At 50.5% G+C, this 56,283-nt stretch overlaps 2 protein-coding genes across 2 annotated transcripts; both read right to left on the reverse strand.

Moving 5' to 3' along the window:
* Positions 1–8,556: 8,556 nt before the first annotated feature.
* ITPRIPL2 (ITPRIP like 2) lies at positions 8,557–15,489 on the reverse strand. Its single transcript, XM_079121621.1, has one exon. The coding sequence runs from the start codon at positions 14,829–14,831 to the stop codon at positions 13,224–13,226; it is 1,608 nt and encodes a 535-aa protein (XP_078977747.1). The 5' UTR covers positions 14,832–15,489; the 3' UTR covers positions 8,557–13,223.
* A 32,211-nt stretch (positions 15,490–47,700) lies between these two features.
* On the reverse strand, positions 47,701–55,323 carry COQ7 (coenzyme Q7, hydroxylase). The gene is made up of 6 exons (XM_079121950.1): positions 55,190–55,323; positions 51,308–51,486; positions 50,734–50,848; positions 49,465–49,604; positions 48,636–48,704; positions 47,701–47,889 (listed from the first exon to the last, which is right to left on the reverse strand). The coding sequence occupies exons 1-6, from the start codon at positions 55,260–55,262 to the stop codon at positions 47,812–47,814; spliced, it is 654 nt and encodes a 217-aa protein (XP_078978076.1). The 5' UTR covers positions 55,263–55,323; the 3' UTR covers positions 47,701–47,811.
* Positions 55,324–56,283: the final 960 nt, after the last annotated feature.

Raw genomic sequence — 56,283 nt, forward strand, 5'->3', positions numbered from 1 at the left:
ACCAGGAGGCCGTCCTGCGGTCCCTTCATCTGCGACTCTACAGAGGAAAGAGCACCTGGGTCCTCCTCTGCCAAACACGCCGCGGACGACAAAGCACTCAGCACAGGGCGGAGGAGGAAGGGAGCCCCCCCGAACCCCGCTTTGCTATTCTTACTGAGCGCTTATTATGCTCTGTCTGAAACCTCGCGTTCCTTCTGTTAATTAATCCATACAGTGACCCATGAGGGAGGCCCATTACCACTTCCATTTCACAGATGGGGAAACTGAGGCCCAGAGAGGTACAGGAAATTCCCAAGGTTCTGAAGTCAAGGCTGTCCTTTCTCCCGATTTCCCAGCCTAAATTCAGTCTGATGTCCCAGTTTCACCTACCTGCTCCTTCCCAGAGCTGGCCCTCCCCTCCTTTCTTGAATTCTCTCTTCCCTTGCTGAGGGACCTTTGCCTTCAGATCCCCTGGGGAGCTTTGAAATTGCCGGATGCCCAGGTGCACCCCAATCAGAACCTCTGGGGGTGTCATGGAAACTTGGGGTTGTGGTAAAAGTATAATGTAATAGTAGTTACGAATGCTCCCTGGGTGGTTCCGGCATGCAGCTGTGACAGAGAACAGGCATTTCAGAGTTAGCTGTGGGCCATCTTAATTTTCTTACGAGAAGGACCAAAGTCAGGGTTGACCGCGTGTCCAGCTTGCCTGGGGCTGAGGGGCTTCCAAGGACGCGGGATTTCAATGCTAAAACCTGGAACATCCTGGGCAGACGGAGATGCTTAGGTCACCTTGGCCAAAGCCAGTTCCCCTGGGGAACTGAGTGCAGGCGGTGGGCGGAGGTACTAAATGCATGGAGTCGAGGTAGGAGGCAGTTGGGAGGGTGTTTAAGGGCAGAGTGCTTTCTCCTTAGGGACCTTGGAGTTGTGTTGAAATAAACATAAAAATACATGGTGCTTGTCAGACTTGACCTTCACAGTCACCTTCCTACTGGAGGGTCTCGGTGGGCCAGTGGTTCTCAACCCCAGATGTGCCTTAGAACCATCACAGAGCTTTAACAAATCCTGATGCTCAGGCCCAGCCCAGATTCATTAAATCCTAGTCTCTGTGGGGGTAGATCTCCACTATCAGCATTAGAAAAAAAAATTCAGTCTGTGTTCTGTTGCTATAACAAAATGCCAGAGACAGGATAATTTATGAAGAATATTGAGTTTTGTAGTTCAGTTCTGGAGTCCAAGTTCAGTCCAAGGGCATGGTACCTGGTGAGGGTCTTCTTGCTGCATCATAACTTGGTGGAGGCACTGCAGGGTGAGACAGAGCAAGTGGGCCAGCTTGGGTCTCTTCCTTTCCTTACAAAGCCACCAATGCCAGTATGGAACCCCACCTCATGGTCTCACCTAAGACCACCTCCCAAAGGCCCATCTCCACTTACATTAACATATGACTTTGGGGGTTCAGTTTCCAACAGATGAACTTTGGGAGAACACACTCAAACCCTAGCACCAGGTCACTGCAATGTCCCCAGGGGCTGAAAACAACTGAAATAGATGAACATCAGCTTTTTTTGCTGCTGTGACTAGAACAACTGTAAAGGAGGAAAGGTTTATTTGGGGGCTCACGGTTTTAGAGGTCTCAGTCCATAGACAGCTGGCTCCATTGCTCAGGGGTCCAGGTGAGGCCAGACATCATGGTGGAGAGTGTGGCGGAGGGAAGCAGCTCACAGGGTGGTCAGGAAGCAGAGAGAGACTCTACTCAGATACAAATCTATACCCCAAGCCACGTCCCCAGGCCCCGCCTCCTGTGGCCATACCCTGCCTGCCTTCAGTTACCACTCAATTAATCCCATCAGGTGGTCAAATGCACTGATTGGGTTAAGGCTCTCATAACCTGATCACTTCTCCTCTGAACCTACTTGCATTGTCTCACACATGAACTTTTGGGGGACACCTCACCATGACACATGGGAACGTGGGTGCTCTTTGCATCTGGTGTGCTCTGAGCCCTGGTGTTGACTTGCAAGTTTTCTATTCCACCTGCTTTTTCTGACTTCTAATAGAAATGACTCTGAAGAGGTTCCTCCAATCATTCATGGGGCTCCTAGAGCCTGGCCCCAAAGGCTGGGGGGTCCCGGGCCCCGCCAGCTCAGCAGCTGCTCTGCTTGTGTCTCATTTGTGACCCAGCGATTCTCTCCACATCTAACAGGAATAAGGAAGCAAACGCAGAGGTGCCTGGGTCTCCAGTCTAGCATGAGGAGCAGAACCACCTCGCCACGCCTGGTCGACGCCCCTAATAATGGTGCTGATTGTTAGTTATTAAACTAAAAGGTTTTAGGGTGACAAAGCAATAGGTAACTGATACCTCACAGAATTTTTAAACACGGAGAACAGAAGTCAGCAAGAAAGGGGCTTCGTTTTGCTCTAAAGAGCATTTTAGGTTCTGTCGTTCATAAGGTGGCTGTCACATGACGTTGCCCTTGTAGTGCAAAAGCTGCCACAGATGCTACGTTAAGGAATGAGTGGGGCTGTGTGCCAATAAAACTTTATTGACACAAACGAGGAGCTAGCTGGATCTGGCCCTCAGGCCATAGTCTGCCCTGACCTAGAATACAGCCTAGAACAGCGAGGTGAGCCTTAGCTCATGAACGCGTGTGAGTTCCCAAGTGTGCGTGTGTACATGTGCGTGTGTGCACGTGCATGTTGACCTGTGAAGCAAGTGTGTGAAGGCGTGTGTGCCTGTGTGCGGGTTCTGCTCAGTCCTTCTGCAAAGACAGAGCAACAAGCTGACTAGGTGGCCATCCGCACTTCCTCCTCTGTTCTGCAGAAACGGAAGTAGCAGAAGCAGCTGAGGGAAGAGCGGGAGCTGGGTGTCCTCATGGTTCCATCCGGGCTAAGTCTGGAGGGGAGCCGTGGTCAGCCCGGGCAGCTGTGGCCTTCCCCCTTCCTGTCTGTGGAAGCAGGACGCAGTCACCCTCTGTGGTGGTGGTGAGGAGGGGACACTGTCAAAATGAAAAAGAAACCCTGGAGCTTCTAAGGAAGGGTTGGGGGTGGAGAAATGTCCCTCTCCTGCAGTGGGTGGCTTTTCCAGGCCCCTGGTAAACATCTGCCTGCTTGTTTCGTTTTGATCTTCCCCCTGGGACTCCCGAGGGCTACTTCCTGTATGACTAACCGCCTTGGCTGGGCGTGTGAGGCCAGGAATGCAATGTGTCTTGAGTGTTCCCTTTGGAGCCAGGGGGTGGGTTCACATTTCTGTTTGCACTTCCTTACTAAGTGGCCTTGGGCCATATGACCTCATCCTGCTCAGGCTGTGGTTCCGCATCTGCAAAATGGGGCTGCTCTATGCTATCAGCTCCCGGGATCTGCAAACACATGGCAGAGAGCTTTGTGCTCAGTAAGCACTGGCCAAGGCTACACAGAACTCCCAGATTGCAGTCATCTGATCTCCCAGCTGGGCTAGGTCGCTGTCATTTGCAGTGTCCTAGAAGCTGGTTTCTGGGCCTCAGACCATTCCGCTCTGTTAGGTATTCAGCATTCATCCACGTGCTTATTTGATAAGTACCTGTCTCCTCTCGCCAACTGTCAGCCGCAGGCAAATGAGATGGTATTTGTTTTGCTAACCACTCTATACTCAGCACAAGGTCAGACACAAAATACTCCATGATCATTTCCTGCTTCTCAAGAGGGTCTTCCAATGTGAAGTTGTTATAGGAGCCCTTTTCAGCATCATGGGGCATTAGTTCGATTAGGCGAGGCTGTGCTGCAGTAACAACAACACATGTGAGTTCCAGTATGAATCAAGCAGCCCTTAAAGGCAACCATTCTTGTTCCAGTGATAGTTCCATCTTGTGTTGCTGCCTTTAGTCCCCTCCAGGATCATGTGCATGTCCCTTAGGCTATATGCCCATCAATCAGAGCCCAACACGTGACCCTGCCTGACTGCGGGGGCTGGGAGACAGAGGGTCACGGAGCTTCAGCATGCCGAAGCCTTTCCACCATGTGTGGGAGGGCTCAGACGCCGTGGTTGGTCTCCTGTCTGAGTCGAGCAGGAGGAAGCCCAATGTACTTTGAAGAGTTAGAAAGTGAAGATCCCTACTAATTACTACTGCTTTCGAAAACCAGGTATAATCATACCCCAGGATCCATGAGCGACTGGCTCCAGGACCCCCCACAGATACCCAAATGGTGGACACTCAAGTCCTTTATATAAAACGGCAGAGTATTTGCAGACAGCCAATGTGTATCCTTTAAATTATGCTTTAAGTCATCTCTAGATCACTTATAATAACGAATACAATGTGAATGCCAAGTGAATAGCTGTTATTGGGTAGAGTGCTTGCGTTGCAAGTACAAGTCCTTGGGTTCAATCCCCAGCACCGCAAAAAAAAAAAAAAGTCATTATCCATGTTGTTTAGTGAGAGATGACAAAGGGAAAGTCTGTCCATGTTCAGTACAGACATGATGTTTTCAGATATTTTCTGTCTGCGGTTGGTGGAATTCACAGAGGCAGAAGCCATGGATATGGACTGCGGACAGCGTTTATTGGAGGAAAATAATCATCACAAGGCCTTTGCTTAAAACATGGAGCAGTGTTTTCCTGCCTTGCAAGATTTTGACGGCTTCTCCTCTCCAAATGCCACGACCATTGGTCTCCATGGTTGAAATACGTTTTAATGGTTTCATCTTGATAAGGATCAGCAGTCACCCATCAGAGGCACAGCTCCTAATTCGGGGAGACCAGTGATTAAATAAACCATGAAGAAAAAAATCTTTGGGGAGATAAAGTCCTTAAAAGCTTTTAGCTCGAGCCCGGCAGGCAGTGGATCGCCTAGGTTTTTTTGTTTTTTGTTTCCTGGTTTCACTGGAAGGTGAGCTGATCGACTTGAATTTGTCTTTAGTGCCGGCTCAGTCACAGATGAGTGGGGAGGAGACTGAGGCAAACGTGGACAAAACCTTTGAATATTCATGGAAAGAGCTGGAATGTGGGAAAGACAGGCTGTGTCTGCTTCAGCTAGGGTCATGGATGTCCTGCAAGTGTCCATGTGCTGAAGGTTTGGTCCCCAGTGTGTGGTGCTCTGGGAGAGGCGGAGCCTTCAGGAAGTGGGGCTTACTGGAAGGAAGTTGGGTCACTGGAGTTATGCCCTTGGCGGGGATACTGGGATCCTGGCCCCTTCTTCTCTTTCTCTGCTTCCTGGTCACCATGTGGTGATCAGTCCTCCTCCATCATGTGCTCCTGCCATGAGGTCCTGGACCACCACAGGCCCAAAGAAACTGGGCCAAGTGACCACAGACTGAAACCAGGAGCCAAAATAATCCTTTCTCCTTGTAACTTGATTTTTCTCAGGTATTTTGTGACAGCAGTGGAAATCTGTCTAACACACCTTCACTGGTGTTTTTCTTTTACAGCTGAGCACACCGTCAGCCAGCTCACCACCAGTGAGCATGTGACTAGGCCGCATGGACACACTGAATCATCGTCTCCACGGTATCACCTTCAAGACCTGCGGCACCTTGTCACTGAATCAGCACTGTCACTTTCCCAGCTTCCAGTGTCCTTACAAGATAAGAGCAAATGTGGGGACACGTTGCACAGCTGTGTGGACACCGCACAATGGACACCAACAATGCCACAACTCGAACACGCAAGGTAGGCCAGGTACCCCACTGTGTGACAGCTGATGTGGGGGCCTGGATCCGCTATGGGGAAGGGGGTTGGGGTGTCAGTCAGGCATGTTTGAGAAAGTAGCCGTCTGAAAGTCTAATGACAGAGGTCGAGGCCTGCCGCAGTGCACTCCCGTGGTGGCCCTAAGGTCAAACTTCTAAGAATCCTGTCCTCGTCTCTTTTGTGCTGTAATAACAGAATAACTGAGACACAGTAACTTATTTTAGAAACTGGGGATTTATTTCTTATGGTTCTGGAGGCTGGAAAGTTCAAGGTTAAGGGATCCACATCTGCCAAGGGCCTTATTGCTGCATCACCCCATCGTAATAGGCGGAAGGGCTAAAGAACAGGAAAGAGAGAGAGAGAAAGGGGCTGTACCCGTCCTTTTGTCAGAAGCCCACTCCTGTAACAACTAGCCACTGCCTGGACAGCATCGTTAGTCCATCCGTGAAGGTACAGCTCTCCTGACCTGACTGTCACTCAACACTGTTGCCTTGGGGATGAAGTTTCCAGCACGTGAACTCTGGGGGACACACTCAGACCACAGCCCATTCAAGTCAGTATTTGCCGAGCAAGAACCTACCCCTACTTCCATGGCTTACGATAGAACGTATCCATCATTGGCTCCGTCTGCTGATCTGGGTCAGGCGTGGCTGATCTTGGCTGGGCTTGCTCCAGAATTTCCATCGGTCAGTCGTCAGATCCCTTCGGCCACATAGTACTGACTAAAGGAAGGTCACAGTGCATCCCAGTTTCCAGAGGTAGGAGAAATCCTGATGGGAGACACTGCAGAATCACTTGGCAAAGGGTGTGGGCATAGGAAGAAGTAGACGGTTTCTGTAACCCGTCTACCACGGTGAAACACGGACCAAAGCCCTGCAGAGGGGGGATGTCACAGGCATTGAGATGAACAAAAGCTGGGTAGCAGGGAGATGGCCCAGGAGGACAGCAGGAAAACAGACCCAGCAGTGGACACGAATGAGCAACAAAAGGGGCAGAGGAAGAGGTGGAGCCACAGACTATGCAAAATTCCACTCCAATAACTACTTTTTGTATTATTATTATTATCATTATTATTATTATTTTGCAGAGCTGGGGATTGAACCCAGGGCCTCATTGCAAGCCAGACAAACCCTCTACCACTACAGCTACGCTCCCAGCCCCCAATAACTACTTCTGTATTGACTCTTACTAGGTGTCCATAGATGTGGGTGCAAAAATCTCCCATAATCCTCAATTACTCCTATGAGCAAGGTTCCATAGTTAATCCCATTTTACACATGAATCAACTAAGGCTCAAAGAGAATTAGGGAACTGGCAGAAAAAGCGCCTTACAGACGGGAAGCATGGGATGCAGGATTTGAAGACAGGTCTTGGCGTTCAGTCATGCCACGTTCTGCCTGTAGTGTGACTTCTCTCTCCCACCTCTGGCCCCCTGCCCAGCGTGAGCCACTGCAGCATCTGATTACTTCCAGTCTTGCTCCAGGGACTGGCCACTTTTCTATAAAGAGCCAGAGAGTAAATGTTTTCAGCCTTTCGGGCCATTTGGTCTCTGTGGCAATCTCTGTAGTGTAAGAGCGGCCCAAGGAGCAGATTGATAAATGGGCGTGGCTACATGCCAATCAGACTTACAATCATAAATATTCATGCCCTCAGTGGCTGGCTCCTGCTTCATCCGTTCCCCACGCTGCAGCCAAAGTGAACCTAAATAAGTCACCTTGCCATTCCTCACCTAAGGGGACTCAGCGCCGCCCCCGCCCCCCCCAGGATCTAACTCCCAGTGTAGTCTGCAGCCCTGGAGGTGTGTGCAGTCCCTGGACAAGTCACCTGGCAGCTTGCTAGGAAGGCAGAGCGCAGGGCAGCCCAGACCTGCTAACTCAGACTTGAATTCTTGGATTCACACTGCAGCCAGAGCCGCTCACGCGTCCAGACCCTGATGTCCTGGTTCCTTCTCTCCCCTCCCCTCCCCTCCTTTGCCACTGAACCTCCCCCTCCTGCTCACCTGCCTTGCCAGAACCAGGAAGCACCTGGGCGTTTGAAGTCTTCTGCAGCCCAGCTCCCTCGGCTTGGCTAATTCCTACCTGTCCTTAGATCTTAACATCACTTCCTCCTCTGAGAATGTCCCCGAAACCCCCTCCAGAAAAGGTGCCCCTTCTGTCTGCATGACTGTCCTCTGCCTGGCACCCCCACGCTGTACAGAAACCACCTCTTTAATTGCCTGCTTCCCTGGTTGTGAAGTCCTGAGAGAGGCCTGTGTGTGTGTGTGTGTGTGTGTGTCCTCAACCCCCTGGGACAGTATGACTTGTGGAAAACTAAACAAAACACACCCACCAAGCTTCCCCTACCCGCTACCGTTGGATCAGCCTGTGGCTGCAGGTCCCGAGTTCCTCTGAGGCTCTGAACTGTCGACACAGCCTCCGTGATTCCATCTCAGATTAAACCTGGTGTTTTTTCCCTATCAGTCCATGTTTACCATTTCGAGAGCGCCCCAGGGCCCAAGAGATTTCTGGACAAAATTCTTGAGCTATGAATTAGCCACAGGCCAAGACTTGAATCGTGTTTGGGGTTGGTGGGTGGGGGATAGGGAAGAGGGAGGGGTAAGGGCAGAAAGTTCTAGGTAGGGAAAGACTTGAAGGGAGAGGGCTGGGGATGTGGCCCAGGGGTTAAGCACCTATGGGTTCCATCTCTGATACAAAATAAAAAATAAAACTTCAAGGCTTGAATCCCAGGTAGCACCCCTGCAGGGCCATGAACCGGGGTCTCTTCCCACCTGTATACGGAGCCGGTTCTGTGCAAACAGTTCTCCCCAACTTCCCTGCATGGAAAAGCCTTTCATAAAAGTAGCTGAGGCTTCTGCAAAGAACCATGAAACAAGCAGCCTTCCAGGAAGATGAAAGTCCACCCCAGAGCCGACACGCACTCCAGAGGTTTCTACAAGTTCCTTTATTAATACAGCAAGATGTAAAAGAACAAGGTCCCCAAATGACCTGGATGATCGAAAGTGCAAATTTACTCCAACCTGAACTTGAAAACCAATGGCAGGACAGGCCTCGGCCATCTGGGCCGTGGAAATTTGGCGTGATTAAAATGCTTTCTAACCACACATAATAGCAGCTGAACACGATTTGATAAATCTTTGGTCTCTGTCTATCGGAACACAAGGCAGGCAGCTGCACATGAGAGTTTGGCATCAGAAGACACGTAATTACCACAGAACAGAGGAATGTTTTAAGTCAAGGGACTGAATCGAGGCACTTTTTTAAAAATTAAAGCAAAAGGTGCTAAAATATTTCTGAATACCTGATACTTCAAAAACCAGATTATACATAATTTAGCTGCACATGTGAGCCTATGTTCTCTGTATAGGACAGCATACTGTCCGCCCTCTCCCAACAGACACTGCATCCCCCACCCCCTCATTTGCTATGCAGGTATAAAAATATAAACAGACATGTCTAGGTCACAGACAAGTGATAAAAAAAAAAAAAAACTAACAAACACCACGATGATAACACTGAACTTGCTTCCCTCCTGAGGGACACTGGGAATGTGGACGAGGTTCATTTGCTCAACCCGGAGAAGATTGTCCTCCGAGTGGGTAGAGATGGGGAAGAATTCTCATCAAGGTCAAAGCCACGAGGGACAGAAGAACCTCTTCCGGGAGGCGGCAGGAGATGCTTTGGAAGCATGTGAATCCCCTTCAAGTGCTCGGGTGCAGTCAGAGAGGGACAGAAGCATTCAGGAGTGAAGTCTGACCCGAAGGGCACCCTCGGCCGTGGGAGTGGCACAGGCCTGAGAGTCTGGCCCAGAGACTGTTCACGGTCACTCGCCGTCACAGTCAAGGCACAGCTAGGATACCATGAACAAAAATCACAATGAGAAGCATCTTAATACCAGAACCAGACACAGTGAGACAAGCTCTTCTGCAATCCTTCCCGATTACTCATCGGCCAACTCCAGGGGCAACGGAGGTAGTTGCCCACAATCACCGGGAAAGAAGCACCAAGAACCAGCTCCATCCCGGTGGCAGATCTGACTGGGGAAGAAGGGCTTGAGCTCAGGGTTCCTTCTGGGAACAGAAAGTTAAGTGTTATCTGTGGCCGTGTTAGTTTTTGTTTTTTTTTTTTTTTCCTACAATAAAGCTTAACTCTGAGAGATAGAGAAGAACTGAAATACTGTGCCCCCAACTATGTATAATATGTAGAAGAATATAAACTTATACGTACTTGGGGGACTGCCTGTGTAAGACAGGGGTCGCAAACTGGTGGCCCTCAGGGTCAACTAAGTGTTTTGGACATTTAAAAATATGGATTTAAATAATCAGTGAGTTTTGTTTTTTTTTTTTTTTTTTGAACTTTAAACAAAGAAAGCTGCCCACTTCTCCCTCCGGTTCCCAGCCTGGAACCGAGTCATGGCCGCCCCCATGAAGGCGGCATTTCCCACCCTTCCCGTGTACTTCCCTCCCTTGTTCCTGCAGGCTGCTGAGTTTGCGACCCCCAGCTGGAAAGAGCATACACCGAAAAGTGTGCTTCCCACCTCCCCCAAACCTCTCCGGCACCCTCTGGTCCCCCGCTCCCTTCTCCCCTCTCTCTCCCACTTCCATCTTGAGCTGAATTCTTCAGATTTCTCTCTCATCTCTCACATTCTCCTTTCTTTCAGTTCCAGATTCGTTTTGCAAAACCCATCTTCTCTCAGTCCACCAGCATTCCTGAAGGCTCCACGCCAGGTCAGTGGGAGTTCCTGAAGGGTGTTTGACAAAATGGCCTAGTGATCGTCCCCAAAACATTTTTTTTTTTTTTTTTTTTGATACTGGGGATTGAACTCAGGGGTGCTCAACCACTGAGCCACATCCCCAGCCCTTTTTATTTTTTATTTAGAGACAGAGTCTCACTGAGTTGCTGAGGGCCTCACTAAGTTGTTGAGGCTGGCTTGGAACTCGTGATCCTCCTGCCTCAGCCTCCCAAGCTCTGGGATTACTCCAAAACATTTTCTCTGGGTACTGGTTAAACAATTCCCCCCCACCCCTGTTTTTGTAGAGCCTTCTTGTATGAGAATATTTATATATGAATCTCCAGTACCAAGCATACACCAAAAATGTGTACATTTCAGAAGAGGGATATGACGGAGCCCTAATAAAATATAGAATTGAACTTAATGTCAATGCCTTGGGCAACCATCACACCTGGCTAAGATGCCATATTATTTCATTTGTACACAGTACATGTTTTGGATCACTAAGCATTGATCAAAATTGATCGAAATCTCTTAAGTTTTGGTTACCATGTACAGAGAATAATTGCTCAGCATGGCATTTAAATAAAAACATTAACATTTTAAAAAGTCACAAATACAATGCCCATTAATTTAAAAAAATAAAATTTAAGAACCTTGAGGATGGATGAGGTTTGGGGTAATTCACCTGAAATAATAATAATAATATAAAAAACTACAAGCACACTACATTACCAGATTTATACTTTAAAATACTATTAAGATAAAAAAGGAATCCACCAACTCAGCTAGAAATATCTGAAAAATTTAGTTTTTAAAGCTTTATAATCTACTCAATATTGTCTCATTGGTCCCTACTCCAGTAGACTTAATGACTACAGGGGAAGTTAGGGCTGAGTTTGGAAATTATGTTTATATAAATATATAGATATATATAAGATCTACTGTTGGCATTTATTTTAAAAAGTAAAATTTTTAAAAAATACTGTGCAGTTTATATCTTTGCAGGAAGCTGGTCATTTACCCCTTTGCTCCATGTAGTACCTTATGTCCTAACATTCGCCTCAAAAGCTTGGAAGAACCTGTGGGGTATCAAAGTCAGTGGTCCCCAAAACAACCTTAAAGAGACAGCACACCATCCGAGGCTATTTCTCTCTCAGTCCAAGGTTGCAAAGGATATAAGAAACCTATGCAGCTCTGATGAGAAGGATTCCCTGTAAATCATTTATCCACCAGGATTTCCCACGGTGGCCAAGTGGATCCCCTAAAGAAAGGCTTATGCAACTCCCCCAAAATAGCTCAGAAATTAAACAATGACCCTATTCACGTAACTATTTCTGTCTTCCAAGTTTAGCCTATAAGAGTCTAAGGAAGTACATGTCTTTGGTTCTTTTTGTTTTTAAACCCCAACTATAAGGCTGAGACGAGCTGCATTTCCAATCAGTGCTTCAAGGACCATTTGAAACTTGAACTGCATTTGGGAGAACAAGGAAAGTCTCAAAACAGGCTCCTCCTAGCTGCATCGTACCCCCAACCCGGTGATATTTATACCCAAAGAGAAAAAAGAGCAAACTGCTGTCTCTCCTGCTCTTCCTCCCCTCTGCCCACAGATCAGGAGTAACTGATCTCCCAGGACAGATCCCGAGGTACTGATCTGTATGTGAACTGTTTTGCAAAACCCAGGCTGAATCAAGAGTCTCTCAGAGCTGGCCCTTTGGGACCACTTGGGCCGCCTGGGCAAGCAGGAAGAAACTTCCAACCACTAGCTGTCACTCGGCACTGATGAAAAGTGCCAGCCACTGTGGCAGCCGACTTGCCTCTTCAGGTGCTCCTGAAACTCAGAGAGACACCTCTGCAAAGGAGTTTGCTTAAAAATCCTTAAAACCAAAAACAGGTTTCTGGGTCCAGCCAGAAGCAAAGGCTAGCCAGACATCTTTATAGGCAAAGACTGAACTGTCTCTTTCTCAAGAGCCAACATGTTTTATGCTTGCAGTGTCTGAATTATGGACTTTGTTGCTACTCTGCATTGTGCTGGCTCACAGTAGGCACTCAGTGAACTGGTGTGGACTCACTGGTACCTCGTCCAACCCGTGGCCTGGGGGGATGTGAAGTCAACATGCTGCCTGCTTTTCAAAGCTGCACATGTCTTCAAAATCAAAGTAACTGACCTTCCTTTCAGATGCAAGGCTTGGTGCTCTCACCACAAAACAAGAGATCAACATGAAGTGCTATTTGCTCTGGAAATCTCTCTAACCAACTCTTGACTGCCTTGACACATGTAAGACGCAGTTACTGACAATCCTATCAAACATCTGTGATTGCACCATAAAATACATTGGTATTAATTTGAATAGAGGAACGATGTTCCTCAGAATACTAACTGCTGCAACAGAACTTCAGTTGTCCATAAAGATTGATATTAAGAAAAAAAAAATTCAGTTGGGAACCTAGTCCCAAGCAAATGGGTATGTCATAAACATTTGTTAATTAAAAAATCTGGGTGCACTGAGCTCTGTTTCTAGAAATAGAGGGAACTTGCCCTGCAGCTAGCTTTTGCTTCCTTTACTGGACTTCCCTGGGAACTAGATATTTCTACAAGTTTCCACCCAGATCACCATTCCGACCAAATCCCCACAGCTGCAGTTGGGCACTACGCAGGTTTGTTCGGGACCCTCTAGCAGGTGTAAAGAAGATGCAGTAATTATATTTGGTTGTGGAGCCAAGGGTGACATTTAAGCCACCAAAGCCTGTGGCATCCTCCACATGTTCCAACAGCCATCTTGCCTTTGGCGTCATCCCTACAGTCACCAGGTGGGAAAGGTTTTAGGAGCATTTGGTCGGGTGCGGGTACTGTCAAGGTTTAGGGTTCATCTTCAGGGAACCCCTGTGTGCGCTGACTCCGGGGCGGGGGGCACCTGGCAAGGTAGCGGGGACCCCCGTAGGCCCGAAGAAGCTGCGGCAGCCTTCGCCAAGTGGACAGCAACCTAGCTGCCGTGAGCTCGCGGGCGTGAGGATCGAAGGCGGCCAGAAGGTCAACTGGGGCGGCTTCACGCAGGACCTTGGGCAGGGGGCCCACCTCGGTGGCCGCCCCACCCGGGCCCAGGACACAGTGGAAGAGCGTATGCCGTCTCAGCAGGCAGCCCCTAAGGAACTGCACCAACTCTTCCAAGCACTCGCTCAGGCGTGCCTCCTCCCAGGCGTGCGCAGGGGCCCCCTGGCGCAGCAGCACTGTCAGCAGCACTGTCTTGAGCACGTAAGACGACAGGATGCGTCCCCACTGGGTGGCAGCCATCGGGTCCAGCCCGCGGGCACCCAGGTCTCGCAGAGCCTTAAGCAATTGCAGGCACTTGAGGTAGCAGGCACCTGGAGGGGCCCGTTCCTGCAGCCAGCCCAGGAGCTTCTGTTCCTGACGAGCTGTGTTCACACCCCATAGTGCCTCAGTGCGCAGGCCTCCTGGGAGCTCCAACAGGGGCCCGATGGGTGAAGGTGGCGGCGGTGGTGCCACAAGGAAGACACCGTCGCCCAGATGGACGGCGGGGATGAGACGCACGGCCATGGAAAGGCGGCAGCAGCCATAGTCGGTGCGGCAGGGCAGGATGTGCAGGGTGGGAGGCTGCTCCAGGCCCCCGGGGGTCAGGCTGACCCGACAGCGTCCCTCCAAGCTGTAGCGCACAGTAGCCAGGGAGCGCTGCAGGTGCGACTGGAACCAACGCAGCACCAACGCGGCAGATAGGTGGCGCCGCCCGCGCACATCCACGCAGAAGCCATCCGCGAAGGGTTTGCAGTCCCGAAGCCACTGCCCCCCGGAGGCCCCCGATGGCGAGGGCGGCGCCTTGAGGGCGCACACGAAGCAGCTGCGGAAGGCTGGGGCCAGCGCGGGCTCAGTGCCCAGGCTCCGCGGCTCCAGCGCCACCAGCGGTGGGAGGCGCAGGGGCACCAGCACGTCGAAGCTGTCGGGCCGGCGGATTTTATGCTGCTCGTAGGAGCTGCCCACCTGGATGAAGTCGCCGCGGAAGGCCAAGGCCAGCGCTCCTCCGGGGATGGGACCTGGGGAACCCCGAGCACGGCCGGCCCTCACCAGCTCGCCCACGATCCGGCTCACGTGCGCCTTGCTGTGGCCCAACACGTGCGGCGACAGGCGCACCTCGTGCTCGTAGTAACTCTCCAGCAAGATGCCCAGGCCCGGCTCTCCGAGGCTTCTAGGGGAGAAGGCAGAGTGGCCCGCCAGGCGAGAAGAGCCGGGCAGGAAGCGCTGCCGGACGAAGTGGCGACAGCGCAGGAGGACGTAGCCGAGCAGGAGCAGGATGGCCACTTTGAGCAGCGGGAAGCCGCTGTCCGCGCCGTCCGGGGGCTCGGCCGGGGCGCCCGCGCTTCCCCGCAGGACATGGTAGAGGCACACGAGGGCGGTGCACAGGCCGGTCACCAGCGGCCAGAAGACTCGCAGATTGAGGGTGTAGTGCACCGACATGCCGGGCGCCCGGGGCCGCGGCGGCCGAGCAGCCCAGGGCGCGAGCCCAGGAGGCGCCCCGGGCCCGGCATGCGCGCAGCCGCCTGGCGGCCCCGCGGCTCCCGTCTCCTCGGCTTCCGCGGCGGCTCCCCCTTTCGCCGGCGGGGGGCCGCCGCCCTGCAGCTCGGCCTCCTCTCCCAGCTCAAGTTTTCCTTCCAGCTGCGGCCCGCCCTGCACGCCCGGGCTCCCGGCCGCGCCCTGCGCGCTGCGTCCGGCCCGGCGGCCCTGCCCGCCCGGCGCCCCGGCGCGCTGCCCTCGGCCAGTTTCTGGCCCAGCCCGGCTCGCTCCTACCCTGGGCGGCCCTCCTGGTTCTCCTGCCGCTGCCCTCGGCGCCGGGCCCGTTACTCGGGCCGCGGGAGCTTCCTCTTCCGAGGGGAGGCGAGGCCAGGCCGCGCCAGCGAGCAGGGAGGAAATGCCGGAGTCTGGAGCCAGCCGGGCGGCGGGCGGGGTCGGCCCCCTCCCGGGCCTCCGCCTTAAAGCGACGCCGGGCGGCGGGAGGGACTTCTGGACGCGCTGGGAACTGGCCTCCCGCGGGCCAACCCCGTCCTCCCTCCGCGAAGGCAGGGCTGGGAAGGCCCTGATTCGGGGCGGTGGCCTCGTCCGAGGAGCCCCGGAGCCCTGCTGTCAGGCGGTTATACTGGGAAGTTGGAAAGGAGCACAGCGCTCCCGGCCAGGCTGCCCGGCCCTCCCGCCCGCACCCCACCCCCAGCCCCAGTGGTGGCGTGGCAGGCCCTGGGACGGAAGTGGCCCCTGCCTTCTGCAGCCGTCCTTTTTTCCAGCTGGTATTCACTGAACACCTACTGTGTGCCAGGCAGGATAGGAGGTGGGGTGGGCGGGGGTTGGTAGAGGAGGCTTCTGCCTTTCCGGAAACTCGCACCCTGCTCAGAGGGGGATCAGAAAAGAAAGTGTCCCACGGCCAGAAAATGCTCTGGAAGAAACAAAAGTGTAAGAGAGAGAGGGTGGTGATCCTTTCTAGAAGCCTGAGGCGGGCTGAGCCTCCTGTTTGGTCTGAGACCGGAGTGAGGAACCTGGAATAAAAATCATATTTTATACAAAGGGCTTACTGTGCACTATAGTCACATTCACCCACCTCCCTTTAATGCTAAAAAATGGGTATTATTACTGTCCCCGTGTTTCAGATGAGGAAATTGGGCTCAGGCTGGTTGAGCTGCTTGCCCAAGGTCACACAGCCTTTGCAGAGATGTGTCTGGAACCCAAGCATTTGGCTCCAGCAGAGCCGGGGTACAGGGAATGGCCCTTCCTCATCTGCTGGGGCTTTATCTGAGTCCTTTGTGAGGACCGTACACTGCAGTGTCAATTCTGGGAAGCCTGTGTGATTTCAGGCAGGGGGCACTCCCAGAAGTAACTCAGATTTATTTGCATAATCATCTTTATTTATTCACATTCATTGTGCCTTCCTTACCCCGAACGGAGGGGAGCGAGGGTAAATGCACTAAAGGATATCGGAACCCAGCTGTGATCTGGATGGAAGGTTGACTCTGGAGTTACTCTCAAGAAATTCTGTGTTGAGCCACTTAATGCTAAGCAGACCTGCTTTCAGATCCCTTCACTTCTATTAGCTATGAGATCATCGTGTATTAGCCAGAATTATTGAGGTTTCAAGTGACAGAAACAGAACTGACTTAAGGAAAAAAAAAAAAAGTATTGTGTAAATGGATAAGTCCAGGGGGAATCTATTTCAGGTATAGGTGGATCTAGGTGCTGCAACACACTAGGTTCTTGTTTTGCCTCCAGCACCTAGCTCTGTTTCTTCTGCATGGACTGTCCTCTCTGGCAGGTACCCAAGCTACTCTACTCGCCCATTATTCTTAGTGCAGCAGACAACAGAGCTGTGCTTCCTGAAAATCCTAGCAAGTGCCATGCCTTGGGATAGCCTCAGATCATATGCGAAAAGTAACCAAGCAAGAAGAGGCTTACCCTTGCCTGCCTTGTGACCTTCCACTTCAGATTCTGTGCTGAAGCCCTGACCCTCCAGTAATAGGAGACACAGCTTTTAGGAGTTAATTTAGTTTAAATGAGTTAAACAGCTAGAGTCCTAATCTGCTAGGATTGGTGACCTTAAAAGAATAAGGAGAGACTGCTCTCTCGGCACATGCACTCACCAAGGAAAGGCCATGAGAAGATAGCAAGAGGCTGGCCATCTGCAAACCAGGAAGTGAGGCCAAACCCTGCCCGGCCCTGACCTTGGATTTCCCAGCCTCCAGAGCTCTGAGCAGAGAAGTTTCTGAGGTGTAAGCCACTCTGTCTGTGATATTTGTTAGGACGCTCAAGCTCACGAATACGGTTGGGTACCAAATCCTGGAACTGGGATGTGGGGTCAGTCCTGCCTGGACTCTGGGTGGGGACTGTGGGGCAGGTGTCCCCCAAGGAGAGTCAGGCTGCGGTGGTTGGGAGGAGGTTGGCTATTTCGGCACGTGGAGAGCACAGCTGGTCACCTCATCTGGTTAGGCCTTCACCTTCCTTTGCTCTAATGTCCCCACCTATAAAGTGGGTATAACACTAACAGCGATTAATTTTTTCCTTTGCAGATAAGGTGGCCTGCCACCTCTGACCCACAAATAAGGGCAGGGCTCTTGATCCGAGGCTGGCAGACACTTTTTATAAAGAGCCACGGAATAAACGTTTTAGGCTGGTGGACGGACACCCTCTACTACAAATCCCCCCGCCTGCCTGTGTGACCTCAAGGTAGCTCTGTTCATTTCCTGGGGCTGCCACGACCTAGGCCCACAAGGTGTGGCTGAAGACACTCGAAAGGGACTCTTTCACAGTTCGGGAGGCTGAAGGTCCCAAACCAAACTGTGGGCAGGGCCATGCGGTCTCTGAAAGCCCCAGGAAAGCATCCTTCCTTGCCTCTTCCCACCTCCTGGGGGCCACTAACGACACCCCCCCCCCCCCCCCGTTCTTTTAGCTCGGGGCTACATCACGCCGACCTCGCCGGCATCATTCCAAGGTCTTCCTTCCTGAGAGCATGTCGGGTTCTGTCAAATCTCCTTCTCCTTTTTTTCATGTAAAGTCACCAGTTGCATTAGTCAGCTTTTTTGCCACTGTGACCAAAACACCTGACAAGAACAGCATGGGGAAGGACAAGTTTCTTTTGGCTGACAGTTTCGGGAGGTCTCAGTCCGTGGTCACCCGACTCCATCGCTCTGGGTCCGATGTGAGGCAGGACATCATGGTGGAAGGGTGTGGCAGAGGAAAGCAGCTCAGGACTGGCCACCAGGAAGCAGAGAGAGCTGCACTCACCAGGAACAAAGTATACACCACAAAGGCATGCCCCCAGGGACCCAGCTCCTCCAGCCACCCCCTACCTGCCTAGTTAATCCATCAGTGGATTAATCCACAGATTAGGTCACAACTCTCTGATCATCTTACCTCTGAACGTTCTTGCCCTGTCTCACACATGAGCTTTTGGGGGCCACCTCAGATCTAAGCCATAACACCAGGGCCCACCCTAATCCCATATGACTTCATCTTAACATAGTTACCTCTGCACAGACCCTATTTCCAAGTAAGGTCACATGCATGAATACCAGCAGTTGGAACCTGACATATTTGGGAGAGGGAGACAATTTAACCCATTGTAGTGACTACAGATAATCCATAAATGAGTGGCTAGGGCTGTTCCAATAAAATCCATGGACACTGAAATTTGAATTCCATAAAATTTGCATGTGACATGGAAGATACTTCTCGTAGTTGTCTTTCAACCATGCAAACATATAAAAACCATCTTCACCTTGAGAGACAAACAGACAGATGCCAGATTTTGCCTCTAGGCTGTGGAGGCCAACTCCTGCCCTAGAACGTGGAGAAGCAACAACAGAGCGGGAGCTGGCAGCCCCAGTCTGTGGAACTGGCAGATCCAAGTGACCACCTGCCCAAGCCTAGGGTGAGAAACAAACTTCTCCTTTGTTCAAGTTAAAAGAATAAATAAATAAGTAAAACAATAATGCATCTAAAAATAAAATAACTCTAGTTAGAAGACTGTGCGGGAAGATCAGTGAGCTGGTCTTAGCATACAAGTGGCCCTCATTTTGGCGAATCTTGTTGGTTACACCTTGAAATGCACCAGTTCCTCTCTGCTTCCACTCTTGACCTTATAGTCTCTTCTTCATCCTCTTCCTCCTCTTCCTCTCCTTCTTCTTCTTCCTTTTTTTTTTTTTTTTGTACTAGGAATTAAACCCAGAGGTAATTTACCACTGAGCCACATTCCCCGGTCCTTTTTATTTTTTAAGTCAGGGTCTCACTAAGTTGATCAGGACCTCTCTAAATTGCTGAGGTTGGCCTCAAACTTGTGATCCTCCTGCCTCAGCCCCGCCAGCCACTGGCATTGCAGGCAGGCACCGCCGCACCTGACTAGTCTCTATTTTACGCTGCAGCTGAAGGGGTCTTTGGAAAACCTATGTGGGCTCATGCAGCTTCTCTGTTCAAAAATCTGCCACACTTTCCATTAGCTCTGACTAAAATCCATGGGCCTCCCTGTGGCTGATAAGGCCCTGCATAAAATGACCCTCTTCTGTGTCCTCCCTCTTCACTCTGTGCCGCAGCCTCCCCGTGGCCTCAGTACCCCAAGCTTTTACCTGCCAGGTCCCTTGCTGATCCCCTTTGCCCTTTGTCCACAGCCCAAGTCCCCAGAGAGTCAAAGCTCACTCTACTTTCTTCGCATCTCTCCAGAAAAGCACCTTATCATAAGCCCTTCCTTAACCCCACTCTGCCATGCGACAGCCGTCCCGTTACCCTGTTCCTATGCCTGCTTTACTTTCCTTGCAAGTATTTTTTACCTTCTGCCACAGTATACAGTTGTCCCTCCTTAGCCACGAGCTCAACAACCACGTGGTAAAATATAGTTGAAGGACAAATAGTCACCTCTGTACTGAACACGTGCAGACTCTTCTTGCTATTGTTCCCAGAATAATACAGAACAACCATCTGCATAGTGTTGACGTTGTATTACACATTGTGAGTGATTTAGAAATGGTTTAACTGGGTGTGGTGGTACACACTTGTAATTCCAGCAGCTCGGGAGGCTGAGGCAGGAGGGTCACGGGTTCAACGCCAGCCTCAGCAATGGTGAGGCACTAAGCAACTCAGTGAGACCGTCTCTAAGTAAAATACAAAAAAGGTTTGGGGATGTGGCTCAGTGGTCAAGTGCCCCTGAGTTCAATCCCCAGTACCTGCCCTACAAAAATGTAGAAATGTTTAGTGTGGGGGACATGTGTGGAGGGTCTCCACCGAAGGGGCTTGAGCAGCCTTCAGTTTGAGCATCCACAGGGGATCCTGGGACCAGTCCCCGCTTGAAAACCCAGGGACGACTGTGGATCTGCTATCTGTACATTCCCTTCTTTGTTACCCTTCTCTGGAATGTCGGTGCCCTGAAAACAGGTTGCCATCTATTTTCCTATTCTCCAGCAGACCCTCAGCTCCTAAAACAGCATGCAGGACGTACTGATTCCTGGTAAACACAGGCGTGCATCTGCTAAATGACAGGGTCATGTTCTAAGAGACCTCTTCAAGAATTTCATTGTTGAGCATTGAGAGCTCTGGATGGTGGTCCTTACCCACCGCGGATGGTGGAACTTACCCACCACAGATGGTGGTCCTTACCCACCGCGGATGGTGGTCCTTACCCACCGCGGATGGTGGAACTTACCCACCACGGTTGGTGGAACTTACCCACCGCCGATGGTGGTCCTCACCCACCGCGGATGGTGGTCCTTACCCACCGCGGATGGTGGTCCTTACCCACCGCGGATGGTGGTCCTTACCCACCGCGGATGGTGGTACTTACCACCTCGGATGGTGGAACTTACCCACCGCGGATGGTGGTACTTACCCACCTCAGATGGTGGAACTTACCCACCGCGGATGGTGGTACTTACCCACCTCGGATGGTGGAACTTACCCACCGCGGATGGTGGTACTTACCCACCGCGGATGGTGGTCCTTACCCACCGCGGATGGTGGTACTTACCCACCGCGGATGGTGGTACTTACCCACCTCGGATGGTGGAACTTACCCACCGCGGATGGTGGTACTTACCCACCTTGGATGGTGGAACTTACCCACCGCGGATGGTGGAACTTACCCACCGCGAATGGTGGTCCTTACCCACCGCGGATGGTGGTACTTACCCACCACCGATGGTGGAACTTAGCCACCGCGGATGGTGGTACTTACCCACCTCGGATGGTGGAACTTACCCACCGCGGATGGTGGAACTTACCCACCGCGAATGGTGGTCCTTACCCACCGCGGATGGTGGTACTTACCCAACAGCAGGCTACGGCATCGCCAGGCAGGATGATCTCACGGGACCACCACGGTGTACACTGTCCATTGATGACAATAATTCAGGTCGCCTGTGGCTGTACTTGCTGAGTCTATTAGTCGCCTGTGGCTGGAGTCATAAATTACCACAGCCCAGGTGGCTTGAACCGACAGGAGTGTGTTCATTCACGGTTCTCAAGGACAGAAATCTGAAGTCAAGGGGTCTATAGGCTGGAGCCCTCCTACCTCCGCTGTGGTCTTGGGCTCCAGGCGTCCCTGCCTTGGAGGCATCTCCCTCTAGTCTCTGCCTGGGTCCTCACAAGCTTGTCCTGAGGCTGGGTCTCCTTTACTGTCCCTCATTAGGATTGGATTTAGGGTCTACTTGGGTATTCCCAAGGGTCTCACCTAGAGATCCTTAATATAAAGATTCTTAACTCAAAGATCCTTAATTTAATTATGTCCACAAAGACCCTTTTCCAAACAAGGTCATGCTCACAGGTTCTGCTCACAGGACGTGGACACTTCTTTGCTAAGGGGTCACAATTCATGCCTCTGCACTCAGTGACTGATGTGTTGCTGCCTGTCACTGGTTTCCATAGCTCATTTCCTCCAAAGGGCTCAAGGCACAAGCTTAGAACTTTGTACTTGGAGCGTCTACTGTACGGGACAGAGCAAACACGAATTCATTTACCCCCACATCTGTGCGTTCCTAACGTGTGCCAGGCAACGGGGAAGGTGAAAGAGGAGAGTGCCCCCAGCTTACAGAGTAGCAGGCTCACGGCGTGTGGGTGGATTCAGAAGGCGGCCACTGTTTCTTAGACTTCTGATCGTTATTTCTTGAAAACTACCAGCCAGACATGTTGGTGCACACCTGTAATCCCAGCAGCTTGAGAGGCTGAGGGAGGAGAGTCTCGAGTTCAAAGCCAGCCTCAGCAACTTAGTGAGGCCCTAAGCAACTCAATGAGACCCTGTCTCTAAATAAAATATTTTTTTTAAAAGAGCTAGGGACATGGCCCAGTGGTTAAGCACCCCTGGGTTCAATCCCCAGTACAAAAACAACAACAAAAACAACAACAAAAACAAAAAACAACTTTACTGTCTAATATTTGCCAGGGCCTCTCCTATTATTTTAATAGCTCAGCAACTATATGCACACAAACCCACCCACCCTCCCAGCGTTCTGATATCCTGGGGGTGTGTCCTATGGAAGAGCAGGAACACCCAGGAGAGGAAAGGGGAAGAAGTGACTCATTTCCCACTGGGGAACAGACGAGGCTTATGGGAAGTGACTTAGAATCAGGGCTGAAATGACAGTGTTTTTGATACGTGTCAGGTCCCTCCTGAAGACGGTTCTTCCCACGCAGCGTCTCCTGGGATACTCCAAACAAGCCCCAAAAGGGGTGCTGTCATTAATGCCAGTGCGCCTTTGGGAAAAACGTGGCCCAGAGAGGTTAAGAGGCAAATCCAAAGTCACACAGCTGGCAAGCCCGACCAACTCCGGAGCCGGTCTCTGAATCCCTGGGCTTCCCCCACTTGCTTCCTGTTGGAAGAGTGCCAGGGGACAGCAAGGAAGCTTTCTGGAAAGGCAGGGGAGCTTCTGTTCCTGTCCCTCTCCCTCACCACATGGTGAGCTGCTCAAAGTCATCTTGGTGTCCCCAGCCGCCTGGACCATGCCTGGCACTTTCTAGAGCTTTGTTGAATGGATGAATAAACAGGAGTGTGCCCAGCAGAAGTCCAGGGAGGCCTTTCTGGGTCATGGAAACTAAATGTGCACCAGGCCGTGGTCGAGGATCGTGTGACCAGCAGGGGGAACAGGGACTGCAGAAGCCTGGAGTGTGTAAAGGACATGGCGGCTCCTTTCCTTGGCCGTGCAGGACAGCCTTCCTCCAGGAGCCTTTCTCTGCATCCGGGGCTGGAGAGCAAAACACACAGCCCCACATTCCAGGGTACAGGGACCGGAGCTGCCTGGGATACCCACTTTGCTAGTGTGGCTGGCGGCAGATGGAGGGGGTGGCTCTGAGGCCACAGCAGGTCTCCTGGTGGCCGAGCTCTGATGTGTGGCTTAGCAGTGCTTTCCAGAAGTTTCCCTGCTGTCCTTTCCTCCAGACTGCCCGGCGATTCTCAAGCTATCTGTGATACAGGATCTGGTGCTGGACTTTGGGGTTTTGCGAGATAGCTCGTGTCTCTTGGGACTCAGGTGGCCCCCACTGGTCTCTTCTCTATTCAGAGAGACAAACCAGCCATCACAGTTTTACGGATGTCACAGCAATGTCAAGCTGATGCAGAGGTTTCTAAACACTTACACTCAAGTGGCTGGGCCGGTGCTACCAGTCACAAAGTTGCCTGACACATTACCACCCGTGCCACCCAACAGTGAGTGACAACCAAGTGACCCAAGCCAGTCTCCTCTACTGGGGAGTCTGAATGGAACCCAGGAGCCCCGAGGAAGCAGAATTTGGAACAAAGCTGCAGTCATGAATAAGCAGAAACTTTGGAGTGGCAGAAGTTTTGAAACTGAGGCAGGTCAGCGGAGAGGAGGAAGAAGCGAGGAGCACAAGGAACTGAGTCCAAGAAAGGTGGCCCTCAAGGGAAGCCACTGTGGTGCCTGTCGCCGACCCCATCTCCTGGGTGCAGTGAGCAGCTGCTGCCGATTTCCCCATGATCCTCCCGCTGGGTCTGAGGTCCTAGGAGTCGCTCTTCCTCCCAACTCAAACTCAGGGGTGGGAGTGCATGAGGTGGGCGGGCATGTCTGGTTTCCTAGGAAGCAGACCCAGTGTCAACCTGCCCGTGACTGTCGCATTGAGGGACAAGCCAAGGGAGCTTTGCAGCACACGAGGCTGGTTCCACTCTGTCGCCAAGAGGCTGCAGTCTCTGCAAACCTAAACAAAGACGAGAAAGGACCAACAACTTAACGGATGGCTCCTTCCCGTCTCCGATCATTCACACATCCGACAGGTCCACAGGGCACTGTGGAGAAACCAGAGTCCCTGCCAGTTGTCCCCAGTCTGCACACGTGTGGGGAGACTCCTGATCAGTTGGCACCCTGGTCTGTGGCAGGGATGGTAACAGCTGGATATTTCAATGGCGCAAACGGCGTGAGCTGTCACCGGGGGTTAGCCTGGTGGAGAAGCAGGCAAGTAACCAAAGCCCAGGAGTGAGGTGGAGCCACATGGACTCTGGGTGACCTCTAAGCTGGTCCAGTACCAAAAGTTTCCTGGAGGAGATGTCCCCTAAGCTGATCTTGGAGGGTAAACTGATATTTGCCAGATAAAAGGGATGGAGAAGGGCTTCCTATACCGATGTCCCTTCATGTGTGGAGAACCCTGGAGAAATTAAAGTGTGGTGTGGGGAGAAGTGAGACTGGAGAGATGAGACTGGAGAGCTCGTCATACAGGCCCCAGGGGACCATATGCACCATGCTATTTGGTTAGATGTTCTTGACTGCAAGTCTCAGAAGACCTGGGCTCGCCTCATTTAAACAGCAAGGACGTGGTACAACGTTCCACGACAGGAAGCCTGAAGGTAGAGTTGCCCAGGCTTGCTCGATCTAATGGCTCCAGCATGGCGCCAGCTTCCCTCCATGTTTCTGCTTTACCTTCCACCTGGTTACACAATGGCTGCCACTGTTCCAACACATCCAGACGCTGCAAAATCCATCAGAAAAGTGACTTGGTACTGTGGAGATGTGGCTGTCTGTCTCTTGGGTCTTTATTTAAGAGCAAGGAAATCTTTTCATAAACCCCATCATGCAGCCCATGGACACAAGTAACAGCCAAAGAGATTGGGGAATTAAAATCACCCTATGGTCCAAGTATCCGGCTAAATATATGCTTCCTTATTGTGAAAAGGAGGGAATAAATATTGGGGGACAATCATCAATGCTGTACCATAGCAAGTGACCAAGAGCATCTGTCTGTGGGCTGTCTTTGGATCAGTCCTATACTAGTTGGAATTAGTTATTTGCGCGATTACTAATTAAATGTTCTACTTCCAAGTACACTAAGTTTTTTTTGAGAAGAGGAACCATGTCTGTCTTATAGACACTGAATTACTAATCATCAAGTGAGTGACTGAGTGAAAGAATAAATGAATCTTATTTCCTAATTCCCCCGAAGTACTCCCTGGATCGATAGCCTTTCCCTAGAAAATGTTTCACTTTTATGGGTCACTATCCTTTTAAGAGTCGTGAAAAATGAAACCAACATCAGTCAGAGGAAGGCTTTGGTCTGGCAAAGAGGAAGGGCCAGGAGAGAGCTAATGAGACCGTAATGAAATCTAGTGCCAATCAAATGGCGTGAGATGAAGTCCAAGGCCTTGAGGTCTCTAGTGCAGACCAAACCCTGGTGCAATTAGGGACCAAGGACCCCATCCCCCACCTGCTCTGATTCTTCTAGTTTGAGTCATTTTCTGGATGCTGACTTCCTGCTGACGTGGTCTGGTGAGGTCATGGGGAGAATTCTGACAGTCATTAAATTTCTGGCTAGAAGCCCAACAAGGTCAAAGAGGCTCAGAAGTGAGTGGGACATAAAATCACAGAGTCCAGAAACCCAAGCCTACAGAGTTAGTGTGTCAGACACCAGGACCCCTCCTCTGGGCCCTGGTGGCCTCATGGGGGGAGACGGGGACCAGCCACCTTGAGCACTCATGAGGGCACAGCTGATGTTCTAATTAGGCACTTCACATAACTGAAGTAGTTCAGCCCTCCTGGCGCACACCATCTTCTGCCTTTATCCCTATTTTACAGCTGGATAAACTGAGGCAGACAGGCTGTTTATGGCCTGAGATCAGACAATCTGAGAGTTGTGGAGGTGGGATTTGAACCCCTGCCTCCCAGCCTGATCACTCAACCCCGCCTTTTGCTGCTTCAGGTCAGTTTTCCAAATTCCTTGGTTCCTGTTTGATGATGTATTTTATGGTCTGGGGAAAAAAAAAAAAAAAAAAAAACACATGGAAAGAATTTTTCATAAAGCTCAATTTGCAGTCTCATCTTAGTGGACAAGGACATCTCAAAGCCAGTGCTTAGGAAAAGAAAATTGTATTTCGTTCCAATGACCCTCGCTGTATTGGTACAGGAGTTTGGATCACACGTTTGTCAAAACCCTTTGAATTCAGATTGTGCATTTTGCTGTGTCTAAATTGAACCTCAAAACCCCATAAACACATATTGAATTCTAGTGAGCGATACGCATGCTGAAGTGTTCAGGGGTGAACTGCCCTGACCTCAGCAATTGGTTTTGAATGATATTTTTTAAAAATAGATGGATGGTGAGTGAAGAGAGAAAGCTAGGATGGATATAAGATAAAGTCAGTTCAGTGAAACCCGAATGGAGAAACCTAGGTAGTGGGCATATGTGTGCTTACTTGACAAGATTTTCAATTTCTCTGCATGTTTGGGGGAAAATTTTTAAATATGATGTCAGAAGGAAAAAAATACACTTAACCTTCTCTGAGGAAGGTGCTGGAAACTGGTATTCTGTCTCATTGATTGTGGCAGTTGCTGGGCATGGTGGTGCACGCGCCTGTAATCCCAGCGGCTTGGGAGGCTGAGGCAGGAGGATCATGAGTTCAAAGCCAGTGCCTCTGGGTTCAGTCCCTGGTACCAAAAAGTAAGAAAGATGAAGAAGAAGGAGGAGGAGGAGGAAGAGAAGGAGGAGGAGGAGGAGGAGAAGAAGAAGAAAGAAGGAGGAGGGGGAGGGGGAGGGGCAGGAGGAGGGGGAGGAGGAGGAGGAAGAGGAAGAAGATGATGATTGTGGCAGTCACATTTTTCTCCAGCTTTAAAACCAAAGTTTCATTGTAAGAGCATCTGATGAAGCCAAGGAGCCACACTGTGTGAATGACACCTATCTGCTGGGGGTAAGTCCGGTTTGATTGTGGGCCCAAGGGTTTAGGTGCCAGAAGCTTGGCCCCTAGTGCAGCATTATTGAGATGGTGGGACCTTTAAAAGGTGGGGCCTAATGGAAGAGAATTAGATGGTGGGGCTCCAGCCTTGGGAATGGAGGAAGGCTCGTCTCTCAGGGATGGGTCAGGTGTGGTAGGAGAGGATTACTTCCCCTGACAGGAGACTGCTGTAAAAAGAACCAGCCCGCCCCTCCCGGCCTCCCACTTCCTGTCTTGCTGTGTTGTGACCTCTCCCCCATCTCCTGCACACTCTTCCAGCCTATGATGCCATCTGCCACAAGGCCCTCACTGGAGCCGAGCAGATGCCGTCACCATGCTTAGACTTCCACAATTGTGAACTAAATAAACCTTTGTTCTTTATATATTTTCCAGCATCTGGTATTTTAAGACAGCAACACAATACAGATGATGACGGTATCTTTAAGCACTCAGTGTATCGAGATGCTCACAGTGTGTGACAACGAAGGCTGGCTCATTGAGTAAAGGGACGAACGAGACCTCCCAGACCATTCATAGCACTCTCTCCCCACCCTAGAGCTGAATTCCAGTACAATCATGGGCCAGGTGATGAGGTCTTGGCAAATGATGAACTACATATTTGACAGTGGTCCTGTAAAGTCATATCACCTGATGGCATCATAGCTTTGTGTAAGTACACTCTGTGATGTTCACACAATGACGCTGTCACCTGACGTCACATTTCTCAAAACATATCCCTGTCATTAAGCCATGCATGATGATAATTTAAATCTATGGGGCTGGAGCTGGGACTCAGTGGTAGAGCACTTGCCTAACAGACATGAGCCCTGGGTTCAGCCCCCAGCATCACAAAAAAATAAAGAAGTAAATAAATGAACAAATAAATAAATAAATTAGCATCCCATGTGGTTTCACCACAGCCATTATGGAAATCATTCGATCTGGATGGCTGACCCTGGGAGCAGCCAGCTGCCATGTTGGGAGGATGCTCAAGGAGCCCGAGGAGAGACCCTGTGAGGAACTGAGGCCTCCTGCAGGTGGCCAGTGCTCACCTGCCTGGGGTGTGGTGAGCCACACCCAAAGCAGTTGCTCCACCCCAGCTGAGCCTGTGGAAGTCTGGGGTCCTCTTCCTTGGGGACACCTTCCTCAGATTCCCAGAGCCCCCCAAAGCCCAGCCCTGGAATAGTGGCAACAGCTGTTCTCCAGAACTGGATGCTGTCCTTGGAATGTCACTGAACCCGGGGCCTGCCTCTCGATGTCCTTCTACTGAAATAAAGGGGAGTCGGGAGTGAGACCTGGTTGGCGAGGAAGACGGCGCTCACTCTGGCTTCACAAAGGCACCGCTTTGACCTGGATGGCGGAGGGCTAAGCCTGCAGCAACTCAGAACTGAGGCCAGGAAGGTTGGGACCGCTGATTTAATGAGGAACAGGCTGGGGCTGGGGTGAGGCTCAGCGGTAGAGCGCTTGCCTCGCCTGTTCAAGGGCCTGGCTTGACCCCTGCCCTGCGAAACGAGGAGGACATGGAGACGAGGAAAAGCAGGTCCACTGGCTCCCTCTGGCCTGGGGAAGGCGGCCAGGGGGGGAACGTTTTCACTTTTTTTTTTTGGGGGGGGGTGTCTTAAGCTCTCCAGGTCTCTGCCATCTGCCTTTCCCTATTAGGATCCCTCAGGGAAGCCTTGGTAGCTGCGAAGTTGACGATTTGGCGGCCTGTACCTCGGAGGCCTTTCAGGAAATGAAAACAGCAGAGGGAAAGGGTGGAAATGGTTAAGGCCTGGAACGCAGATGGTCCTCAGCTTGGCGTGGGACAGCCTGAGCCGGAACCGCCTCGGGTACACCTAACCGCCACCCAGAGCTCGGCCGGCCCAGACAGGCTCAGCATTAGGTGGGCCTGGGGTTGGGCCAAATCACCTACCGCGCACCCTGTGTTACAATGAATCGCGGAGCCTCGGCGTGATGCGCTGAACCCGCCCTGCGCGCGGCAGCGTGTGGCCCTTCATCTCCCATTAAAAGCCCAGGAAGAGACCAGCGTTCGGAGCTCCAGGTATGGCTTCCACGGAAGGCATGTTGCTCGGGCAGCAGGTGGCGCGACTGCGGGTTAGACCGCCGTTCATTCAGGGAGGGTCCGTACAGGAAGGTCCCACCACGAGGACTCCTCATTTATGTGACTTCAGGTCAAGGGGAGAAAGACTGGGGAAGAGAGAGCAGGTGAGAGTCACCATGTCCCCATGGGAGGGATCTCATCTCCCTCTGAATCCACGGGGCACGTGGTGAGTGGGCGCGAGTCCCCGGGCCTATCTCAGTTCCCACCTGATCGGTGTGTGACGCCATCGTTTAGATCTGGAAAGTTCTCCAAAGGCCCAGAGGTTCCAGGTTCAGTCCCCAGTCTGGTGTATTGGAAGGCAGTGGGAGCTTTAAGAGGTGGGACCTCCGGGGAGGTCTCTGGAACGCTGGAGGTACACCCTTGATGGGGACTGTGGGGCCCCCATCTCATTCTCTTCCTCTCTTTTAATAATTAATGATTTAATTTTTGGCTTCCTGGCCATGGAGGGAGTGGTTTTACCCCCCACCTGCTCTGCTCATGATATGTCCGTCCAGACCCAAAACAACAGGGCTGATCAACTATGGAGTGAAATTGTGAGTTAAATAAACCTTTTGTCTTTATAAGCTGATTATCTCAGGCATGTGGTTACATAAAGGAAAGCTGACCAATGCAGTGACTGTTGAAAGATTTCTATTTTCCTTCAACATGATTCTAAGAGCTTAGTAGAAAAATGTAGTGATGCGTTCCAGCCCTGGGAGCAAGCAAGCTAGGTGCTCCTGAGAGGCAGCACAGCTGGGTACTTTCTAGGGAACTTGGGGCCATTTCAAGTGCACCTTTGACAGCACATGGCTTTTACCATCCTTGCCTACTTTGAGCCTCCCTCTGCCACATGCCCACGCTGAAAGGCATGGACAGAATGACCTGGTCTCTCTCTTGCTCTGAAGCCTTCAGTTTCCTTTGAGTCAAATAAGAGTTTCAAATGCTCTGGTTGGAGAGTGTAACACCCTTTAACCACGTGAGCCTATCACAGATCTAGATGTGATTTCCTGATCCTCCAAAGCTAATGTCTCCCATGATCATGGACTCCTCACTCCCAAAGCCCTTGGTCTTTAGAGAACACCTCCCTAATTGTGCGGCAGGGTCAGCTGGGACAAGGTGTCCCTCTGCTGACAGCCACACTGTCAGCGCCTCCCGCCCTCAGCCTAAGCACCTGATTTGTCCCTCAGTGCTTTGGACATCAGTTTGGCAAATGCCGAGTCACCTTTGTGTACCTTGCACTTGAACACAGAAGTCCTTCAGTTTTCCTCCTTTGTTGAGGGCACATTGTGAGGAAAGAAGGAGTGAATTTGGCTGTCCTTTTAAAGCTCTCTCTAAAGGTCAGGCTTTCTTTTGCAGCTGTAAGTGGTCCACGACATACTGGGTGCATGAAAGGGATAGATTAGCAGCCCTGCCCTTGCATCAGAGCTGCACTGAGAACATAATCTATCTCCTTTTCCTTGGGCAAAGCCAGCTGAGGTTTGATTTGATGTGTTTCATTTCTGACTGTGTGTGAAGGACTGCTCCAATACCAGCCTCCTTTTGGAGACAATGTCAGTCAGCTTTCTATTACTGTAATAAAATACCTGATATAATCAACTTATAAAGCCAAAAGGTTAAATCCGGCTCACAGTTTTGAGATTTAAGTTCATGGTGAGTGGCCCCATTCCTTATGACCCTGTGGTGAGGCAGCACAGCCCCACCTCTTAAATGTTCCAGCACTTTCTAGTGTGCCATCAGCTGGACACTCAATCTTTAACACAGGACCTCGGGGACACCTACCCAAGCCACAGCAGAAGCCTGGAATGATGCTCACCCTGGCATTCATGTGGCAGGCCCAGGCCATACCACACCCACTGTGAAACGGGTGTTGGTTTGGCTTGAGGAAAAGCACAAACTCTAAACTAGTGAGGTTGGCCTTCGCCACAGGGAGGAACAGGAAAGGTGGTGGCTGGTGGGACAGAGAACCTTAACGGAACCCTCCTTGTCATGTCCCTTCTCTTCATCTGACAAGCATCTGTGTGCACTGGGATAATTCACCTGACCTTCATGGATTCAACAGATCCTGGCGGGCCACCTACTATGTGCAATGCTCTATTCCAGACACTCGGAATACACTGGAGAGACAGAGGAAGCGCTCAGCTCACACTAGCCAACATGCACAGCCTTTAAATGATAAGTGGGGAATCACAAAATGTCTTGCCAAACGCAGACGCTCTGAGGGAAAGCTGCCTGGGAGGACAGGCACAGCCAGGACGGACCTGGGCAACCCACAGGGTGCGTGCACAGGCAGCGGTCCAAGTGCATGCCTTGCAGGTCGGTGGATGCATGCACAATGGAATGAGCCCCTGGTTTGGGGTTGAGCAGACCTGGGCTTGAATTCCAGCTCAGCTGTGTGCTGATTGGGGCCCTGAGCTACTCATCCCTTCCTTCCAGTCTTCAGCTTCCCTGGGTAGTAAGGATTAAATGAGGAGATAATATATGGAAAACTTCTATCCCCATACTTGACACATAGTAGGGGGTTAGTGAATATTAATGTGGTCCCCCAACCCCAACCCTATAAACCATTCAAATCATTAATCCACCAAATGGATTAATCCACTGATTAGGGTACAACTCTCACAATCAAATCTCACCTCCGAACAGTCCTACCTCACGCAAGAGCTTTCAGAGGACAGACACCTCATATTCAAATCCTAACGTAGGGAGAAGTGAAATAGATTTTCTATCCATGCGCTTTGACCAATACCAATAACTTTCTGTGTTTTGATCTTACACACAACAAATCTCCACCTGATGCAAATAGGTTCATGATCCTTCTGACACACGTGTGGAATCATGGCAAGATGGCTGGCACTGGAGGGAGAGTCGTTGGTTCTTGTGGGTTGAGGGAGATTCTTCAAAGTCCTCTCTACCTGCCAGGGAATGGATTTAAAAGCAACTTGAGGGGAAAATTATAAGTTTCAAGATGTATTCATGTGGAGGGTGAGGCTAAAGAAAGAGTCAAGGATAAATTTTGGTCTCTAATTTAGGCAACTGGGTGGATATTTTATTCCCCAGTGACTGGAACTCTTTTTTTTTTAAGAATCTCCCCATGTTGCCCAGAATGGTCTCAAACACCTGGGGCTCAAATGCTTCTCCTGTCTCAGCCTCCTGAGTCACTGAGACCGCAGGAGTGCACCACGGTGGCTGGAATCTATCTAGCAAAGAGTAGATGCTAAATAAATGTTTGTGTGTTAAAAAAAAAAAATTCTTCCCAAACCGGTCACTTCCTTTGACTTCCTTTTTTCTGTCCTTTGTTTTGATCCTTTTCCTGGTCGTCAGCCTGAAGCTCACCACTGACTCATCTTTCCTTTAGGGCCAAATTAAGGTCCTCCAGATAAAGAGAACCAAGAGGAGATAGCGTGCAAGTCAGCTTCTCATCACTGTGGCTGAAATACCCAATAAGAATGACTTAGAGGAGGAAAAGTTTGTTTGGCTCACCCCCCAGAGGTTCAGTCACGGTTGCCCAGGTCCGTTGCTCTGGGCCGGAGGTGAGGCAGAACATCATGGCAGAAGGGTGTGGTGGGAGAGTGCTTCTCCTCTCATGGGGAGAGGAACCCTTCCAGGCCACACCCCCAGTGAGCCACTTCCTTCTGCCCAGAGTTCCCATTCAGACTAGGATGGACTGATTAAGCCACAGCTCTCAAAATTCAATCATCTCACTTCCAAACACTCCTGCATTAACATATGAGTTTCGGGCAACATATTATATCCAAATCATAAGATTCTGCCCCTGACCTCTCCCCAAATCATATCCATCTCACAACACAAAAAGCACTTGGTTCATCTCCAAGAGTCCCATAGTCTAAACAGTCCCAGCATTGCCCCAAATCCAAGTTCATTCTCATTTGAGACTCAAGGCAGGTTCTTGGCTGTGAGCCCCTGTAAAGATCAAAAGTTACATACATCCAATATACAGTGACACAGAGGAAGTATTCCCTTCTAAAAGAGAGGGATGGGGCATGAGAAAGAGGGATGAGACACAAACAAGACCAAACTCGGCCAAGCAAAGAGGACCATGACTCTGCATGCAGCCTCTGCGACACCTGGCGGTGAGATGCTAGTCTTTGACCTTGCCAGTGGTAGTGCACGTGGGCTCTCTTTCAGCCTGGCTCCCTCTGAGGCCAACAGCTTTCCTCAGCAGACAGTCCCCATTCCTGACACCTCTTAATTCCTGGGGGTCTCCAGTCCAGCTTCAGCTTCACCTTCACAGTCTTACTTGTCACCCTCTAAGGGGCAGCCTGCGGGGATTCTGACCTGTCCACTTGGCCTGGCCTCCAAGGCCTTCCTCTGAAAATTCAGTGGAAGCCTCCCTGATCCCTTAACTCCAGCATCCTGCATTCTTGCAGAACCACACCACGTGAACACCACCAAGGTCTGCACCAGCTCATGTGGCTGGCTGGGGCCCCTGGAGTCATGGCTGCAGTTGTCTCTGAGTCTGGATGGCTAAACATGGTGAAACAACGTCCAAGGTCCTCCTGTGAAAGCAGGGCTCCCCCATGATCTCCTCTCAAAGTAATTTTCCCTTTTGTATCTGGAGTGTTCAATGGGTGTGGTCTCTGAAATACTGTGATACCCCCAAGCCATCTTTCCTACTGTCTTTGTGCAAAGTACATAGCATCTCTTTAGTGACTGCAATCTCCTCAACAACAACACCTTTTTATGAACTTTTCTGGTCAAACTGCAAGCTTTTCAAATCCTTCAGCTGTATTTTCTGCTCCAAATTTTTACAATAAGCCTGCCTAAAAGTTGCCAGAAAAATCCATGTCACTGATTAAATGCTGTGCTGTCCTGAAATTTCCTTCACCAGATTCAGCCTTGCACAAAGTCACAGGTCATGGGCAAAATGCAGGCAAGTTTTTTTTTTTTTTTTTTTTTTTTTTGCCAGGATATCACATGAGAGGCCTCCAGTCCAATTCCCAATGGAATCCTTGTTTCTCTCTGCAATCTAAAGAGCACAATCCACATTCCTATCAGCATTGCAGTCTGAGCTCCCACCTGAGAATCACCCACTGAGCTCCACTTAACAACATGCTAAGGCTTCTCCATCCCGCATCTCCAAAATTTTCCAAATTCCCTTCACAAACCAGTTCCAGAGGCTTCTGAATCACAGAGTCAGGTGAGTCATGGTGACCACCCCACTTCTTGATACCAATTTCTGTGCTAGTTAACTTTTCATTGTTGTGACCAAAATACCCAACAAGGACAACGTAGAGGAGGAAATTATTTTTTCCCTCATGGCTCCAGAGGTTTGGTACATGGTCTGCCACATTCATTGCTCTCTGGGCCCAAGGTGAGGCAGAACATCACGGCAGAGGGGCATGGTGGAGGGGCCCTGCCGCATTCATGGCAGCCAGGAAGCTGAGAGAAGGAAGGAGCCACAGAGAAGACGAACCCTTCCAGGGCACACCCCCAGTGATCCACCTTCATTGTCACACCCCTTCTGCCTACAGGTGCCACCAGTCCATCCGAACTCAGATGGGACGACTAGGGCTACAGCTCTCACAATCCCATCACCTCCCCTCTGAACCCTCGTGCGTCAGTACAGATTCTGAGGGACACCTCATATCCAAAACTTAACAGTAGGTAGGTAGATAGATCATAAGGATGGAGTCTGAGAAAGCCCCAGCTCTGTCGCCAACCAGCTGGAGACCCAGGACTCCTAAAGGGGGAGCTGAAGTTCCAGTCTGAGTCCCCAAACCAAAGAGTAGGCGAGCCAATGGTAGACAGCTAGCACCCAAATTAGGGTGGCTTCACTTTCAATTTGCCACTTCAAAACAACGCAAAAGGCCGATACGTTCAGTAGAAACTGCACTTGGAATCTGGGCTCTGGATCTTTCCCTGGGCCATTCGTGTGTGGTACAATATTCTCTTACGGAGCTGAGCAGAGGCGGCAAGCTGAGCTCCCAGTCAGCCACGAGTTCACTAGGGACACACCTGAGACTCTCCTGCATGCTGTGCAGCTAAGCTGGGATGATCGGCAGGTGAGGTATACGGACATGTTTTCCACTTCTGTCTTCAACTTGCATGGGTTTATGCAGCAGCAACTCCACCACAAGTCAAGGGGCAGCTGGAGCCCCTGTCTGAGAGCCTGGCTTAAGACTAAGAAGAGCCAATTGCTTTGAATCCAAAGGCCAGAAAAGACACGTCCCAGCTCACAGGCAGCTCTTCGTCAACCTTCTTGTTCTATTCAGGTCTTCAACTGATTGGATGAGGCCCACCTACCTCAGGAAGGGCCATCTGCTTTACTTAAGTCACAATTTAAGTTGGTTAAATTTAAGTTGGTTGTTGCTTCCCAGGCATTCCTATGATGTTTGACCAAATATCTGGGCACCTTGTGGCCCAATCAAGTTGATACATAATCATCCCAAGTTCTTCTACTGGAGAGTTGCTTTCTGTATAATCAGGATTCTGGCAGAAAAAAGAGACACACCCATAAGGGGACACTTGAAGGAAATTTAGCCATGGACTCTTTGGAAAGGTGAGGGAAGGACAGGGGTCACCTCAGGTTAAAGGGTAGTGAAGTCCCCAGGAACCTGCAGCAGAAGGAAGTGCTACAGCCTTCAGGCTGGCGGGGGCAAGCAGAGGGCAGGTACCAGGTAGCGTGGAAGCACTTGACGTATTCGCTTCCTTGAAAGTTTTCCTGAGGTATAACTAACTCACATATTACCCAAGTTACTGACTGAAGGTGTACAATTTGATGGCTTTTAGTGTACTTACGGATTGGGCAGCCATCCCTTAGAACATTTTCATGACGGCCAGAAGCAGCTCCACACCCCTGCCCAGGCACTACCAATCTACCTGCCGTCCCTAAAGATTTGCATATTCTGAAAATTTCATGTATTTGGAATCTTATAACATGTGGTCCTTTCTGACTGGCTTCTTTCACGTAGCATATTATTTTCAAGTTTCATCCATGACAACCCAGGCGCTATCATCTTATAAGTAGAGACACGGAAGGCACAGAGAAGCGGGGCAACCCTGACCCACCCCAGGGGGTGTAGACCACTGTGCTGTGCTGCCTCTCAGTCACCTCAGAGCTCAAGCCAGCTCTTCATCCACCTTGAGAGGTGTCCCCACTGGGCTTTGTCTTCCCATTACCAGCTCATCCTGACTCACTGCCCACCAACATCCACTCGGGTTCTCATGCCATCACCTCAGGACTCAGGGCCATCTGGCCTTTTCACCAGTTCCCAAGCATCTCTTCTTTCTTCTCCTGGAATCTGGCTTACTTTGCAGGCAGCACCTCTACCCTACTCTCTTCCCCAGTGGCTTGGGTGGGGTAGTTTCCAGAAACTGCTGCAGGAGTGACCATGTGACCAGGTCTGACCAATGAGTGCACCAGAATCCCCAGGCAATCAGTGATTGGTCCAGGGTCAGAAGTGGAACCTGATTGGAGAAAAGGAGACCCGAAGTGGGGAGGAGTGTTTGTTGGAGGATCCTGGGAAAGTCAAGTTTTCCCTCTTCTGCAACAGCCAGAGGAAGAGACTCTCTCCCTCTCTGTGGGTGGGAGGAGGGATAGGCGGTCCCCTACGGAAGTGCTGTGGCCATTTTGGGGCCATATGAGGGCTACGGAGAGGTATTTTGAGCCCAATATCAGCTCTGGTAGAATGGGGTGGAGAGAGACAGGGAGAGAGAGAGAGAGAGAGAGAGAGAGAGAGAGAGAGAGAGAGAAAGAGAGAGAGAGAAAGAGAGAGAGAGAAGTCAAGTGTTTGAGATCCTGGATCAAGCCATACCTAAAGAGGGAAATTTCAATCTAGTGGTCTCTTCCTTTAGCAGAACCAATAACTTCCAATTGGAAACCAAAGTGAGATGTTTTGTGTCTCTTCTAGATGAGATAAGGAAGGAATATGAACTCATGTTTGCAAATGATCTTCTTCCATGTATGCCCTTAAAGCAGCCAAATGAATAACTTAGATAACTATTCTTTTAGTGGCCTTATTTAAACACACGCATGCACACATACAGCATGACCAAGTAAGCACGACAGGTGGCATCTTCACACAATTTTTTTTTTTTTAATTGTTCCAATAAAGCTGCTTGGACGTTAGGCATGGAAAATACCACACAAAAGCCGTCCCCACAGAGAACAGGGAGCCTGGCTGGGGGCCATTGTTTCCACCTGGCAAAGACTTGGTCAGGAACATGTTTCCAGCTGCTGCATCCCTGAAGGGGCTGGAGAAAATTAGAAAAGTATGTCCCATCTTAGCAGAATACAGTGCAGGAAAAGTGGAACAGAAAGGAAATCCTGAATCCGACCAGGAAAGTCAGGTGTAAAGCGGAGGAAGTGCGACCCGGGAGGGGGTGGAGGCTTTGGTGGAATTCAACCACGACTTAACCAGCTCTTAACCAGAGCTGCACATCAGAGCTCCTGTTCTTATAATATATTCATCCCTGAAGCCCAGGCTGTAGCTGCTGCTTCGGTAGGTGGATCAGAAGTGTCTGTAGAGTTTTCTTTTTATTAATCTCAAGAGTTTATTCTGCTGTGCACGCTCAGTGAAAACCCCAGGATTAGCATCTGAAAATTCTAACTCTGCAAAGATAATTAGAGCACTGATTTTTTTTCCCGAAGGGAGTATCATGAAGAATTGAGAATTTCTCAAAACCAGCCAAACAAATAACAAAATAAAACAAAATAAAAACCCAGTAGCAATGAATAAAAAGCATTTCAGGGGAGAAAGGTTGAGATATGGGGATATGGGGATATGGGGATGGGTCGAAAGTCTGCCAGGCTTGGTCATGCTGATTTGGAGTTGGGTGCGGATGGTCAAGAGGACTGAAGGACACACACACACACGAGGCGGACTCTCCTTTCCCATTTCATACTTTGATCTAGAAGTTTCCAGGTGCTTTCCATGGAGAGCAGGAGGATTGCTCCTGACTGGTGATTACTCCTGTCGGTCGGTCGTTCCCTTCTATGAGCCCCGTGCTCTTTTAATTTCAAGTATCCGATCAAACATGCGCCGAGAGCCGGCTAAGCTCCAGGTACCGGGGAGCCCTTAACTTTGAAAAGCCCATTGCCAGCTTGGGGAGATGGCAGGAGGGCAGGTAGTGCCCACTCAAGGCCAGAATGCAACTCCAAGGTAAAGGCGATAGGAGAAAGATGCGGCTGCGGAGGGCTTCCTCCCTGCGTGGGGGTTCCAAGCGCCAACAGGGGTCACCTGGAAGGGCGGAGTGGCGGACGGGGAGGCGCCTGGGGAGAGGCGCGAACTAAGGGATCTGATGCTGAAGCTCGGACCCCGGCGGCACCCCTAGACCGGGACTCTCAGGCCGACCTGTGTTTTCATTTCTCTCCCTTTTCTGAAAAAGCAAATGCGTCCATTCTGGAAAGGACACCCAAGTCAGATGGTCAGCAAGGACTGGGACGGCTGAGCCTCTGCACCTGGCAAAGCCCACGCGTGACATTCGGTAAAGCTCGGGTTCAGCTGCGGAGGTCAAGGGGCCAGGCTAGCAGAGCACCCAGCGATTCCTCGCCATCTCGCCGGGCGTTGTCCCGCGGGCCTTGCCGGCTGGCCGGACCCCACGCTCGACTCGGCTCGCGGGGCGCGAGCGCCCTCTGGGGGACACCGGCGTTACCGTCACTCCCAGACCTTGCCCTTGACGAGGGGGATCAAAGGACCTGTGGTGTTCGGGCTCAGCCCGGCCGGGCCAGGGGCACGGGAGGAGGAGGAAGCCGGTCCCCGGGGCCCAGGCGCTTTCAATCTCCGAACACGAATCCAGTGGAAAGTGCTCTTAGCTCGGAGACGGTGCTCGGGGACATTGGGGATAAAAATGAGTGGATTGGCGGCCCAAGCTCTGCTTGGAGGGAGGTTTTTGGGTTTCCCTGAGCTGGGGAAGGTCGTCGTTCTCCCATCACCCGAATCGAGGGGGCTTAGGGTGGCCCTGGGGTGAGGGTCCAGGCACACACTCCGCCCACACCCGCCAAGTGAATCAGAAGTAAAAGTTGTCCACCAAAGGGACAAGGGAGATGAGATGCCGGGGCGGAGAGGCCTGGGGGTGAAGTCGCCCCTCTGGAACCAGGGACCCAGGCTCCTCCTCCGACGGCCTCTCATGGCGCACTGGGGCTGTGGGCGCAGGGGGCGAGAACCGAGAGCCAAGCCGCTAGCACAGCTCCTGGCTCTGTGGGGCAGCGGGCCGGTCAGTGTCTGCGGACGTGGCCGTGGCCATGGCCCAGCTGCGAAGAGGCTTAGGCATGTGGTGGAGCCCTATGGGGTTGACCTGAAGACAGGAGTTAAAAATCAGCAAACCGGAAGCGCAAATTGCAGATCAAGATGTGGTATTATTCTGCTGGGAGAATACAAACCCAAATAGGGACACGTATGGATCAGAGGATTTTTAATGAGTCTGGAAAGAAACATGGAATCATTAATGGTGGTTACTTAAGAGAAAAGTTTGGGAGGGGAGGAGATAGATAGAGATAGAGATAGAGATAGAGATAGAGATAGAGATATATACACACACACATATGTAGTTTATATTTAAACTTGAGGCAGGTAAGTACGACTGTTAGAAGAGAAAGAAGCAACCTGAGTGACAGATTGCTATAAGGTAACCACTAAGTCAAGTCACAGAGTTGGCTGTTAATCAATAATCAGTCTGCTGGGAGATTTGTCACTGTAAATATCCTTTAATAATACTGCAGTATCTTGCCACATGCATACATGCATTATTTTATTACAAAAAGAGTTTCTCTTTTTTAAGAACAGGGTATTTTAACTTTGTATCCAGTCCAACAAAAATTTAGCGCATCAGGCCCCATGCTAAGCTCTGAAGACATGGGATGACTGGGAAGCTCTCTGCCTTCTAGGAGGCCAAGATCTCGCTCAGTGCTTCTCAAACTGTAAGGTGTTCCAGGTGGGGTGGCGCATACCTCTAATCCCCAATGGCTCGGGAGGCTGAGGCAGGAGAATGGCAAGTCTGAGGCCAGCCTGGTCAACTTGGTGAGACCCTGTCTCAAGATCAGAAAAAAATTTAAAAAAGGGCTGGAGATGTACAGCTAAGTGGTAGCGCATCCCTGGCCTCCACACAAAAACAAAAATTAAAAAAATTTAATATGCTTCCAAATCACTTGGAGGTGCTGCATATTGGCTATTTATGGCTACATAAGAAGTCACACCAGAACTTGGCAGCTGAAAAGAATGTCCATTTATTATCTGACTGTTACCGGGGATCAGGAATTAAGCAGTGACTTGGCAGGTGATTCTGGCTCAGGTCTCTGATGAGGCTGCAGTCATCCAACGGCTCAGCTGGGACTGAAGGACTCACTTCCAAGATGGTGGGCTTGCGTGGCTGTTGGCAGGAGGCTTCAGTGCCTGGCCACGGACGCCTCTCCACATATTAACTGTTGAGTGTCCTCATGATGTGGCAGCTGGCTTGCCCCAGAGTGAGTGATCCTAGAAAGGTGTGCCTTTTATGACCAAGGACTGTGCTATGGTTTGGATTTGGTCTGTCCTCAAAGGTTCATGAGCAGGAAGGTTGGTCCCACTCTTGAGATGTTAAGAGGTGGTGAAACCTTAAGAGCCCGTGGGGCCTACTGGGAGGTGGCTGGGTGATTAGTCACAACTGCCCGAATGAACAGACTGATGCAAGGGAGTAGATTAGTTCCTATGAGAGCAGGTGAGCTCTCTCGCACCTGTTCTTGCTCTTATGCTTTCTCTATGTCATGTCATTGGCCATGTTGTGACACAGTCAGGAGGCCCTTGACGGATGCTTGGCACCATGCTGTTTGGACCCTCTAGTTACCAGAATTATGAACCAAATAAACCTCTTTTCTTTATGAAGTACTTGACCTCAGGTATTCTGTTATAGTGCCACAGAACTGACTAAGATACCTTAGAAGTCACACCCCATCACATCTAACATGTTCTGTTTGTTAGAAGTAAGTCACTGAGTACAGCCTACACACAAGGTAAAGGAAATTAAGCTCTACCAGTTGCTCATAACTTATAAAGCCACTAAATCTTGAAATGCAGAAATGCAGATTCTTCTTCTCCTTTTTTTTTTTGGGGGGGGGGGTCATACTGGGAATTGAACCCAGGGCCTCATGGCAGGCTAGGTAAGCACTCCTCCACTGAGCTACATCCCCAGCCCTTCTCAAAACATTTGAGGCAGGGTCTCACTAGATTGCTCAGGCTGGCCTTGAACTTCTGATCCTCTTGCCTCAGCCTCCCAAGTAGCTGGGATTATTGATTGAGTACATTTGCAGGGGTGTCAGGGGAGAGCCTGAAAGTATGATTCCCCATTTTGTATTTTTTTAATTTTTTTATTGAGTGGTGAGGAGTGAACCTAGGCAAGCACCCTACACTAGGCCACACCCTCAGCCAAAACTCTGCATTCCTAACACTTCCAGGTGACGGCCCTGCTCTTCGCCCACGGGCCACACTTTGAGTAGTGAGAGAATCCACGACACACAAAACACGGAGCTCGGTGGCCCCTGAGGAGCTGTGCTACCAGCAAGAGCGACCACCTCTGTCCTCCTGGTGTGGTCTCTGGCTCGCCTCCAATTTGAAAATCACATTTCCCTGAAAGGTCAGAGCAGTAAAGCAAGGGAAGACACGGCTTCCTCGTTAGTTCACCAGGACAAGACGTAATCCAAGGAGGATCCAGAAAATCTCCCTAGCGTCGCTCTGAAGCTCTCAGAAGTATGAAATATCAGCCATCGATTTTGCTGTTGAACGAACAGCAGCCAATCTGGGCTTTTAATAAGGATTGTCCAAAAGGCCTGCGTACGACTAAGACTCCTTGCTGCAACCCTGACGAAACTGTGGCCCAAACGCGGTGAGTTAAATACGGCGCTTCTCCATCCAACAGCCTGGATTGAACAGCACTTTCAAATATAGCATGAAACTAAAAATTCTGTATTTTTTTTTTTTATTGCTATGGTTCACATATCAGAAAATTCACATTTTTTCAGTGGATTAAAATTTCCTGAATTTACAGTGGGCATCAGTGGGCTTAACTATATTCAGAAAGTTGTATGTCCATCATCACTAAATCTAGAACATTCTCACCCCACAACCCACATCCACTAGCAGTGACTCCTTATTTCCTCCCAGCCCAACATAAGCACTGATCTACCCTTGGTCTCTACGGATTGGCCTATTCTGGACATGTCATATAAATGGACTTGGAAGTGACCCTTTGGGTCTGTTTTCTCTCATTCGGCATTGTGGGTTTATGGTACAGAGTGTCAATTTGCTTTTATAACCATTTTTGAAGTGTGTGGCTTACTTAGTGGCATTAAGTAGATTCACACTGTTGGGCAACTATCATACGCCATCCATCTCCATCTTTCTGTCCTGAAACTCTGTACCCAAGTGTCTCATCCACAGGCAGGTTGTGCCAGTACAGTGGGGCAGGTTGCTGACAGATCAAAGAAGGTGCCTGAAGACAGCGTGGGAGATGTGGCTTATTGGGGAACGCTAACAGGAGATCAGAGACTGCTCCAGGAGGGTGCTGGGACAGGCTGACAGCACCTGCGCCTCTCGGTCCCTTTGCCAAGCAGTCCTCCTCTCTCTCTCAGTTTTGTCCAGTGGTGGCCGGCTGGACACATCCTTTCCATGGTGCCCTCAGCTCTGCCCATCCCCACTCAGGGGTTTACGTCAGGCTGCGGGAGCAGCTCGGCTTGCTCAGTTGGCTTGTCTGACCAGCCGCCCAAGGAGCCACTGTCCTGCTGTGAGCAGGAAAGCAGCTTCCTGCAGGTGAGGCCGACCCCCAGGTCCAGTGTGCAGGAGAGACAGTGGTGTCCTTCCAGACCACGTGCATCTGGACTTGGCAGCCCAGCCTCGCTCTCCTGTCCCTCAACTTGGCCAGGGTTTCGGGTCCTCAGGGACACAGTGTTCCCCGTCCCCTCTTCCTGAGGGATGACGCACCACGCCTGTTTCCAAGGCTCCCTGGTCACCATGTACCCTGGTACCCCGCTCTTCACGGCTGGGTAGCTTCCCAGGCACAGGCCACCTCTGGCTCTTGGTTCCGCCTGGGCACCCAGGGTGTCCCCCTGGGGCTATCATGACTAATACTGCCACGAACGCTGGAAAAGTATTTGTTTGAACGTGCTGCTGAGTTCACACCTAGGAGTTGCTACATCGCGTGGTAAGGATGTTTAAGGAACTGCCTGCACCGTTTAATATTCCCACTAGAGGACTCGTTTCTCCACGTCCTCACTGACACTTCTATTTCCCATCTTTTGGGTGACAGTCATTCTACTGAGTGTGATGTGATTTCTCATTGTGGTTTTCCTTTTTTTTTTTTTTTTGGTACCAGGGATTGAACCCAGGGGTGCTTAACCACTGAGCCACATCCCCAGTCCTTTTTATATTTTAGAGAGGGTTCTGCTAAGTTGCTCAGGCTGACCTTGAACTTGCCGTCCTCCTGCCCCAGCCTCCTGAGTCACTGGGATTATACAGGCATTGCCACTGAGCCCAGATTGGCCTACTTTTTAACTGGGCCATTATTTCTCTTTTTGCTGTTGTGTTCTTTATATATTCTAGATACGCGTCCCTCATTGGAAACAAGATTTGCAAGTATCTTCTCCCAGTCTATGGCTTCACGAGGCTTCATTTCCGGACAGTGTCTTTTGAAGCACCGACGTTTATGTTTTGATGAAGTATCGTTTTCTTTTGTTGCCCGTGCTTCTGATGTCATTCCTAAGACGCCGTAGCCTGATTCAAGGTCACACAGATGTGCCCTTACGTCATCAAATCAGAGCTTTAGAGCTTGTGTGCTACCATTTGAATTTTTAGTCTACCTTGTGTTAATTTTTGTAAATGCTATGAGGTTGGGGTTCAAGTTCATTCTTTTGCATTTGGATATCCAGTCTGTTTTTTAATCATGAGCAAGAAACTTTGGAATGGCCTTCTTTTAGTTTTCTGGTGGCATTTTTTTTCTATAAATATCCACTGAATTTTGCTGAGATGCACATAGAACTTGTCTGGAATCACTAGTTATTTGAAAATGACTTCCAACATGGGACAGCTGTTTCGTGTGTGTGTGTGTGTGTGTGTGTGTGGTGCTGGGGACTGAACCCAGGGCCTCGTGCATGCGAGGCAAGCACTCTGACTGAGCCGCGCCCCTGACCCTTAAGAGGGCCGTCTCTCCATTCAGTCCCACCGGTCGCTACTTATCAAGGCCCTGCCGTGCACCGGTGACTAAAACCAAGGTTCCGCTCCAGTCTAGCAGGGAGAAACAGGCAAGAAGCTCGTCAAATAAATACATGCGGTGACATGCCAGAAGGGGGCAAGCGCCAGGGGTAAATCACAGCACAGTATGTGGGGCGGGGAGGGGCTGCAGACTTGAGAGGGTGGTCAGGCTGGGCCTGTTACAGGGTGGCATTTGGGCAAACACGGGGCAGTTGCGAGGGCTTCTGGGGAAGAACATTCCAGGCGGAGGAGCAGCCACTGCGAGTCCATCAGGCGGGAGCGTGCCTGGCACCGCTGAGGAGTGGCAAGGAGCCTGGTGTGGCTGGGGCAGCGTGAGGTACCGGGAAGGCAGTGGCCCGAGGGCCAGGTCACGTAGGGGCTCGCACACCCTTGCAGGCAGTTTGGTTTTCATCGTGAGGGAGCTGGGAAGGCCTGGGCACCTGAGCTGTGCTGGGACCTGATCTGGCTTATGGCTCTGGAAGTCCCTCTCCTGCTGGGTTAAGAACGGACTGTGGGAGGACACAGGTGGAGCGGGAAGCCCGTTAGGAGGCTTCTGGGACAGTCCCGGCGAGAGGAGGGTGGCTGGGCCTGAGTGGCAGCAGTGGGAGGGATTTGGAGTCCTGACTGGCCCGAGGGCAGCGACGGGCAGGAGTCAGGGGTGCCTGCAGGGACCTGGGCCTGGCGCTGGAAGGCTGTGTTACAGTCAGCCATGATGGGGAGGCGGGTTGGGGTGGAGGTGGAAGTTCTCTTCGACTTCCAAGAGGAGGGGTCAGGTAGGCAGCCGGGAATGTGAAACTGGGAGGTGGGGACTGAGCTGTAAGGAATCAGCCACAGGAGATCCCTGAGCAGACGGGCAGTGAGCGGCGCCAGGGCAGCACCCTAGGACCCTCCAGCACCAACAGGAAGAAGGGCCGGGACAGTTCTGCAGCTGCCTGAGAACATCCTCTGCTCCCCACACCTGCCCTCCTTTCCGCCTCCTTCCTGTAGATGGGCTCCCACCAAGTGCCAAGAGCTGGGAACAGGACTGGCCCCGGGCGACGTACACTTTTACCCAGGAGAGAAAGAAAATGCGTACCTGAGCAATCAGGTCGCCACAGGCAGGAACTGCAGCCCAGGGTCTGGGGCTGGCCAGCTACACTCCAGTGAGCTGCAGACCTCTGCCCACAACCCAGCACAGAGGGTGTGGAATCAAGAACCCGCTTTACATAAAGAAGAATGAAATCCTGGCATTTGCTGGTAAATGGACAGAGTTGGAGTATATCGTGCTAAGTGAGATAACCAATCCCCCAAAACCAGAGGCCAAATGTTTTCTCTGGTAAATGGATGATGACACATAGTGGGGGGAGGCTGGTGGCAGGGGGTGCAAGAGAACAATGGAGGAACTTTGGAGGGTGTAGAGGGAAATGGGGTGGGATGGGTGGGGGAAGGAAAGATGGTGGATGAGGCAGACGTCATGACCCTGTGTACGTGTATGACCACAGGAACGGTGTGACTCCACATCGTGCACAACCACAGAAATGAAGAGTTGTACCCCACGTGTGCGCAGTGAATCAAAGCACAGTCTGTAAAAATAAAAAATATGAAAAAAAAGAACTGGCTTGCCTGCTGCTCCACGCTCACTGTGATCACTATGAGACGACACTGACGAGATCACAAGCTGATTTCACTCCCGACTGTGAAAAGGAGTGAGGACGTAAAGGATGAGTCCAAACCCCAGTGTGTCCGCTGTCCTAGCAAGGCCAGCCACTGGGGAGGGGGATCCTGAAGGACGCCCTTCTCTATCACAGAAGCCAGCATCTCGTCCAGGGCTCCCAGCCCCAAATCGCTGGGATCACCTGGGATTTTTTGAAATCCTGGAGTAAATCAGAACTTTTGGCCTATGGACTGAGTTTTACTTTCCCCCTTGTAGAGATGGGGTCTGGCTCTGTTGCCCAGATCCCAAATGCCTGGCTCAGGAGACCTCCTGCCTCAGTGCCCCTAGCAGTTAGGACGACAGGTGTGTGCCACTGCGTCCAGACAAGATGAAAAAACTTAAAAGCTCCAGAGAACTTTCTAATGTGTAACTGGGAGAACCATGGATCTAGGATTGTATTAAATAATTTTAAAATTTGAAAATCATAAAGTAGTTCATCAAGGGATGAAGATTTTAGTCGGTTTCGGTTCATTCCTTTGCTAACAGACCTTAAGGAAATGGCTATAATTCAACTTGGCAAATAATCCACAAGTTGGCATGTTCTTCGCTAGGATTAACACTCCCCTGTCTTTGTTCTGGCTGCTGAAAGAAAACACCACAGACCGAGTGGCTTATAAACAACAAAAGTGTCCTGGAGACACTTATAAACAACAACAGCTCTGGAGACGTGAAGTCCCAGATCAAAGTGCCAGCAGAACCGTGTCTGGTGAAGGTCCCCTTCACAAAGACGGCACCCTCGGTGGCAGACGGTGGAAGGGCTGAGAGGTCTCAGGCGCTAACACCGTCCACGGTGCCTCTACTCCCACGGCCTGATCACCTCCTAAAGGCCCCGCCTCCTAGCACCATGGCCTGTGGGTTGAGGACACAGGGTTGAGACCACAGCACCCCACCCACAACACACAATTCAAAACAGAAACGATGACAGTCTTGATTGACTCGATGAACTGCATGACCTTGCCCAGTAAAAAATCCTCAGGTTTTAAACTGCCTTTTGTCACCAGCAAATGCAACTTTTTTTTCCTCTTAAAGATTCCTAGGGGGCTGGGGCTGTAGCTCAGGGCCAGAGCACTTGCCTAGCATGTGTGAGGTACCGGGTTCGATCCTCAGCACCACATAAAAATATGCAAATAAAAAAAAAATAAAGACATTCTGTCCATCTACAACTACAAAAAAAAAAAAAAAAAAAAGATTCCTAGGGTGGGCTGGGCACCATGGAACACGCCTGTAATCCCAGTGGCTCAGGAGGCTGAGGCAGGAGGACTGCAGTTCAAAGCCAGCCTCAGCAACTTAGCAAGAACCTTCGTAACTCAGTGAGACCCTGTCTCTAAATAAAATACAAAAAAGGGCTGGGGGTGTGGCTCAGTGGTTGAGTGCCCCTGGGTTCAATCCCCAGTAGCACCCCCTCCCCCCAAAAAAGATCCCTAGGGTTGGGGAGGGAGTCCAGTGGTAGAGCACTTGCCTACCAAGCTTGAGGCCCTGGGTTCCATCCCTGGCATCAAAAAAGAAAAAATAATAATTTCTATTAATTTATTGATTCATTCTTGAAGCTGTAGAACAAAATTAACCATGAGACCAAACAAGGACCAGCTTCATTTGCTATAATTTGAACAGACCTGGTGAACTATCAGCCTTAAGCATAAGCTTACAGGATAAATACCAAAAAACAAACAAAAAGCAAAAAAAAAAAAAAAAAAAAAAAAAGACCTTTATTATTGGGAAAAAAACTTCTAGTTTATTAACAAAATTCACATAATAATAATTGCACAGTTCTTTCTCTGCAAATGTCATTCATTAAACTACGACAGATGTGGATGAGCAGACATCCTTTAAAACCTTTCTGACAGATAGATCGCTGCACTGCATCCGGCTTGGATGGCACTCTTCAGGAGGGTGTAGGCTGGGGCCTGTTAACAACAAGAGAGGACTGAGGCAGGAAGTGGGGGTGAAACCGGCCAAATCATGCTTACATTCATATTATCACAGTGAATCCCACTTCACCCACTTAAAAGTCAATGAACAGACAGAAGGAAACCAGCAGAGTAGCCAAGGGAGGAGGGGAGGTAAGGGGAGGTGCTGGGGGCCGCAGCGGAGCAGATACCCCGTGCACGTGGGGCTGTGTGAGAATGAACCCCGATGCTGGGTGTGGCCATAATGCACCCATAAAAACACTGTAAAAACAACAGCTGGGCGTGCAGAGCACGTGCCCAACGCTCAGGAGGCCCTGGGTCCAACCCCTGCACTGCAAAACGAACGAAAGCAACCCAGAAACACGTCGCGTGCTCATTTTAGTGTGTAAGAGCCACGGCCGGCAGGGCAGAGTGGACTTCTCTGAATGAGGAATAAGATCTGAGAAGCAATTTGTTTTAACTTGGGACAAAAGCTGTTTAAGAGACTGGAATGCGTCTGCCTCTGCCAAAACCCTGGATCAGCCCGTTTCTCACAGGAAAGGGAAATTCTGACGCTCCCAGGGGCAGGACAGGGATGAGGGGACACGATCCCGGCTGGGGCGACCGCCTGCTGGCTTGCTTCCTGCCAGTGACGGTTAACTTCCCTTCGCCCCTTCGCCGGCACTTTAAAATGCATTTCTCTGGGAACAAGAACCCCAGCCCCGCCCTCGGATCCCAGGCAGCGCCAGGGGCAGCGGCCCTACCGATTCTGCGTCATGCTCGAGGCCCAGGTCGTGGTGCTGGAGCTCTTCATCTCGGAACTGCTTTATCACCTAGTTAAGTAAAGGAAGGGGGCGGTCGGCACGCCCACTCGCCTCACGGTCCTCCTATTTCAAAGGCCAAAGCTTCACGTCACAGTCTAAGGCTGGTAGGCCACCAACCCAGGAGCGGCCAGAGTGCCCGTGAGGCCCTGCGGGCTGTACCGTCTCCGCCTACCTGCAGTACCCCGCTCCCCATGCAGCTGTGTCCCAATAAAACTTTATTTACAGCACAGGGGTTGGCCACAGGCCGGGGTCTGCAACATCTGACTTAGGCTTTAAACACTGAATGGTGCCCTTAGAGCTGGGTGTGCAGGTGCGCCCGCAGATGTAAGCCGTGGGAGGCTGAGCGGGGAGGGTCACTTGAGACCAGGGACACACCCAGCCTGGGCAACACAGCAAGACCCCACCTCTAGGAACAGAAGACTGAAACTACAAAATTTAAACCGTCCCCCAGTTTGCTATGGAAAATTATCTGAGGACATCTATTACTTCAACCATTTCATCTCAGAATCTACCAATGACAGGGATTTGGAGAAAACACAGGCAGGCCTGGGTGCAGGAGATGTGGGGTCTAGCCCCACTCTGCCCAGGCTGTGTGACCAGAGCAAATGGCTCCACCTCTCTGTGCTTCACTCTGTTCGACTTTAAAATGAGGTGCTAATAACTTAGATGTCAAGTCCCTACCATCCCTTAACATCCTGTTCTGCCTTCTTACCAACTGCCGACCTGTCCTTTCTCCCCTCGAGCAGCCCCTTCCAGCCCCCTGGATCACCTGAAGAAGCTCCTGGTGTCTTTCAGGGTCCTCCTCCATCAGCGTCCTGATCTGGTTGTTATAGTGATGCGCGATGGACTCTTCCACCGCCACTGTGCAGGCCATGGCGCCCTCCTTCCCCAGCAAGGCGGTCCCTGCCCCTGCAATCACCACGTGCAGAATGATAACATGCGGGACAGACGCCACTGGGAAGGCGGGTCAGCTTCCGCCAGGTTTCCCCGCCCGGGCACCACGACGTCTGAGGCAGGTGGTTCTTGGGGCAACGTGTGTGCTGACCACTGTCAGACGCTCAACAGCCCTGACCTCTGCCAGCCAGATGCCATGGCACCTGCTCACAGGTGTCCTGAACTGGGTCTTCAGATGCTACCGTGTGTCTCAGGGGCAAAGCTGGGGGTGGGACCGGACCCCACTTAAACTCTGAATCACAGGGTGAGACAGCTCTTCTCCCTAGTGCGCTCCTCCCTCCCCTTCAGTACCGGGGCCTCCCGCGTGCTTGGAAACGTGCTCTACCGCCGAGCTGCATCCCCAGTCCTTTGGAAACTTTACTTTGAGACAGGGTCTCGCTAAGTTGCCCAGGCTGGCCTTGAACTTGTGATTCTCCTGCCCTGGGCTCCTGAGTAGCTGGGTTCACAGGTGTGCGCTCCACATCCAGCTCTTAAGGGGCTTTAAACCTGATTGCCTGCTTCTGGGGTGAGTGTGCCTCTGACCTTCTAAACCAGTCACTCTTCTCCCCTCTCCCTTTTTAGAAGTCCTCACAGAGCTGGGTGCAGTGGTGCACCCCTGTAATCTCAGCAGCTGGGGAGGCTGAGACAGGAGGACCGCGAGTTCAAAGTCAGCCTCAGCAACTTAGCATGGCCCTGAGCAACTCAGTGAGACCCTGTCTCTAAATAAAATACAAAACAGGGCTGGGGATATGGCTCAGTGGTCGAGTGCCCGTGAGTTCAATCCCCAGTACCAAAAAAAAAAAAAAGTGCTGGTAGATCTCAGGTTTAGAATCCAGGCCAGGGACAGTGTCTGGCTGCAACTGAAGTAGATGAGCTTGATCCCTCTCATTTGTTTTTGTTGTACTTTCTATTTCTAAAAGTACTGATTCTATCTTAAAGAAATTTAAGCAAAGAAAAAAGGGAAATTCAATCAACTTAACTTTGAAAAAACACTAAGTAAACTTCAAAAGGCCATACAGGAACGCGAAGTTCATGCATGTGGTGCCCAGGTGACCAACCGCCTCAGATCCCGAAGCTCACACAAGCACTTCTGCAGGACACGCACCCAGCGCAAAGCCCACCACATTCCAAAAGGGCATGAGGACCGTGGGCCGGACCCGGAAGGCCACCATCAGCTCGTTGAACTTCTTCAAATGGTCCTTTTCTTGATCCCACATTTTCTGCAAGACACAGAAGAATGAAGTCAGGCCGGCGCTCCAGGGGCCTCGCCTCCATCTGGAAGACGTGAAGGAAGCGGAAATGGAGGACACGAGCACACTGCCAGCTCCCAACCCCTAAAACCTCCACGAGAAACTGAAACACCAGGGTCACAGCAGCCTTTGTCATGGAGAAGAGACACCAGCAGAGCAAAAGAGGAGCTGTCAGCTCAGCTGCAGCTGAGGATGCCACGGCCATGCCTCTGGAGGAGTCCCCAGAGCCACAGCAGCCGCCCACTGACCCGGGTCCACCCTCGCGAGCATGGTGCTGCACCCACTTCAAACCCAGGAGGACAGAGTATCAACTAGTGTTAACCCCGTCCACCCCCAGACATGCGTCTCTATATCAAAAGTAAAAAGTCGAATGAAACAGCCAACACGTGGGTGGCCCTTCCGAGTGCCAACTACCGTCAAATGGCTCACCTGAATGATCGGCCCAACGCTCGTCCGGCCCAGGACGGCCATCTGGCCTGCGTAGATGCGGTTCGCTCCATATTCACCTGCATGATCCACCCGGATTATCCGATCCACAGCGGCACGACTGACGTCGTCTAAGGTCGTTCCAGAACTGCAGGGCCTGACGCTGATTCTTCTCCCACAAGCTGCAATGCAGGTGTGAATTCTTCATCACTCTCGGGTAAATCCAGGTGCTTCCTTCTCCCTCCCTTGCCTCCTCCTGTCCTGGGGATACAACCCAGGGATCCCACGTGCTGGGCGAGCATGCCACCACCAAGCCACATTGCCCCAGCCCTTCTGATTTTATTTGGGGACAGGGTCTCGCTATGTTGCCCAGGCTGGTCTTGAACCTGTGCTCCTGTCTCAGCCTCCTGAACAGCATACGCCAGCGTGCCTGGCTGAGATGTTCAACAGACAGAGGAGCACCTGAGGACAAAAGTCATGAGTGACCTCCTCAGGGGCAGATACGTGCCCCGGAGCATTCTGCAGTGCTCCGCGTGGAAGTGTTCACAGTGCTGAAACGTGGAAGGTTCCACCCAGGGACCTGGCTTCTGCTTCACGTAAAGGTACAGAGATCTGGAAATGCCCAGCCTGCCCTCTCACCAGGCAACAGTGACCCTGGCAGCTTCTTCTGGAAGGGCACGCTTCTCCACTGACCCACCCCTCCCCTGTCCTCTCCAAGCCAGGCCGCAGAGCAGGCTGCGCAGGCAGGGAGCTTTCCAACCACAGTGCTCCTGCCCACTGGGTCTCCAGGTGCTCCCGTGCACCCCACCCACACTGAAAATCTGAAAAGGCTGAGTGTACCGGTCCCCGCATGCAAAGGTGAGACCCAGGTTAGGTCCTCTTACAACACCCAGCCCTGGGTCTTCAGAGTCCAGTCTTACAGCTCAGTTTCTTTCTTTTTTTTTTTTTTTCTCATTTGGTCCAATATCACTACAACTGAACTCCTCTTATTTTCAAAATGTAAACTCTTTAGGGCACATTGGATTTAATCTTTTAAAACATCAATAAATGGTTTCTCTCTGAGCCCCCAGATCAGGGGATCCCAAGAGGTCCCCCCACAAAAAAGGGGTCCTGTAGTGTGCTCAGGTGTCTAAGGCGGGTTTGCTCCATTTTGCAGACATAAAATTGAGACACAGGCCTGGGGCTGTAGCTCAGTGGTGGAGCACTCGCCCGGCACACGTGAGGCCTGGGTTCCATCCTCAGCACCACATAAATACAATAAAGGTCTAAAAATATTTTTTTAAAAAACTGAGACATGGAGGTCATAGTTTGTGGTCCAGTGTGACCGACACTGGCATCGTTCTGAACTGTTTCTCAGCTCTTGGGCTGGGACCACTATCTTCTCATGTAGGCCCATTAAAACAACCAAAATATGTGTGAAGAAATTTATTTTGGGTACACCTGGTTCTTTCATTTAAAAATGCTGGAGGGTTTTGGACACAAGGTCAATGGATAGGCTTGGTAGGGGTGGTTCTTAACTTGAACTTTTCCACCACTGGGATTTTAAATGCACACTTCAAACAAAGAAGTGTGGACATGAGATTCTGAAGCATCAAGACTCTGATTTGGTCTGCTCCCCTGCATGACCTGCTCCCTCTCACCAAGCAAATCTGACTAAAGAAATTGGATAGAGTCCAAGAACCAGAGATCAAACACTAGATGAAGTCTAAGACCTGCCCATCATACCACACCACTCAGGGCTGTGCCACCAGACAGTGGGTCACTGCTGACCATGGTCAAGTTTTATGTGGAGAACAGTTTGAGACCTTGCACAAAGTCAAGGTAGTCTGTCGTAAGTTTCTGCCTCCACGTCCAAGGCTGGTGCTTCCAGCAGATTGATTTCCTGGTAGAAAGTGGAAGTTGAAGAGTTTGCTCAATATTTCAAAAATGATCGTTTGCTTGTTCTTTCACTTGTACCACCACCCAAAAACATTAACGGGGAAACAAAGTTAGGGACAACCCAGTACTAAAAAAATAAAAAATAAAAATAAAAACCAAGAATAGCAAGGGGCTGAGTATGCAGGTTCAGTTAAAACACACAGGTGGCTATTAATGGGTAGTGGGCAGGATTATGTTTGTATTTAAAACACAACAGACTGTCCCCTGACATGACACTGCTCTTCCGGATTCAGGCACTCTGCATGAGTGGTGCACACCTGTGATCCCAGCAACTCCGGGGGCTGAGACAGGAGGATCACAGGTTCAAAGCCAGCCTCAGCAATTTAGAGAGGCTGCAAGCAATCTAGAGAGACCCTGTCTCAAACTAAAAAATAAAATGGTCGGCGGGGTGTGGCTCAGTGGCTAAGGGCCCCTGGGTTCAATCCCTGGTATCCAAAAAACCAAACCAAACAAAAAAGAACCCACCAGATTCTGGCACTAGGTAAGTGGTTTTTGGTTTTTGGTTGTTTTTTTTTTTTTTTTTTCTGATGGGGGTGGTGGTGAGAGGCTTGGGTATCAAAATATTTGCTATTTCCACCTTTTCACAATCTCATCTTTGTAAAGTGTGAGATGGGCACCAGAATGAAATATGCCTAAAATCAAAAACTGCAGGTCCCTGGGTCTGCAGACAGCAATCATTTTTTTGCTGCAAAGCACAAAAGGACCATGTATAATTAAAAAAAAAAAAAAAGAAAATGTTTTTCCAATCACTAATATAAATAAAACAAATCAGAATACTTCTTACATTAAAAATTCCCAATACCTTCCCCACCCTACCAGTAATGGGGACTAAACCCAGGGGAGTTCTACCACTGACCTACATCCCCAGCCTATTTTAGTTTTGGGACTGGTCTCACTAAATTGTCCAGGCTGATCCTCCTCCCTCAGCCTCCCATGTAGCTGGGATTATAGACGTATGCAACTACGCTAGCCAAGGTATTTCCTTTTAAGGGAAAACATACAATCATAAAACTTTTCCTACTGAGTTTATCATGAGGATAAAATGTGATATAGAAAGCAAAAAAAACAAAATAAAATGAATGATTTTTATTGTTATACTCATTGGCTCAGCAGGAGTGCATTAAAAGTCACATTCAACAACTCTTGAGTTCTGACTGCACTATCACATACTTTACAATATAAGGTGAGTGCCCTCAATTTTATCACTTTATATCCCTGTTTTCTCAAATGTGTCATTTTATAGCCATATTTCCCAATGTGTGAAACAAAACAATGTGGTTCCTGAAGATTTTCAGTGGTATATGGGAAGATTTTAAAGGAGCTTATGAATGTGTATTAAATAACACTCATGTAATAAAGTTACTTTTAAAATTGCTAATCCATTTATTAAGGAAAATATCTCCATTTGCAGCTGATATATTGTAAACATTTTCGAAACATTTGCTAATCTCCTTTTAAAAATTAGTACATATTATTCAGAATAGTGGGTTTCATCTCATTTTTATATGCATATAGTAATCTACACTTTTTTTTGGGGGGGGGTGCTAGGGGTCGAACCCAGGGCCTTGTGCTTACAAGGCAAGCACTCTACCGACTGAGCTATCTCCCCAGCCCCTACACTTTTTAACAGAAAGAAAAATGGTCTCGGGTTCAACCCTTGCCAGGCAATACTCTCTCCAATTTCAACACCGGTTTTCTGTGTATTTCAGGGCAGGTTTGCAATTACGTCATTACCCACAGCCCCAAGCTTCACCTCGGAAATCCACCCGTCACTCTCGCGGCCTACTGCAAGCCCCGCCCCCACGGCACACGTCACGCAGTCTCGCACCGTCGCATGCCTGTGACGTATACAAACGTCTTCCCCGTGACCTCTCCGACCCAAACCTTAATCAAAATTTCCCCGGCTCGTTGGTCCAACGTATACTGCGGCCGCATGTCCCCCTTTACCTGAGAGGGGCCGCCGGGCGCCCATGCGCAGTCGCCATAGGGAGGGAGCTGCCGACGCCCCGGCACAACTCATCTCCCGGATCACAAAGCAAACACTGTTTAGCTCAGCGGGCCAATTGTGCTCTTGGCGCGGACTGATGATGCAAGCAGACGTAAGAAAGACGCTACTCGCCCTGGTACCAGGGGAAACGCCCTTAGACCCACGCTTTCACGCGATTGGCTGAGCGCTGCAAATGAACCAAGTCTATTGGATGCGGCCCCTATCAATCATTCAGGAGCCCGCCGGTGGGTCAGGAACCTTGGGTTGCTGTAGTGATGAGAATGCTAAGTTGCTTTTAAAGGTCTGGACAGGCTCAAGGTTTCTCACCGAAATTCCTGGGAGAGACGACCATGAGGGTTATTAACAGAGCCAGTGTACCTTTTGCTTTGTCTACGCGGAAGATCTGCCTGCTTTCACTTATGAACTAGAAATTAGGCGGCTGCAGTGGGGCACCTCGGTAAACCCAGGAGGCTGAGGCAGGAAGATCCCAATTTCGACGTCCTCAGCAATTTAGTAAGACTGACTTGTAGTTCCGTGGTAAAGCGCCCCTGGGTCCAATGCGCAGGACCAAAACAAAAAAAATCCACAGTAGAAATTACATAGTGAAGTGCTCGCTTCGGCAGCACATATACTAAAATTGGAACGATACAGAGAAGATTAGCACGGCCCCTGCGCAAGGATGACACGCAAATTCGTGAAGCGTTCCATATTTTTTAAGAATGGTGGAAGGAAGGACTGGATAGAGGGAAAAGAGGGGTGGGAAGGGTGGGGGGAAGGGAAAAAATAACAAAAAAATTACATAGTGAAATTCAAGTGGCCATGGGTAACAGTGTTATCTTTAGTAGGTCCTACAGCACACTTTAAATTTCTTCCCAGTCCTGTTCTCAATTTTCAGATTTATTTCCTACAGAATATATATTGTGCTTTGTACCCACTTTATTTTTAGGGGAGGGGAAATTTGCAACATACGTTTGTACTTTTAAAAGTGCACATCCACTAATATGCCACTCCTACTTGTGGGGTCTACCCAACCGAAATGATTTTTCAAATGAGT

This window comes from Sciurus vulgaris (genome assembly GCF_902686455.1).
Source record: "Sciurus vulgaris genome assembly, chromosome: 18".
NCBI lineage: Eukaryota > Metazoa > Chordata > Mammalia > Rodentia > Sciuridae > Sciurus > Sciurus vulgaris.

Excerpts from the sequence above, each read along its gene's own strand:
- ITPRIPL2 (XM_079121621.1), bottom strand. The coding sequence starts at position 14,831 with ATGTCGGTGCACTACACCCTCAATCTGCGAGTCTTCTGGCCGCTGGTG.
- COQ7 (XM_079121950.1), bottom strand. The coding sequence starts at position 55,262 with ATGAGTTGTGCCGGGGCGTCGGCAGCTCCCTCCCTATGGCGACTGCGC. Across the intron at positions 50,849-51,307 it reads GCGTTGGGCCGATCATTCAG|AAAATGTGGGATCAAGAAAA; the intron begins GTGAGCCATTTG and ends TGTGTCTTGCAG. Across the intron at positions 48,705-49,464 it reads GACACCAGGAGCTTCTTCAG|GTGATAAAGCAGTTCCGAGA; the intron begins GTGATCCAGGGG and ends TTACTTAACTAG.